Source organism: Hippopotamus amphibius, chromosome 3 (genome assembly GCF_030028045.1).
Source record: "Hippopotamus amphibius kiboko isolate mHipAmp2 chromosome 3, mHipAmp2.hap2, whole genome shotgun sequence".
In the NCBI taxonomy this organism is placed as follows: Eukaryota; Metazoa; Chordata; class Mammalia; order Artiodactyla; family Hippopotamidae; genus Hippopotamus; species Hippopotamus amphibius.
The window spans coordinates 68,212,997-68,285,085 of NC_080188.1; the positions used below are offsets into that span (position 1 = coordinate 68,212,997).

Genomic DNA, 72,089 nt, shown 5'->3' on the forward strand with positions numbered 1-72,089 from the left:
CTTAGCTGTGTGACCTGGGGGTAAATTATTCTTCCGAGTCTCAGTTTCTTCATCTCTAAAATGCGCACGGGGTTGGCGTGCATCTGTACACACACATACAGAGCTAAGTCAAGAATTGAAATCTATTGAGATTTGCCCAAGTAAAAGGGAGATAATTGGAAGAATACCATAAAATTGCTTGTAACCTTATTGTAGGAAGTGCAATCAGACCTAATGGATCTAGAAATCCATCGTGCACCCTTTGTCTTCGTCTCTCTACTTTGATTCATTGTGTGCATAGCTGCATTTTCCTATTATTCTTTGCAGACAGGCTTTCTCTTATTCGTCATGATCAGTTAAAAATGGCTACCAGCCTGGAGCCTCTCCAGCCTCTCCAGTTCCCACCATCCCCTGCTTTGCTCAGTCTCTCTGTGTCTTGTTCACATGCACAGATGAGAGATTCAGATTTGTAGCTTATCAGATAATGGTTGGATGTCTTCGGTTAGTGTCCAAATCTCGTATGAGTTGTGAGCCTGTGGATGGAGAGTGGATGGGGACAGCCAAATGGACTTCTGTGCACTCTGCAGGGGATATAGGCCAGAGAAGACTCTCTGGAAAGAGGGCATGGATTGTACCGGCAAGGTAACAGAAAATGACTGTCTCTTTGTAATCCATGAATAAACAGTACTTATGCATCATTGTTAAAATTAAATAATGACAATTAAAAAACCTGAACTAGAAGTCAGGTGACCTACCTTCTGGGCTGGTAGACTCTTAATAGAATCAGCTGGGGGAGATTTAAAAACTCTCATGACCAGACTGCACTCCACACTAATTAAATCACAAATTCAAAATGTCTGAGGGTGGGACTCAGTTATCAGCATTTTTCAGAACTTCAGGGTGATTCCAAATGTGCAAGCAAGGTAAAGAAAAACTGTCAAATCTGTGTTCTTACTTAAACATTTGAATAGTCACTGCAACTTACTGGATTTCAATCTTCTCATCTGTTAAATAAAGTATCCCTTAGTCCCTTCCAGTTCTAACCTGAATTTCAAGGATTCAAACTTGATTTATCTATAATTAAACAAATTTTCATACAACATACAGTCAGCCCTCCTTATCTGTGGGTTCTGTAGCCATGGATTTAACCAACCAGGGATTGAAAATATTTTTAAAAATTCCAAAAAGTTCCAAAAAGCAAAATTTGAACTTGCTGCACGCTGGCAACTATTTACATATGATTTACATTGTATTTCCAACAGTATACATAGCATTATCTGGTATGAGATATTTTAAGTAAACTAGAGATGATTTAAAGCATATGTGCATAGGTTATATGCAAATATCACCCCATTTTATATAAGAGAGTTGAGCATCCTAGGATTTTGGTATGGAGTGGGGGCAGTCTTGGTACCAATTCCCCGAAGATACAGAGGGAGGACTGTATTTCAAGATAACTATCATGAAGATTATCATAAAGAAATTTGAAAGTACAGATTAAAATATGGTTTGTGGGTAGAAGTTTCTTTTAATTAGTAATTGGTAATAATATAAATAAGTATCCTTTGGGTATGTAGCCTATGCCATGCCTCTGTAACTTTTTCTCTGGCTGGAATTAAAGATTGATGGAAATGTTTAATGAAAAAGAAATAGGAGAGTATGTAGTTTTCTTTCTGAATTGAACTTCGTGAAAAGAATGTGTAACTTATAGTGAATAGCTCTGAATTTTGGTGTGGAAATCTGGAATTTTTTTTCTTTTTTACCTTTATGCGAAATTCATTTGCCCTTGGAGGGGCCACTTCTACCTCCTCAATGGAAAATGGTCCACTAGGGTTCCAGAGTATGGCTGCTCTGCACCTGATAACCTAGGAAAAAGAATATGTGGGCAGAAATGGAAACTCCTTAGGCTTGCGAGTTGGAGAATTGCCATATTAATGATTATTAGAAGGTTGAATCCAATTCTTCTGCACTCAAGTCAAAAAGAAAAAAAGAAATCATTGCTTAAATATATGCTGAATGTAGCCTCTCAAACCTCAATTCAACTTTTCTTGTACTATCAGTCTCTGTATTCAAATTAGTCTTGCAATTCTAACTATATTTACATAATGCTAGACAATCAAGAGGATAGATGTCATACTTTTGATCTTACCATGAATGAAGCTGTCCAGTTTCAGGATAGAAATGACATTGCAGTGTGGGAGTTATTTGTGATCCTAGGTATGGGAGAGAATCAGTTTTGGGATGGAGGCAGAAATGGAGACCATCTAGTTGTGGCACTTCATCAAATGGTGGTGGTCATTGGCATATTGAGATTGAAGAGGTTGTAGGTGTAAGGTAGTTCTTAGGGATTCTGATTTTAGCCCACCACTGTGCTAACTATAAATTTTCTTTCCCTGTGGTCTCACCTATTTTTATAGATTCAACTACTACTTTTATGTAGATGACTTTCACAATCTGTATCTGTGGTCACACTTCTCCCTAAGCTTTAGACTCTACTCGTCGGCTATTTAAATGTCCTATAAATGTTTGGTACCTCAAACTCAACATGTTAAAACATGAACACATCATTGCTTCTTTCTTCTGCTGCCTCCCTCCCCCTGCCTAGTGGTGGACACAACACACCATTTGTTCTTTCCTCTGCATTCTCTATTTCAGTGTGTGGCCATGTAACCTATTTACTCACGCAAGAAAGAAACCTGGGAAGTAGCCTTTATTTTTCTCTTTCCCTCAAGCTCCATAATCTGAAAGTGTCTGTAATCTGTCCTACCTTCTCTGTTCTTGCTACTACAGTGTGGTCCAATCCTCATTGCCTTTCACCTGGCTTGGGTTCATCACCGTCATGTCCATCTTCTATAGCATTGCTACCTGAACTATAATCCTGATCATGCTAACTATCTACCTAAAAATGATATTGCCACCAATTGTGTGTCAGAATCTGTTGACATGGTCTATAAGGCTTTCCATGATTTTCTTCCTGTCAGTCTCTTTCAACTTATTTCTGGTCACTTCCTGCCTCCAGGAAAAAAGATACTCCAGAGATTCTCATATGAGATATTTTTCTTGCTTTTATGTTTCTCCTCATGTTGTTTCATCTGCCTGCACAATTATCTCCTCCTTTACCTAGTGTTCTTACATCTGTAAGTTCCCTCTTAGATGTCACCTTCTCTGGGAAGCCAGGCCAGGTTAGGAGCACTCTCTCTCTCTCTCTCTCTCTCTCCACTTGCACACTCTTTTATAATTACTATGTCTCTCTGTGAGGTCCTGGAAGGAGGGGATATATCTTTGAAGGAGGAGATATATCTTTGACTATGGAAAGTGTGATATGGGGCTTGCTATATTGCCTATTAAAGGACTGAAAAAACTGAGGAAAGGCAAAGCACACAAAGGGAATAAAAGAAAAGGGGAAGGAGAAGGAGAGGTATTAAGATTAAGACTGTTTCCCACCTTTAGTAGTATAGAGACTAGTTGGGTGATGAGGTGTTGGCAAATAGACAAGCACACAGATGGACACAATTATGACATGACATAAAGGAGAAGACTATACTTACTTTCCCTGTAGTATTCATGCTGATTTTCTCCATGCCCTTCTGGCTACAGATGAAAATATTGAGAAAGGGAGATTCTGGTTACAATTTTCAAAGTCCAAGAGAGTAGAGGTAACTCTTTGATCAAGATACTGGGTCCTGAGCTTTGTGTATAATCAGGTAGTTAATATACCTGATGCTTGGAAACTCAGATTTTCCTGTTCCTTGTGGGATGTTCCTAAGTACAATATGAAATAGACTCAGCTCAGTGAAAATGCACAGAAGGTGAAATTGTGTGACCTTTCTTTTCTTCTCTCAGTCATGAAGTTCCCCTCTTAGTATCCACTCTGTTGACTTTTAAATTTGGTCTTTTAAATGTCCAAATTTAAAATTTCTAAGTGTATATAAAGTTGTGTCTGTGTTGTTTTTCAAATGCAGCTGTGATATCTGTGACTCTAAACTTGAGTTATCCATTTGATTTTCCAACCATGTGCCCCATTGTTGAGGAATTAGGGTATTACTAGACAGTTTTATCTAGTAGTTAAACTTAAGCTCCTTACCTCTTGGTATGCTGAGCTGGTCACTCAGAGAAATTGAAACCAGTTTGTGCAAGAAGCCTAACAATCAGGATTTAGATTTGAGCAAGTCTTTGTATGTGGATTAAGAGAGTCTTGACCAGGACCCTGATGAACATGGGAACAAGGAAATACATTCCCAATGAAAAGCAACACCAGTGCTCAGGTTTTAGCTAAAAGGGAAGAGAAGTGTGTTAAATGCTCTTCCTGTGTCACGATATGAGCATATGATTTTTCTTCCTTAGTTGGATTATGGTGGATTATATTGATTTATTTTCAAATGTTGAACCACCTTTACATACCTGGAACAAATTCTACTTGGTGTATTAGTTTTCTTTCTTTGCGCTGTCTTTGTCTGATTTTGATTTCATAGTAATACTAATTTCATAAAATTATTTCCTCTTCTATTTTCTGGGAGAGATTGTGTAGAATTGGTGTTAATTCTTTAAATGTTTGGTTGAATTCTTCAGTGAAACTCTAGGTCCACAGATTTCTATTTTGGGATGTATAAAACTAAATTCAATTACCTTCATATTTGTAGGGTTATATAAGTTATCTACTTTGTATTTGGTGAGTTGTGGTAGTTGGTGGTTTTTGAGCAATTACTCCACTTCATCTAAGTTGTCAAATTTATATGTGTAGAGTTGTTAGTAGTATTCCCTTATTATTCTTTTGATGTTTGCAGTGTCTGTAGTGATAATACTCTGTTTTATTCTTGATTATTGGTAATTTGTATCTTCTTTCTGTTTTTCTTTGTCAGTCTTGCCAGAGATTTGTTAATTTTACTGATCTTCTCAAAGAACTAGCTCTGTTTCATTGATTTTTCTCTATCTTTTTCTTTTAAATTTCACTGATTTTTGCTATTATTTTGTTATTTCTGTTTGTTTTTAGTTTATTTTGCTCTTTTATTTCTGGGGTCATGAATTGTGAGTGTGGGTTATTATTATTATTTTAAAATTTATTTTATTTTTATTTATTTAATTTATTTATTGGCTGCGTTGGGTCTTCGTTGCGGCACACGGGCTTTCTCTAGCTGCTGTGAGTGGGGGCTACTCTTCATTGTAGTGCGCAGGCTCCTCATTGTAGTGGCTTCTCTTGTTGTGGAGCACTGGGCTTCAATAGTTGCGGCACATGGGCTCAGTAGTTGTGGCTCACGGGCTCTAGAGCACAGGCTCAATAGTTGTGGTGCACGGGCTTAGTTGCTCTGTGCATGTGGAATCTTCCTAGGGCAGGGCTCGAACCCATGTCCCCTGCATTGGCAGGCGGATTCTTTACCACTGCGCCACCTAGGAAGTCTCAGTGTGGATTATCGATCTGCAACTTTTCCTCTTTTCTATTGTAAGCATTTAGTGCCATATATCAGATTCAGTGCAGCTTTGGCTGGGTCACACAAATTTTGATATTTTTTTTCACCTTAATTCAGTTTATATGTATCTTTAAAACTTTCGTTTGAATCTTCTTCTTTGACTTGTAGATAGTTTAGAAGTATGTGTTTAGCTTCCAGATGCTTAGAGATTTTCCTTTTATTTCTGTTATGGATTTCTAGTTTGATTTCTGTTACTGATTTCTAGTTCAGTTCCATTGTGATCAGATAACAAACTCTGTATGATTTCATTTCTTTTACCTTTGTTGAGATTTGCTTAATGGCCCAGGATATGATGTATCTTGGGGTGTTTTATGGGAGCTTGAAATGAGTGTGTATTTTGCTGCTTTTGGGTGGAATGTTCAACAAATGTCTCTTAGGATCCATTAATTGATGGTGTTGTGAGTTCTTCTATACCTTTGCCCTCTTTCTAATTTTTCTATCAATTTTTCTTTTTTTAAATTTTGGCTGTGTTTGGCTTTCTTTGCTGCACGTGGGCTTTCTCTAGTTGCATTGAGTGGGGTCTACTCTTCATTGCGGTGCATGGGCTTCTTATTGCAGTAGCTACTCTTGTTGTACAGCATGGGCTCTAAGCACGCAGGCTTCAGTAATTGCAGCACTCAGGCTCAGTAGTTGTGGCTTGTGGGCTCTAGAGCTCAGGCTCAGTAGTTGCGGCACACGGGCTTAAGTTGTTCTGCTACATGTGGGATCTTCCGGGACCAGGGTCGAACCCATGTCCCCTGCATTGGCAGGCAGATTCTTAACCACTGTGCCACCAGGGAAGTCCCCTATCAATTTTTCAGACAGGGATGTTGAAGTCTTTAACTAAAATTGTTCATTTGTCTACTTTTCCTTTTAGTTCTATCAGCTTTTGCCTCACAAATTTGTAGCTCTGGGTGCATACCCATTTATGATTGCTGTTTCTTCTTGGTGGATTCCCCTTTTATCATTATATCATGTTCTGCTCTGCCTCTGATAATTTTATTTTCTCTGAAGTCTGCTTTATCTGATATTAATATAGTCACTCTTTATTTTGATTAACGTTTGTGTGATATATATTTTTCATCTCTTTCCTTTCGACCTGGCTGTATATGAAGTGACTTTCTTATAGACAGTATACATTTGAATCATGTTTTTAAATCTATTCTGCCAATTTGTCTTTTTAAAAAGCAACTTTATTGAGATATAATTCACTTACTCTACAATTCACCCATTTAAAGTGTACAATTCAATTTTTTTGTAAATTCACAGATATGTGCAACTGTCACCACAATCAATATTAAAATACTTTTGTCACCTCAGAAAGAAACCCATACCTCTCTATGCCTTCCTCATCAAAGCCAACCCCACCCCCCCACCAAATCACCACCCTGGCCCTATGCAACCATTCATCTGCTTCTTGCCTGTATAGATTTAGCTACTTTGGACATTTTAAAAGAATAGAATCATATGATATGTGGTCTTTTATGCCTGACTTCTTTCACTTAGCATTATGTCCTCAAGGTTCATCCATGTTGTGACATGTATCAATAATTAATTCCTTTTTATGGCCAAAAAAAATTCCATTATATGGATATACTACACTATCTATCCATTAGTTAATGCATATTTGGGTTGTTTCCAGGTTTTGGCTATCATGAATAATGCTGCTATAATCATTCATGCACGTTTTTGTGTGGACATATGTTTTTATTTCTCTTGGACCTTAGAAAATGAATTGCTGGGTTATATGGTAGACTCTATATTTAATTTTTTGAAGAACCGCCAGACCGTTTTCCAGAGTGGCTGCATCGTTTTACATTCCCACCAGCAGTATATGATGATTATGATTTCTCTACATTCTTGTCAACCTTTGATATTATCCAATTTTAAAAACTGTAACCATCCTAGTTGGTACAAAGTGGTATCTCATTGTGATTTTGATTTGCATTTCTCTGATGTCTAATGATGTTGATCGGGTATCCTTTCATGTGCTTATTGGCCATCTGTATACCTTCTTTGGAAAAAATGTCTATTCAGATTATTTGTCTGTTTTCAATTAAGCTCTTTGTCTTTTTTTATTTTTTAATTTTTTAAAATTAATTAATCAATTTATTTTTATTTATTGGCTGCGTTGGGTCTTTGTTGCTGCGCGTGGGCTTTCTGTAGTTGCAGAGAACGGGGACAACTCTTCGTTGTGGTGTGTGGGGTTCTCAGTGCAGTGGCTTCTCTTGTGGCTCACAGGCTCTAGAGTGCAGGCTGAGTAGTTGTGGAGTTTGGGCTTAGTTGCTCCGCGGCATGTGGGATCTTCCTGGACCAGGGATTGAACCTGTGTCCCCTGAATTGGCAGGCAGATTCTTAACCACTGTGCTACCAGGGAAGCCCTGTCTTTTTGTTATTAAGTTATAAGAATTTCTTATTCTAGATACACATCTCATCAAATATATGATTTGAAAATATTTTCTCCCATCCTGTGGGTTGCCTTTTCCTTTTCTTGATTATGTCCTTTGAAGCACAAAACGTTTTGATTTTGATGAAGTCCAACTTATCTATTTCTTCCTCTTCTTTTTCTTCTTCTTCCTCTTCTTTTCTTTTTTTTTTTTTTGGTGTTATATATAAGAAACAATTGCCTACTCCAATATCAAAAAGATTTACACTAACAAATTTTTTCTAAGTTTTACAGTTTTAGCTTTGAGATTTAGGTCTTTGAGCCCTTTTGAGTTATGATTTGTATATGTGAGATGAGGTTCCAGCATTTTCTTTTGTGTGAGGATATCCAGTTGTCCTAGCATCATTTGTTGAAAGGATATTCTTTCTCTATTGGATGTCTTGGTACACTTGTCAACTGACAACTGTATGGGCCTGGCGAGTGCTATGGGAGGGTCTGGGGTGGTTGCAAGAGCTATTGGGGTTCTCAGCCGTATCTCTAGGTCCAATGGCTAGGGACCAGGGCAGGCAATGGTGGTATGTGGAGCTGATGGTATGCACAGGCTCAGTTGTGGTTACAAGCTGCAAGTGCCTGTGTAGTGGCAGGGGCTGGTTGCAGACACACGTGCAGTGGCAAGGGCTGGGGCCAGCTGTGGGTGCACTTACAGCTGTGGTGGCCCTGGCTGTTGGCATGCACTCCTGTGGTTAGGGTCTTGCCATGGGCTTGTGTGTAGCAGTGGAGGCTGGTGACCGGAGTCAGGCTGGTGGGATACAGTTGTACAGGTAGACCGGCTAGCTGCAAGTGAGCACAGTGGTGCAGGCCAGTGACAGAAATCAATCAGGTCCAGGTTGACAAGAAGCTGTGGGGTCCTCGTTGTTGGTATACACTCCTGTGGCTGCAGGTTCTTGCAATTGGCACATGGCAGTGGAGGCCAGGGACAGGCTTGGGCCAGCGGAGCGCAGGTGCTCAGTGGAGTGCAGGTGCAGGCTTGTTGCAGGTAAGCCCAGCAGTGCAGGCTAGTGACTGGAGATAAGGCCAAATCAAGACCCACAAGCAGCTGTGGGGCTGCATTCACAGGCTGCAGGGTTTTGCCATGGGTACACACTTGGCAGTAGAGGCTGGAAATGGGAGTCAGGCTGGCAGTATGTACACGCACAGCTGGAGGGGCTAGCCCTGAGCACGTGTACAGTGGTGGGGGTCGGCCACAGGGGTCTAGGCTGGTGTCCTGCACGTGTACAGAGGCTGGGGCTGGCTGCCTGTGCAATCCCAGGCTGTGGCAGGGAGGCAGGGGAAGGAGCAGGGAGGGATTCCGACTGCTGAGTGAAATCTGGGGTGAAAACTGCTGAAATCTACAAGGGGTCTGTGGTAGCTATACAGGGGAAGGGGAGGGGAAGACTGACTCATTACTGTCAGGTGGGGGTAGACTTCAGGTTCCGCACTAGCCATCATCAGCTCCTGAGGCACAGACTGCTCCTTATTGCTGCTGGACAGAGGTGAGAATTACGGCCCTCCACTAGGCTTCCACGGACATCTCCCTGGTTGAAAGGATAGTAGTGCCTCGTTACTGCTATCACATGGCCCTTCTGACACAACAGGGAGTGTGTGTGTGTGTGTGTGTGTGTGTGTGTGTGTGTGTATGTGTGTGTAAGGGTAGCGTAATTATTGCTGGGTGATGGTGAAAGTTCTGACTCTTCACCAGGCCTCCTCTGACACCACCTCAGGGAGGAGGGGGACAGGCCACCTCATTGTTGGGTGGGCATGGAAGTCTAGGCTCCCCACCCGCACTATGGGGTGGGTGCTCATTACTGCCAGGTGGGGTTGAAATTCCCAGATTCTTCCTTTAGCTTCTCTGACAGCACCCTGGTGGGTGGGGCCACAGTTTTTTCTGTTGTGTTTGGTGGGAATAGAGCAGTTATTATTTAAATGTTTTCTGTTTTACTAGGGTGCCCATTTTCTAATTTATTGGTTAGAGAGAGCAGGCTTTTGTTGGGGCCTTTTTATTGTCTGTGCCTGTTGGTGTTTTGAGGTTTCTGTCTTCTTCAGCTCCAAGTCTGAGATATATGAGGCATACAGAAAACCCAGGGAGCTCACACCCATACCTTCCTTGGATTTCTAGGTCTTTGCCTTCTGCCTTCTTTTCTCCACCTTTCAGAAAGCAAACAAACAAACAAATTAACCACCCCCCAAACCCCACACAATATAAGAAATAGTTCTAAAAATATCAGCAAACCAAATAATGTAGATGCATTATATGTGGAATCTTAAAAAAAAGATACAAATGAATGTATTGACAGAATAGAAATAGACCCACAGACATAGAAAACAAATTTATGGTTACCGAAAGGGGAAGGGGGGAGGGATAAATTAGGAGTGTGGGATTAACATATACACACTGCTATGTATAAAATAGATAACCAACAAGGACCTACTGTATAGCACAGGGAACTATACTCAATATTTTGTAATAACTTGTAAGGGGAAAGAATCTGAGAAAAATAGATATATACATATGTGTAACTAAATCACTGTGCTATATAGCTAAAATTAACACAACATTGTAAATCACCTCTACTTCAATTAAAAAATAATATAGATGGATTAAACTCATACCAAAAAACCCCCTACAAATTAATGTCAAACTTTAATCAGTAGGTTTATTAGTGAAAAAAGCAGAAAAGAGCATTGCTGAGGATGTTCATGCTCCATTTTCATCATCTGGGATCTCAAAATGAGAGGACAGAATGGATGCTGAAACACAAACATTCAGACATTGAAATGACTGACTTACCTGCATAAATGCGGGTAGGACAAAATAATTGCAGCATGAGTATGTTAGAAGACAAAATTGTCTACCTGCCTCCACTTGTCATCTCCCTTCTCCTCCCACAGGCACCAGAAAATGTCCCCTGAATCAAGTCTAGTGGGTAAGTGGCAGTCATAGGATCTGATGTCAGTAATAAGGAGCAGAGACAATAAGGCAAGGGAGAGTTAGGAGCCCCGAGAAGTCATCTCATGTGGATCCTCAGTTACAGCGTGCACTACACGACTTACTTGTTTTTTTGTGCATCTCTTTTTCTTCCAGTTTTATTGAGATATAATTCACATACTGTATAAGTTTAAGGTTTACAGCATAATGATTTGACTTACATACATCATGGAATGATTGCCACAATAAGTTTAGTGAACATAGATTATCTCATATAGATACAAAATTAAAGAAACAGAGAAAAATTTTTTTCCTTGTGATGAGAACTCTTAGGATTTACTCTTTTAATATCTTTCATATATAATGTGCAGCAGTTTAAATTATATTTATCATGTTGTACATTATATCTCTAGTACTTAATTTATCTTATAACTGGAAGTTTGTACCTTCTGACTACTTTTATCCAACTCACCCCCCCAACCCCTGCCTCTAGTAACCACAAACCTGATTTTTTTAATGTTCACTCTGTGCCTTCTAATCACTTGTTAGTTGTCCATGAGCTGGTATTGGTATGATGGAAAAGGGAGGATTCCCACAGCATCTATTTTCTAATTGTGAATGGCTCCATGAGAATCATCATAGTATTCTACTTCAAATGTCAGCTTCTTAGTTTCATCCCTCACCTCCTGTGGTGCTACACAACCACCTTCAATAGCTGTGAAACTGTTCTCTATTAGGAAGAATAATATGTATTATATATTGTATATTGGCAGGTACACTAGATGTGTGCAGTATTCGAATTCCACTGTTCTAAATGCATTTGTAGTACCTTGCCTCATTAACTCAAGTTCTTATTTATTCACTTATTTAAACTTTTTTTTTTTTTTCTGAGTCACTCCTGTATTTCAGGCATTGCATTTGATGCTGGGGTAATGATGGTGAATGTGATATTCAAAGAGTCCACAGTCTAATAGCACAAACAAATAATTAATCAGACAATTACAATACAGTGTTTGATATGTTATAATGGGGGGAATAGAGAGTGCAATAGGAAGAGAAGGGATGTGTACATAACCTAGATTTCTGGGAGCTCAAGGGCCCTGCTATAATGTGATTTGGACAATGGCTGGGAATTAAGGAACATGGAGTTTGGTAGGGGTGGGGTTTGGGCATGGATGGGTTTCAGAACAAGGAACTACATATGTGAAGGCTCAGAGACGAGGGAAACTGGTATCTTTTGAGGGGCAGGGACTGAGGGAAGACTGAAAGGAGCTCAGTGTAACTGAGGCTTTGTGGATAAGGAGTGAAATGAAAGATGTGAGAGTAACGTGGAAGATTCATGTAGAGAAAGGAGTGGTAAGAATGCAGAATTTATTTAGCTGATAATTGGCTATGTGATACTAAGTCACTACTTGCACTTCCCTGGGTCTTGATTTTCTTCCCCATAAAATGAAGGTGACAGACAAATGACCTCAGAAATTACATCCACTCATACATATTCAAAGCTTAGTTCAATAGGTTCCTTGGCAGAAAGATTTCTATAAATGGCTCTGTTAGTGGTGTTGGGAAGGGTTAATAATATTCTTTATTTATTTGTGTCCGGTCTTAGTTGCGGCACACGGGATCTTTTGTTGAGGCATGCAGGATCTTTCATTGCGGCATGCTGACTTTTCTTTGTGATTTGTGGGCTTCTCTCTAGTTGTGGCGTATGGGTTTTCTCTCTCTAGTTGTGGTGCGCAGGCTCCAGGGTGCATGGGCTCTGTAGTTTGTGGCACACGGGCTCTCTAGTTGAGGTATGTGGGCTCAGTAGTTGTGGCATGCAGGCTTAGCTGCCCTGCAGCATGTGGGATCTTAGTTCCTCAACCAGAGATCGAACCCGCGTCTGCTGCACTGGAAGGCGGATTCTTTACCACTGTACCATCAGGAAAGTCCCGGGAAGGGTTAATAATATTCTATCCCAGGAGTCTGTATAAAACACAGAGGCTTGGTCCGCATTTTTCTCATGAAAGTTCATCTCAGTTTTTTTGCACTCTATTTTGCTCTATTACCACATACACTGTTAATATTACAAAGGGTAATGTTATTTATTTTAACCTTTGGTACCAAAGTCTAATGTTGCTAAATCATAGATAATTATCAAGCCAATTCCAATAAAGTAAATTTAAAGAGAAGTACCATTTTGTAATATTCCAATTCAGTAATGTAAATTGCTTGAGGACTTTGTGAATAATTTGGAAAATGCTTTTTTTCTAGGGTCAAATTCTGAAGTTAGGTTTCAAGTTAGGAAAGATGACTATATTAAGTTAATATCTGGGGCTTATTTATAGTCACTACCTGTTAGTCATAGTTAATGTGAAGAGCAGAAATGGCAACTTCTCTAATCTCTTTATGTGCTTCTAAGCTTGCAAAAGTGGCCAATTTAGCAATAAATGCATGTTCTCCATCAAACTAGCATCAACGCCTATCTCATCTCCTCATGAAATTAGATTCACCTTTTGCATTTTCACCAACAATTTGGTGACCTTGGTCTTTAAATTTTTTGAGAACACTACATTTAAAATGCTTGAAAATCTATGTGTTATTTAATTTTCAGTTTAGATTTTCTCACATACACCATTGTATGAAACATTGCATTAGACTCATGCTTCAATGGAGAAGAATCTAAGTTCTAAATTCTCAGCATGCTTATCTTTTCCTATGAATGTGAAGCTTCACTCCACCGTCAATAATGTGGGAACTGTCCATTGTTTTTCTAGGCTAGTGATGGATGGATTTTGGTACTCTCTTACTAGGGGTGACAAATGACAAATAGGATACATTTATTTGAATACTTCCTGGGGATAGGAGTGAAATATTTAGCTAAAGATTTTTAAAGGAGAGTTACTTAAGAGTCAGTTTCAGAGTTGTATAAAAACTATTTGGGTCACATTGTTTCAGAACACATAACCCTAGTCTCATCAGCTCTGAACTCAATATACGTAGAAGCAAGGGTGGTCTCATAGAGCTAGAAAGTGGCTTCAAGGTCAAACACTCCAACACTTGCATTTTTCAGATGCTTTGTAACTTGACTAATTTCAGTCAATCTATGAGGTGCACTTCAATAATTTCAACCAAAGTTATTGTTGATCATTACTAGGTGGGACTGCATAGCAATATCATATAGTAAGGCCCAGGAAAATCAAGATAATATCCTAGGAAAACCCAGTTCTCTTTAGATATAAAAATTCTTGCACTCTTACTTTGTTTACATAGAAAATATTTTGCAATCAAGATCTTTAAAGTCACTCGCTACTCTACACAAACACAATCTGGCCCTTTCAAACTTGATTGTTTGCTGCTTACCATAGATAAGTTTTGTTCTCTATTTTATGGGTTCTTATACACAGTTCCAATTTCTACAATGTCTTTTACCCCAATGTTCATGTTGTGTAGTTCCATAAGCTCCCAAGACTCAGCTTAGGGGTGACCTGCTTCCCCAGTCTTTCCAGTCAGAAATGAGGTCTCTATGCCTTGAGTCTGTAGTCTTTTGGATTTTCTGACCAGATATCACATCCAGCCCTATACTGTAGTTCTTTTTATACATAGTATTTTATACTCCAGTACTGAACAATCAATGACTCGAAGATAGTGATTACATTCAACTTTGTTTTTCCAGTGTGGCTAGCACAGTGTTGTTATTAAACATTTAATGAATGAAAGCTGAAGAGAAATACTTCTGAAATATCAAATAGTAAACTGTTGATTGAAAATAAATCTACAAAAGCAGCACAAATTCTACCTTGTAAATAAATAAGCAATTTTCTGGAGGAAGTTAGATCATTTCAAAGTTGTATTAGTTATGGTAGGTTGCTAATTAAGTTGTATTGTAATTTAATTTAATCACCAATTTAATTTAATTTATTGGTCATATATATCAGTACTCAAACAAATCACAATGAAAATTTTAGTATAACGTAATTTTGTAATATTTTTTTCTTTGATTGGTCTTTCCTTTTATTTTCACATTTGATCTTTATACCTGTCTCTTAAGAGAAGAGGTATCATTATTCCCATTTTATAGATAGGACAATGATGACATGGGCAAAGGTAGCCATTTGGGGTCACACAGTGACTGGTTAAGTGGCTCTTCACAATTGACTTAAAAATCTTTTATTGCCATTTTCTAATAGTTTTCAACAATCACCCTTTTTTTTTTTACAACCACCCTCTTTTATACTTGATCTGAGACCTCTCATTTTTCGTAAAATTTTGGGTATAAGAGTCATATGCGTAAGATATCTCACAGAGATACATTACAGAAACACATACATACAAATACCTATTTCCATCTTGGAGCAATTTAAATGCCTTACTGATTTCTTTCAAAAGGCAACTTATGGGTTATAAGTAGATCTATGTTGATTTTTTTTTGCAAGTAGTCACCACGTTAGGAATAGAGTCTCTGGTTTTAAACTCTGTAGAAGGAAAGGTCAATAATAACAAGACTTGGAAAAAAATCAAAACTAAAGAATCAAATGAACTGTTTATGTATAAAATTGGCAAAAGCATTCATGGGGGATAGTAAACCATTTACTTTTTGACTCTTTTTCTAATCATCAAAAGCAAGGTAATTTAATTCATAGCAGAATCCAGTTACTGCTCAGTAGTGCTAAGATTACCAGTATGGTAGATGAGCCCTGCACAGGCTATAGTGGACTGTTGGAGTGGATCCAATACTGCTATGATCACAGACCATCAGCCCGCAGCTCTCCTTTGTGCTCAGGGCACCAATGATTTCCTGTAAAGGCTTACTCTCCAGCTGGTATGATTTGAGTTACCATGTACTCCCTCCCTCTGAGGCTCTAGATGTAGCTCCTTCACAAACCTAATATTTCAACCTCAGAAATAAATTTCTGTGCTTTGATACTGTTTTGAGAGTAATGTAGTAGAGTAGTTGCAAAAGATGCTGGTGGCACTCTGCCTAGATATCATTTACTATTTGATCACTGTAAGGCAGAAGCAGGCATTATTTTTCCCCTTTTTATAACTTTGAGGGGACTGAGGTTTGGAGAGGTTAAATACTTTTTTACTGATTGTATTTATTATGTTTTTCTTTTTTTAAAAATATATATTTTAGAATGCTTTGATATTTTGGGACCTTGTGGACCCAGGGAGGGAATGCCCCTCCCAGGGTTAGCTAATTTCTAGAGATAGAAAACAGCTTGCTTCAGTACATCTTTGATATGCAAGCCAACCAATCTTGAGTCCATAGCCCCCATCCACCTCCTTTTATTGGTGCCAACAGTCTGGGACACTATCCTCCTGCCCTAAAACACCACAGGACCAGTTATCAGATAACTGGGGACCACTCCTATGGCCCAGAACCCATTGAAACTCACTTAGCTTGCCCACCCCACCTTGCCTGTTCCTTTTCCTGAAATCCACAATAAAGACTTGGCCCATGCTTTTCCCTAGCTCCTTCTACCTCCTGACTGACGCTGGGCTTCCCCATATAGCCCTGCATGGCGTGGCATGCTCCCTTCTTTTGGGGAAACCATGGGTAGTAAACTCTTCCTTCAAGGCAGTTGTCTCTGTGTCTGTCATTGTATCATGTCTGACTAAATCAAATCCTGGGTATGTTTCAAGACACTGATGCACATCTAGAAAGTGGCAAAACTGAAGCTAGAACCCAGGTCTTTATATTCCTGGCAGGGTTCTGTTTCTACAACATTATGTTCTATATAAATGTTATGTAAAATTGCATTTAAGACTATTTTGAAATGTTAGGCTATGGTAAAAAAAAAAGTTTGCGTTTTTTTTAATGTTTTGATTTAAAAAAATTTTTTTTTATTTTTGGTTGTATTGGGTCTTTGTTTGTGCATGTGGGCTTTTCTCTAGTTGTGCCGAGCGGAGGCTACTCTTTGTTGCCCTGCATGGGCTTCTTAGTGCAGTGGCTTCTCTTGTTGAGGACTAGGGCGCTAGGTGCATGGGCTTCAGTTGTTGTGGCGCATGGGCTCATTAGTTGTGGCACATGGTCTTAGTTGCTCCGCAGCATGTGGGATCTTCCAAGACCAGGGTTAGGACCCTTGTCCCCTGCATTGGCAGGTGGATTCTTAACCACTGTGCCACCAGGGAAGTCCCTTGAGTTCTTTTTATAAAAGACAGCTGGTACTCTTTATCAGAACCTTGGCCTCAAATATCTTATGTTGCCTAATAGGACAACTTTTACTAAAATATTTGAGTATTATGTAATTGTTACACAAGATTTTGAGTAACTTAGAAACTTGTCAGCATGGAATTAAATGACAGGAAAAATCCATCACAGATTTTTCCATCCAAAACAAGAATCTTATTAAGGGTGATTTTCCTCAGTGTGTTGCATATAGTGAGGGAAGAAGGAGACATAGCTGATACATGAGGAATGTTAGAAAATGTGAATAAATTCCTTCAATGAAGCCAAGGACTAGTATTAAGAAGAAATATCAGTGTCAATTATGTTTAGTCATTCCAAGCACCAGCTTAATCACTTTTGAAATAGTTTAATTTTTAAATTGGGTTTTTATTCAAATTGGAAATTTAGACATCTAGAGTTCCTGGAAAAAGAAACTTTCATAATGGGAGGTTGGTCAATGGCAAAGTTTTCTCGAGTGCCAAGACCAGCTCGGTGACTCGAGGTGAGTGACGGGTGCCGCAAGCTTGAAGAAAACACAGACACAGACAGACTGAAGAGAAAAGTGGGACTGGGGGACTCAAGACCTCTCCGATCAAGAGCCTTGCTGACTCATCCCACCTTGCTTTTATTGGTTTCTCGGCTAACATTCTCAGGTTACTCCCATAAACAATCAAAGGCCTCACATGACTGGGGCAATTATCTTTGTTTGCCTCCTGGGTCCGAGTTGAGCAGGTGTGGATTTGAGCTGGGTGTGGAGAGCAAAACAGCCCTGGGGGCAGGAGACCTCTCTCAGATATTAGGGGTCTGTGCCCCACCCCTGTTGGACCCTCTGCGACTGTGCCTGTCTTAGGTTGTTCCTCCCTTGAGGAATCTTACCTGTCTCTGGCTAACCAGTCATCCTCCAGGGCCAAACAGGGTGATATAAGGAAGGCTCTATGCACCACCCCTGTTGGCCCCTCTGCGGCTGTGCCTGTCTTAGGTTGTTCCTCCCCTGAGGAATCTTACCCGTCTTTGGCTAACCAGCCGTCCTTCAGGGCCAAACAGGGTGATATTAGTCTCCATGCCCCGCACCCTCAGCTCCTCCACTGCTCAAGCAGGACATTCTGAATCCCATCGCTCGGCCCACATACTTTAACATTTTCAAGGTTTCAGAAAGGCTCCTGAATGTCTTCCAACACTCGAGTATTTGACATCGAAGTACTTACACAATTTTATTTACATTTAATCAACTCATGCAAAATCGCACCAAAGAAGAAATAAAAGAGCACCCATATATCTTCAAACAGTGAGAAATCCTTCAATTATCTTTTGCAATATATGTGCCTTCCTCCTCATCTGTTGTCTGGGCCATTAAGCTACTGTAATCGTTGTTTCTGCTACAATTAAACATTAATTTTGTGCCTAATATGTGTCAGCTTATTTGCCCAGTGCTTTATTTGCATTTTCTCATTTAGTTCTCACTACACTAGGTAAGAAAGGAATTGTTATTTACCCTGTTTTTCAGATGATCGGGCTGGCAATTAAGGAGTTTAAATAACTTGCTAAGATCACATGTCTAGTAAGTGATCTGAAAGCAAAGCCCATGTGTTTAACCTCTATGCCATAATTTCCTCAAGTTAATCTTATCTAAGCATCCTAGCAAAAACCAGAGCAAAAGAAAATCTCAACCATGCTGCTAGCCATATGTAGCTATTTATATTTAAATTAATTGAAATTAAGTATAATTAAAAAGTGAGTTTTCCAGTTGCACTAGCCATACTTCGTGTTCAATAGCTACATATGGCTTCTGGCTACTGAGTTGGACAATAAGCTATAGAATATTTTCATCATCGCAGAAAATTCTCATGGACAGAGCTGGTCTGGAAGCATACTGGGTATGGGTGTGAGGGGTGGTGAGAGAGGGATTTTGAGGTGTTGTTTGGAGAAGAGAGATTCAAATAACATGACACATTAGAATTTTCTGTTTTGTTCTTAAATAGCAAATTAGGGTGACAGTTACGGTGAGAATTGGTGGTCAATACAGTGAGATTATCTTCCAGCCTTACCTTTGCTGAGGAGTGGCCCAGAGATGTAAGATGACTTTCCAAGTATGGAATGTCTGGGTGCCAATGGGAGCACTGAGATGTGACTGTTCTACATCTTATTAATAAGGTCAGGATATTAATCTATTTTTGTTTCCACAAGACAGGTAAGAAATACCTGCGGGGAAGCTAAAGGTGTGTTTTCTATTTAACACATTGTTTTCTATTTCCTTTCATGGAGGAATATTTTTTCCTACCTTTTTACCCCTTTATTTCTTGCCAAGGAGAATGTGAGGTATCCAGATTTCTGGAAAAGACAATGTGAAGTCAGAGACCTACCTCCCATAACATCACCTTTTATGGTTCTCCCAGAGAAAATCAGCATTGGATCAAAGGAGAGTTGTGCATTTGACAGTGCTACTCCAATAATCATGTGTACTCCATAGCTCAGATGACATGACTCCAAAGCCATGACCTAATTTCAGAAATAGACTGATTAGTATCTCAGTGGCCCCAAATTACACCTTTTCTGACTCACAATCCTAGAACATATTTTCCAGGTAGCTATATGAGAGAAATAATATAGAATAGAACATATGTTACACCCTCTATGAGATCTTAGGCAATTAATTACAATTAAGTTTTTTAGCCTTTAAAATGAGGATGTTAGTGCTTAATTCATAAAGTGATGTGAATATTAAGTGAGATAAAGTATGTAAATATCTTGGCATAGTGCAAGGCACATAAGATGTGCTCAAAAAGACTGGTTAACAATTATAGTAATATATATTCATAAAGCTAATCTAATGTTTACCTATAGATTGTCAGGCAGCTGACCGTCACTCTGCCCCAAGGTCACATACCATAGTATCACTGAGTCTCATGGCCTCAAAGGCAAAGTTGACACCAGAGTCTATCATTTCCATCACTACCTGCTGGATGGGCTTCTTGAGGTTCTGAGGGTTGAGACAATCAATGATCCTCTCATACTCTTGCCTGGGGAAATTCCTCCTCATTGATGTCAACACTGATGATCCTAGAAGCACCAAGGCTTTGCATGCCATAAAAATGACTGAGAGGATTCTTCCAAGTCCAAAGACCATGCAGGTAGAAAGGGGGTGACCTACAAATTTAGAAGGTTAAACTTCTATTAATCATTCAAAGCTGATGGTCCTGTGTTGACAGGAAAGAAAGAAGCCACTTTGGTTTTATCTCTGGTGGCAGAAGCTGTCTGACTGCATGGCTCCCTGAATGTAGATATTGTCGTGGAGAAACAACAAAAAAGTATATTCTTACCTTTGGAGTGTTAAACATAGCTCCAAAGCCTGTAGGCACCTCACAGCTTATGATTCAGACTTTATCCTTGGGAGCAGCAGCAGCAATTTTACCCACTGCAATTTCATGCATAACAGTATATTCAGTGAATGTGCTAGTGCCATAAAGATGATAAATCTGCTTTCCTCTGCAGGTAAATCTGCTGGTTCCATCTAACATTAATCCATTTAGAGAAAGAATACTGTTCCACAGATAGATAAAATGACAAGGAGAAAAATATAGGATTTTAGCTCCCGGTCAATACTTGTACCAATGAAAGCAAATTAGATGAAAGGAGGTCAGAGAAATTGGAACTAACTTCCCTTCAAGCATAAATTGCTCTTGAGGCACCAGCAGGTGCCACAGTCTCTGGAAGAGGGAACATTAAGACTTTATCTCCTGAGGAAAGAAGAATGAAGAAAGTAACTATCAGCTTGGGTGGAGGCATGGAATGCAATAAATACCATATTTATTAATAGGAAATTGTTTATAGTAGATGTTATCAATTTGTTGTAATGATAGTTATTATTTTTGAAGTTAATCATTTTGCTTTAGAATGGAAACAGATCAATTTTAATGCAAATGGACCTTCAAAACACAAAACAAAAATTAAGGATTTGTCTCTAATAACATTGAAGTTCAAAAGTAGTAGAGAGCTAAGTCTAAGAATGACGCCAATATTTGTGGTATGAAGCTTAACTGTTTTGGTTAGTGTTCTATCCCAGGAGCTTAGTAGAGTGTTGTACGTAGTATGTGCTTAATATTTGTTGAAAGAAGGAATTAATATTCTAATGTTAATGCTAGAATTATTACTTATTATGAGATATTATATTACTGATTAAGAGCCCAGAATTTGAGGTAAGGCAGCCTGTGTTTTTTGTTTTTGTTTTTGTTTTTAAAATTTATTTATTTATTTTATTGGCTGTGTTGGGTCTCTTTTGCTGTGCACGGGCTTTCTTTTTAGTTGCGGTGAGTGGGGGCTACTCTTCATTGTGGTGCGTGGGCTCCTCATTGCCGTGGTTTCTCTTGTTGTGGAGCATGGGCTCTAGGCACGTGGGTTTCAGTAGTTGCAGCACATGGGCTTACTACATCCCAGGGGCTGTGGGCTCAGCTTGACCAAAGCAGAACTGTTTCTCTGCTCCCTGCTGGTTTAGGCCGTTCTTAGCTCTCACCTAGGTTACTTCATTAACTTTTTTTTTATAAATTTATTTATTTATTTTATTGGCTGTGTTGAGTCTTCGTTGCTGCACACCGGCTTTCTCTAGTTGTGGTGAGTGGGGGCTACTCTTTGTTGTGGTGTGCGGGCTTCTCATTGCAGTGGCCTCTCTTGTTGCAGAGCACGGGCTCTAGGCGTATGGCCTTCAGTAGTTGTGGCACATGGGCTCAATAGTTGTGGCTCACTGGCTCTAAAGCGCAGGCTCAATAGTTGTGGCGCACGGGTTTAGCTGCTCCACGGCATGTGGGATCTTCCTGGAGCAGGAATCGAACACGTGTCCCCTGAATTGGCAGGCGGATTCTCAACCACTGCACCACCTAGGAAGCCCCAGCCTGTGTTTTTTTATTTATTTATTTATTTTTTATTTTTTTGGGGGTACACCAGGTTCAATCATCTGTTTTTATACACATATCCCCGTATTCCCTCCCTTCCTTGACTCCCCCCCCTCGAGTCCCCCCCACCCTCCCTGCCCCAGTCCTCTAAGGCATCTTCCATCCTCGAGTTGGACTCCCTTTGTTATGCAACAACTTCCCACTGACTATTTTACAGTTGGTAGTATATATATGTCTGTGCTACTCTCTCGCTTCGTCTCAGTTTCCCCTTCACCCCCCGCCCCCTCCCATACCTCAAGTTCTCCAGTCCATTCTCTCTATCTGCATTCTTGTTCTTGTCACTGAGCTCATCAGTACCATTTTTAGATTCCGTATATGTGAGTTAGCATACAATATTTGTCCTTCTCTTTCTGACTTACTTCACTCTGTATGACAGATTGTAGTTCTATCCACCTCATGACATATAGCTCCATCTCATCCCTTTTTATAGCTGAGTAATATTCCATTGTATATATATGCCACATCTTCTGTATCCATTCATTTGTTGATGGGCATTTCGGTTGCTTCCATGTCCTGGTTATTGTAAATAGTGCTGCAATAAACATTATGGTACAAGTTTCTTTTGGGATTATGGTTTTCTTAGGGTATATGCCCAGGAGTGGGATTACTGGATCATATGGTAGTTCTATTTGTAGTTTTTTAAGGAACCTCCAAATTGTTTTCCATAGTGGCTGTACCAACTTACAGTCCCACCAACAGTGCAGGAGAGTTCCCTTTTCTCCACACCCTCTCCAACATTTGTGGTTTCCAGACTTTGTGATGATGGCCATTCTGATTGATGTGAGGTGATACCTCATTGTGGCTTTGACTTGCATTTCTCTGATGATGAGTGATGTTGAGCATCTTTTCATGTGTTTGTTGGCCATCTGTATGTCTTCTTTGGAGAAATGTCTATTTAGGTCTTCTGCCCATTTGTGGATTGGGTTATTTGCTTTTTTGGTATGAAGCTTCATGAGCTGCTTGTATATTTTGGAGGTTAATCCTTTGTCTGTTGTTTCATAGGCAACTATTTTTTCCCATTCTGAGGGTTGCCTTTTAGTCTTGTTTATGGTTTCTTTCACTGTGCAAAAGCTTTTAAGTTTCATGAGGTCCCATTCATTTATTCTTGATTTTATTTCCCTGATTCTAGGAGGTGGGTCAAAAAGGATGTTGCTTTGATGTATGTCATAGAGTGTTCTGCCTATGTTTTCCTCTAGGAGTTTTATAGTGTCTGTCCTTACATGTAGGTCTTTAATCCATTTGGAGTTTATTTTTGTGTATGGTGTTAGGAAGTGTTCTAGTTTCATTCTTTTACATGTAGCTGTCCAATTTTCCCAGCACCACTTATTGAAGAGGCTGTCTTTTTTCCATTGTATACTCGTGCCTTCTTTGTCAAAGATAAGGTGCCCATATGTGTTTGGGCTTACTTCTGAGTTCTCTATTCTATTCCATTGGTCTTCCTTTCTCTTTTTGTGCCAGTACCATACTGTCTTGATCACTATGGCCTTGTAGTATAGTTTGAAGTCAGGAAGCCTCATTCCACCCACTCCATTTTTCCTTCTCAAGATTGCTTTGGCTATTCGGGGTCTTTTGCGTTTCCATACAAATCGTAACCAGCCTGTGTTTTAATCCTAGCTCTGCCATTAAGTTGTTAAATCAACTGAAGATAATTAATTTGCCAAAGCTTCTATTTCTTCATACATAAATGAGGCATAAAATATCTATGACATATGTTCGTTGTTAGAATAATAATGCCTACTTCAGACAATTTAAAGGATTATTGTGTGCGTGCGTGTGCACATATAGAAAAAAAGCTCTTAATCACACATTCATTTTCACAACCCACATGCTACAACTAGGAGTTTGCACGCCGCAACCTATGTGCCACAACTAAGACCCAACCCAGCCAAATAAACAAATAAATATTAAAAAAAAGACATTTGTAATTTAGATTCAGTGAAATATTTCACGTAGGAAGTAAAAATTTGCACTTAAATTTTTTTATTCAAGCAAAATTATTACTCCTTGTAATTCAGCCTGAAGACCTTCCTAAAGTATTTCTTATGTCAGGTCTGTCAGCAACAAATTAACTCAGTCTTTTAAAAATCTATGAACATATCTCACCTTCACTTTTGAAAGATAGTTTAGTTGGATTTTTGGCTGGCAGTGTTTTTCCTTGAGCGCTTTAAATACTGCCCTCTGGAATTCATTGTTTCTGATATTAATTGTTAGTCTTATTGAGGATCCTTTTTATGTGATGTGTCATTTTTCTCATGCTTCTTTCAAGATTTTATCTTTATCTTTGTCTTTGAACATAGACTTTGTCTATGACATATCTAGGTGTGGGTCTCTGCGTTTATCATACTTGAAATTCATTGAGCTTCTTGGATGTAGATTAATGTTTTTCAGCATATTTGGTAATGTTTTCAGCAGTTAACTTCTTTCAATATTTTTTTGCCCCCTTTTCTCTCTCTTCTTCTGAGACACCTATTATGTATATGTTGATATGCTTGATAGAATACTACAGGTCTCTGAGGGTCTCTGTTTTGCTTCATCCATTTTTCTTTTTATTTTTCAGGTTGTATAATCTCTAATGATCTATCTTAAAGTTTACTAATTTCTTCTGCCAGCTCAGATCTACTCCAGTGAGCACCTCCAGTGAAATTTTCATTTTGGTGGTTATGCTTTCCAACTCCATTTGGTTCTTTTTTTAAAACAAAATGTCTATTTCTTTGTTGATATTCACTTTTTTGATTAGTCATTGTCATCATGCTTTCTTTTAATTATTTCAATATGATTTTCTTTAGCTTTTTGAATATATTTATAATAGCTGATCTTAAGTATTTGTCTGCTAAGTCCAATCTCTGGGACCTCTCAAATGTAATTTTGATTACCTTTTTCTTTTTATTGTTTAAGGGTCACACTATCCTGTTTCCTTATATGTCTTGTAATATTTTGTTCAAAACTGGATATTTTAGATACTATATTGCAGCATCTCTGGATTCTGATTAGTTTCCCCTTCCTTCTCCATTCCCATTGGGTCTTGTCGATGTTGTTGTTTTTGTTAGTTTAGAGCCTTATATAGACTAATTCTATGATGTCTACTTCCCTCTCCCCCACTCTCCACCAATGTGTAGTCTCTGCTGTCATGTTCAGGTTTTCACTTTTTTCCTTTGGTTTCACTTTTAAATAAAATAAAACCTAGAAGTTACCCTTGGATCAGCATGGCTTACTGTTTGCCTAGTGCTTGACCAGAGGTTGTGCCCAAGCTCCTTGAGCCAGTAAGACTTGTATTCTTTGCTGATGGATCTGCATGTGTCTTAGGGAATGCTTTCAAGACTTCCCCATGTTCAGCCAATGACTAGTAGCTCTCTGGTACCACTCTGATTGCTCCTGAGTGGGAGCAGTCTTAGTGCATGCCCATAGCCTTCTGGGATAAATGTGATCTTAGCAGGACCTCTTTTAACTGTCTCCCCAGTTCTGTGTTAAAGTTGCTGCTACTAGTTTCATGGAGCTTTTAGCCTTCTTTAATTTGGTCATCACTAAGACCTCTATAGTTTTGATGATGCCTTCAGGCCTGAGTTCCTCCACACTGTCTTCCCAGTAAAGTCTGACCACTCAGTAGAACTGCAGTTGCCAGTTCTCCTTTCTTGCCTTTCCCTTATTTAGATTTTCTGCACTACTAGCATCACAGTCGGGAGTGAGAGTGGTGAGCCAGCAAATGGTATCCTGAGTTCTTCTCATCTTGCCCTCCCAGTGTGGAACCTACCAGTGAAAGCTGGGGAGGAAAAGGGGGGTTATCTGGGTCCTAGGAATCTAGGTGGGCCATGTCTGGAGGAGAGCCTCTATGGATGGGAGCTGAGTGGGGGAAGAGAGTCTCTGCCTTCTCAGCCCCTGGGGATAGAGTGTCTCTTCTAATATATAACTGCATATCAGAAATACTATATAATTGTGAAAAAATAAGCTTATAGGTCAATAATTGCCTGTGTTAACTTTCAAAATATTTAAAAACAAAAGTGTATCTAAAGCATTTAATGACATTTCAGTATTTATCTATATTTGTGCCACTTTAACAAAATGAAATTATTTTTACTATTATGTATGGTCCTATAGATCTCAGTATAAATTGGAGGAAGACTTAATTATCTTTAAGTAGAAAAAAATGCCATATGTTCTCCTAAAATTGTAAAATTATTGTAAACACACATATCCACATCCACACCATAAAGTCTCATTTATATTTACATTAATTCGACCTTCACCAGCCTTTGTTGGATCAACTTCAGTCTCTTCAATGAACGGGGTAGCATTTCTGTCCAGGCGACAGCTGCCTGGATGTGATAATCTATTAAAAAAAAGATGAAATTATGAAATGGGCTTATTGCTATTAAACAAAAATTGGATGAAATATGTAGTTAAATTCACTTCTGCTATGCTAACTGATCATTCTGGTTATCTCACTTTGAAATGCAGATAATCTACTTCATCTGTTGAAAGCAATTGCATATATACATGTGTGTGTATATATAAATGATATAAAATGTTGTAATGTGAAATCAGTGATATTGATCAATTTAGCTATCTGTAGAGATACATAAGCCTCTGTGAATACCTCTCTATATGTCTCATGTCATTCTATGATATAGATAGATAGATAGATAGTCTTTGTTTAAAAATTGTTTTATCCCAGATGTCTGATTGGTCATGTAAAGAAAATTATAAGAAAAGTTGGATGTTACTTTGGTTATAGGACAAAAGAAACAATATTAGTTTTCTTCTGTCATCAAATATATTCTTGTAAAACGTCATGTGGAACATTTTATCTTGGTACTTAGTTCCTGTGTCTTATAACTTGTATTCATTTATTGCATTTTTATTTTTAAATCTCTATACAGTTCAAGCTTAGATATTTATCTACTGATTTTTTTCCCCTGTGTTATTAGGTGGCTGCAATTGGGGGATGATTTTAGTTTTATAGAAGGGTATTTTTACTTTACAGAATGATTGATTAAGATGTTTCTTTAAATAATAATTGTTCTTATTTTATCACAGTTATGATCTTATATCTTAAAACCTGACTTTCAAATTACCAGGAATACTTCCATTGTGTAAAACATGGTGCACATGTATTCCCATGGCAACTTCAACACAGCCTTAGATAATGAAGTTTCACCCACTAGTAAGATCATATGCAGGACTATATTTCAAGAGCAAACCATGCCTTATTTTGCTAGCTATTTCTGTGGAGAGTTTAGCTTGCTTCATCACTCGCTTTGACTGGTGCAGAATTGAGAACCTTTCTGGCTCTTCCCCTCACCAGTACAGACTGAGCATGACAGCGTTCTCAGACCTCAGAGTGATTGATAGCCACTACACAGCAATCAGGGATGGAGAGATGAAGGGAAGGAGAAATGAAAAACTGAGGGAGACAGGGAGAAGGAAAATGAAAGATATAAAATGGGGGGGAGATGAAGGATGAGGTTGAGAACAATTTAAAGAGAAAGGAAGGAGGATTTTTGAAAGAAAAAAAGGAAAGTAAATGGGGGTTTTAGGAGGAAAAATAAGAGAGAGAAAGTAAAAATAACAAACTCTTATACAGCGTACGTGGTGCTCTATGGTTTGGAAATTCTACATCCGTAATCTCATTTTATTCTTAACCCAGCATCTAGACTAATTGTTAATATCATCCCTTTATTAATAAGGAGATTGACTTTCACAAAGACTAATTTTAGCTAGAGCTCAAATAAGATTTCTGATTTCAAATTCCCATGATTTGGGGGGACAAATAATGAAGAAAAATGTAAGAAATGATGAGAAGAGAGAAAAGTTTAGAAAGAATTGTGCAGATTGATGAAAGATAGCAGGGAAAGAACATAAAAGAAGGAACAAAGTTAAAGAGATTATTTAGAAAAGAATTGTGTTAGGACAGAAACCTAACTCAAACTGCAAAAATGGGTATTTAGTGGCTCAAGTAACCAAATAATCCACATCATCTGGTTTTAGAAGCAGAAGGATCTAGAGCAAACTTCCCAAACCTTGACACTCAATCTGTGAATATGTATTTACTGATTGCCTGCTGTTCCTCAGGTACTTTCTGTGTTGATGAAAACAGCGGTGAGGAAAGATGCTGTAAATAAGACAGAGTATCTCTCCATCTCTCATGGAAACCTGCCTCAATGTTGGCTTTATTTATTTATTTTTTCTGTTTTTTTTTGGGGGGGGGTACACCAAGTTCAATCATTTTTTTTTGGGGGGGGTACACCAAGTTCAATCATCTGTTTTTATACACATATCCCCGTATTCCCTCCCTCCCTCGAGCCCCCCCCACCCTCCCTCGAGTCCCCCCCACCCTCCCTGTCCCACTCCTCTAAGGCATCGTCCATCCTCGAGTTGAACTCCCTTTGTTATACAACAACTTCCCACTGGCTATCTATTTTACAGTTGGTAGTATATATATGTCTGTGCTACTCTCTCACTTCGTCTCAGCTTCCCCTTCACCCCCCGCCCCCCCAAACCTTGAGTTCTCCAGTCCATTCTCTGCATCTGCATCCTTGTTCTTGTCTTGTCACTGAGTTCATCAGTACCATTTTCAGATTCCGTATACATGAGTTAGCATACAATATTTGTCTTTCTCTTTCTGACTCACTTCACTCTGTATGACAGACTCTAGGTCTATCCACCTCATTACATATAGCTCCATCTCATTCCTTTTTATGGCTGAGTAATAGTCCATTGTATATATATGCCACATCTTCTTTATCCATTCATCTGTTGATGGGCATTTCGGTTGCTTCCATGTCCTGGCTATTGTAAATAGTGCTGCAATGACCGTTATGGTACATGTTTCTTTTGGGATTATGGTTTTCTTTGGGTATATGCCCAGGAGTGGGATTACTGGATCATATGGTAGCTCTATTTTTAGTTTTTTAAGGAACTTCCAAACTGTTGTTCATAGTGGCTGTACCAACTTACATTCCCACCAACAGTGCAGGAGAGTTCCCTTTTCTCCACACCCTCTCCAACATTTGTTGTTTCTAGATGTTTTGATGATGGCCATTCTGACTGGTGTGAGGTGATACCTCATTGTGGCTTTGACTTGCATTTCTCTGATGATGAGTGATGTTGAGCATCTTTTCATGTGTTTGTTGGCCATCTGTATGTCTTCTTTGGAGAAATGTCTATTTAGGTCTTCCGCCTGATTGTGGATTGGGTTATTTGCTTTTGTGGTATTAAGCTGCATGAGCTGCTTGTCTATTTTGGAGACTAATCCTTTGTCCGTTGTTTCATTGGCAAGTATTTTTTCCCATTCTGAGGGTTGCCTTCTTGTCTTGTTTATGGTTTCTTTCTCTGTGCAAAAGCTTTTAAGTTTCATGAGGTCCCATTTGTTTATTCTTGATTCGATTTCCATGATTCTAGGAGGTGGGTCCAAAAGGATCTTGCTTTGATGGATGTCATAGAGTGTTCTGCCTATGTTTTCCTCGAGGTGTTTTAGAGTGTCTGGCCTTATGTTTAAGTCTTTAATCCATTTTGAGTTTATTTTTTGTATGGTGTTAGGAAGTGTTCTAGTTTCATTCTTTCACATGTAGCTGTCCAATTTTCCCAGCACCACTTATTGAAGAGGCTGTCTTTTTTCCATTGTATATTCTTGCCTCCCTTGTCAAAGATAAGGTGCCCATATGTGCTTGGGCTTACCTCTGAGTTCTCTATTCTGTTCCATTGATCTTCCTTTCTATTTTTGTGCCAGTATCATACTATCTTGATCACTGTGGCTTTGTAATATAGTTTGAAGTCAGGAAGCCTAATTCCACCAATTCCATTTTTCCTTCTCAAGATTGCTTTTGCTGTTCGGGGTCTTTTGCGTTTCCATATGAATCGTAAGATTTCTTGCTCTAGTTCTGTGAAAAATGCCATTGGTAATTTGATCGGGATTGCATTGAATCTGTAAATTGCTTTGGGTAGTACAGTCATTTTCACTATGTTGATTCTTCCATTCCAAGAACATGGTATGTCCCTCCATCTGTTTGTGTCGTCTTCGATTTCTTTCATCAGTGTCTTACAGTTTTCTGCATACAGATCTTTGGCCTCCTTAGGCAGGTTTATTCCTAGGTATTTTATTCTTTTGGTTGCAATGGTGAATGGGAGAGTTTCCTTAATTTCTCTTTCTGCTCTTCCGTTGTTAGTGTATAGGAATGCAAGAGATTTCTGTGCATTCATTTTGTATCCTGCTACTTTACTGAATTCATCAATTAGTGCTAGCAGTTTTCTGGTAGAGTCTTTAGGGTTTTCTATGTATAATATCATGTCATCTGCAAAGAGTGACAATTTTACTTCTTCTTTTCCAATTTGGATTCCTTTTATTTCTTTTCCTTCTCTGATTGCTGTGGCTAAAACTTCCAAAACTATGTTGAATAGTAATGGTGAGAGTGGACACCCTTGTCTTGTTCCTGTTCTAAGAGGGAATTCTTTCAGTTTTTCCCCATTGAGAACAATGTTGGCTTTTGGTTTCTCATATATGGCTTTTATTATGTTGAGGTAATTTCCTTCTGTGCCCATTTTCTGGAGAGTTTTGATCATAAATGGATGCTGAATTTTGTCAAAAGCTTTTTCTGCATCTATTGAGATGATCATATGGTTTTTATCCTTCAATTTGTTGATATGATGTATCACATTGATTGATTTGTGTATATTGAAGAATCCTTGCATCCCAGGGATAAACCCCACTTGATCATGGTGTATGATCTTTTTAATGTGCTGTTGGATTCTGTTAGCTAGTATTTTGTTGAGCATTGTTGCATCTATATTCATCAGTGATATTGGTCTGTAATTTTCTTTTTTTGTGTGACATCTTTGCCTGGTTTTGGTGTCAGGGTGATGGTGGCCTTGTAGAATGAGTTTGGGAGTGTTCCTCCTTCTGCTGTATTTTGGAAGAGTTTGAGAAGGATAGATGTTAGCTCTTCTCTAAATGTTTGATAGAATTCGCCTGTGAATCCATCTGGGTCTGGGCTTTTGTTTTGTTGGGAGATTTTTAATCACTGCCTCAATTTCCATACTTGTGATTGGTCTGTTCATAGTTTTTGTTTCTTCCTGGTTCAGTCTTGGAAGATTGTATTTTTCTAAGAATGTATCCATTTCTTCCAGGTTATCCAATTTATTACCACATAGTTGCTTGTAGTAGTCTCTCATGATCTTTTGTATTTCTGAGGTGTCCGTTGTTACTTCTCCTTTTTCATTTCTAATTCTGTTGATTTGCATCTTCCTTATTTTCTTGATGAGTCTGGCTAATGGTTTATCAATTTTGTTAATCTTCTCAAAGAACCAGCTTTTAGTTTCATTAATCTTTGCTATTGTTTCTTTCCTTGCTTTTTCATTTATTTCTGATCAGATATTTATGATTTCTTTCCTTCTGCTCACTTTGGGGTTTCTTTGTTCTTCTTTCTCTAATTGTTTTAGGTGTAAGTTTAGGTTGTTTATTTGATCATTTTCTTGTTTCTTAAGGTAGGACTGTATTGCTATAAACTTCCCTCTTAGAACTGCTTTTGCTGCGTCCCATAGGTTTTGGGTTGTTGTGTTTTCATTGTCATTTGTTTCTAGATACTTTTTGATTTCTTCTTTGATTTCTTTAATGATTTCTTGGTTGTTTAATGGTGTATTGTTTAGCCTCCACGTGTTTGTATTTTTTATAGTTTTTTTCCTGTAATTGATATCTAGTCTCATGGCATTGTGGGCAGAGAAGATGCTTGATATGATTTCAATTTTCTTGAATTTACCGAGGCTTGATTTATGTCCCAAAATGTGATCTATCCTGGAAAATGTTCCATGTGCACTTGAGAAGAAAGTGTAGTCTGTCGTTTTTGGATGGAATGTCCTATAAATATCAATTAAGTCGGGATAGTCTAATGTGTCATTTAAAGCTTGTGTGTCCTTATTTATTTTCTGTTTGGATGATCTGTCCATTGATGTAAGTGGGGTGTTCAAGTCTCCCACTATTATTGTGTTCCTGTTGATGTCCCCTTTTATGGCTGTTCGCATTTGCCTTATGTATTGAGGTGCTCTTATGTTGGGTGCATAGATATTTACCATTGTGATACGTTCTTCTTGGATGGATCCCTTGATCATTATGTAGTGTCCTTCCTTGTCTCTTGTAATAGTCTTTACCTTAAAATCTAATTTTTCTGATATGAGTATTGCTACTCCTGCTTTCTTCTGACTTCCATTTGCATGGAATATCTTTTTTCATCCCTTTACTTTCAGTCTATATGTATCCCCTTTGTCTGAAGTGGGTTTCTTGTAGGCAGCACATAGAAGGGCCTTGTTTTTGTATGCATTCAGCCAGTCTGTGTCTTTTGGTTGGAGCATTGAATCCATTTACATTTAAGGTGATTATTGACATGTGTGTTCCTATTGCCATTTTCTTAATTGTTTTGGGTTTGTATTTGTAGGTGTTTTCCTTTTCTTGTGTGTCCTGCTTTGAGAAGTTCCTTTAGCAATTGTTGTAAGGTTGGTTTGGTGGTGCTGAATTGTCTTAACTTTTGCTTGTGTGTAAAGCTTTTGATTTCTCCCTCAAATCTGAATGAGATTCTTGCTGGGTAGAGTATTTTTGGCTGTACGTCTTTCTCTTTCAGGACTTTCAGTATATCCTGCCATTCTCTTCTGGCCTGCAGAGTTTCTGTTGAAAGGTCAGCTTTTATTCTTATGGGCTTTCCCTTACATGTTATTTGTTGCTTTTCTGTTCCTGCTTTTAATATTTTTTTCTTTGTACTTAGTTGTCGTTAGTTTTATTAATATGTGCCTTGATATATTTCTCCTTGGGTTTATTCTGTATGGGACTCTGCACTTCTTGGACTTGGTTAAATATTTCCTTTCCCATGTTGGGGATGTTTTCTACTATAACCTCTTCAAATATTTTCTCAGACCCTGTCTTTTTTCCTTCTTCTTCTGGGATGCCTATAATTCCAATGTTGATGCACTTAATGTTATCACCAAGGTCTCTGAGGCTGTCTTCCATTCTTTTTATTCTTTTTTCTCTTTCCTGCTCTGTGGCAGTTATTTCCCCCATTCTGTCTTCCAACTCACTTATTCGTTCTTCTGCCTCAGTCATTCTGCTGTTTGTGCCATCTAGAGTATTTTTAATTTCAGTTATTTTGTTGCCCATTGCTGTTTGTTTGTTCTTTAGTTCTTCTGAGTCCTTATTAACTGTTTCTTGTATTTTCTGTATTTTGTTATTGAGATTTTGTATCATTTTTACTATCATTACTCTGAATTCTTTTTCCAGCATTTTTCCTATTTCCTCTTCATTTATTTGGTCTTGTGGGTTTTTTTCCTGCTCCTTTGCCTGCATAGTGTTTCTTTGTTTTCTCATGGTAGTCCAAACGTCAGGTGTTGCATGTCCTGGCAATAGAGGGTTTTAAAGAAGACTATCCACATCCCAGACTAATGGCAGAGTGTTGAGTCAAACAAATACTAAGTTAGGGAAACACATACATGTATAAGACATGCAAATACTGAGTCCAATAGAACATAAGCCACTAGAAAGACCTGACAGAAGAACCCCAGTTTGCTATCAGACATTCAAAGAGAAAGCCAACAGAAATTCAAAACCAAAACAGAACAAAGCAGAAACAAAAGCAAAAACAAACAAACAGACAAACAACACCACACACACAAAAACACAAATCCAGGAAGATATTGAAAGCTAGGATCAACCATAATAAAGAGCTAGATACCACGAGACAGACTGAAGATTCTCAGAATGAAATCAGACAATTATATTTAGAACTAAGATAAAGACAAATACCTCATAATAAATACGAAAGCAGTGCGTCATCTGGAGAATAAAGCAAGGAGGCTCAGCAGACCAACAGTATTGCTTATAAGTATATTAAGATAAAATAAAGTAAAAAAGGATAGAAAACAGGGCAACAGAAGAGTGTAGTGTGACTGGAAATATGAAAATAAAAAGAAAGAAATAGAAATGTATAAAAGATAGAGAAGGGAAGAAGGTAGGAGAGATACAGTCAGCACTACAAAAGAACTTAGCTAGAAATAGAAATATTTAAAAAGGCTAAAAATAAAAATAGAATAAAAAATGAAATAAAAGATATGTTATAAAACTTGTAGATCCCTTATGATTAAGATAATAATTAATATAAAAAAAAGAAGAAAAACTCCCCAAAACTAGAAATGACCCCAGAATGGACAAGTTTAATAGAATAAATGCAATATTTCTGTTTCCTTGGGGTCTCAGCTGTAAGTTTCCTTCTACCTGCCGTGGGTTTTTTGTATTATTCTGTGACCAGCAGAGCTTCCTTTATTGTTCACTGTAAGTGCTGGTGTATGGGGAGAGAGAGGGTAGAATAGTGGTTCCTTCCCCTGGGAGTGAGTGAGCAGTGGTGCCCTGTCTGGGACATGGTGGTTCATTCAGGTGTGGCAGTGCCTGTTGCAGAGGGACGCCAGTGGCTCAGGTGTAAACAGAATGTCTCGAAAGCTGGGTCATTCTGCGGGCTTTTGGCTCTCGGCTGCAGGCACTCTAAGCCAGCCCCACATGGGGGCCTTTGTTATCCCTGAGTGCATTAGCTTGGCCCACAGGAGTCCTTCCTCTGTCCGTCGCAGGTGCCGAGAGAGAGGCTATGCCCGCGGCTCCTCCCCCCTGCTTGTGAGTCAGCAGTATCCAGCTGCCACTATGGTCTCGCTCGGACCTCTTCCCTCCGGTCCCCTCGGTCCGTCTCCCCACTGCCAACAATGTTTCTCACCCTGAACCAGCTCTCCAGTTCCCATGCTCCTGCTCCCAGACCACCTGTTCAACTGTGTATCAATGTCTCAGTCCAGGCACACTGAGCTGTGGTGTGGACCCTCCGTGTGTTTCTCACTCCCTCCCCTCTGCCACAGCTCAGCCGCTTCACCCTCTTTGAACAGTCATAAGTGTCTCCCTACTGGTTATGTTTGGATCTTTGCAGTCCTTTCTGGTGTCCGAGGTCGTTTGCTGGTGTTCAGCTGGTTCTCTGTGGGAATTATTGCATCTTTTGGTTTATTCCTAATGCACCTGTGGAGAGGGATGCATTCCACGTCCTTCTGCTTCGCTGCCATCTTTCTTCCCCCCGTTAATGCATTTTAATGGCAGGCTGTTGCTGCAAAGGTTTTTGCAGCCCATTTGCTACCTGGTTTCACTGAGCTCATTCCTTTACCAATACTCTCCACAATCCCAGCTCCTTAATGATCTGGGATTAAGGGAAAATTCACTGTGAATAATCCTTTTAGAGCATGATCATCAGAACCACAGATCCCTGAGGATATCAACTGCATAGGAATTAAGAGATCAAGGATCAGTTGGTTTGGAATTTTTCCTTTTCTTTTATCTGAGACTGATTAGGAACAATTTTTTTTTTACATGAATGATCTCACTTCATCCCTATAACAACAGTCAGAGAAACACAGGGCAGGACTTATCACTCCCAATTTAGAAATGTGAAAAGGGAGATTCAAAGACTTAGAATGACGTGCCCAAAGTCAAATAGTGCATGTCCAGACCTGGAAATAAAGTAGGTCTTTTGAAATCTACTTTGTACATCCTATGTTATCAACCAGTTTTGAAATATGAGGGGCAATTTCATACAATGAAGGACCATTTGACCACATATCAATTGCACTACCATTAAGAAACCAAGAATCTCAGGCCCAATATTGTGGAATGTTTTCCCAATGCTCTGGGAAAATTGATTTTAAACTAGTATTTTGAAAACATTCTTTAAGTTAATAATGTAAAATGAGTTTGAGTTAAACTAATTGTTGCAAAATTTAATTGACATTGAGAAGTTTTAAAACTTCTTAGTTAATGGCCCAAGTTTTCTTGTCTATGGGTAAACCCAGTCCACTTATTTTGATCATAGAAATGAAACATTTCCTGGATCATAGCAAACTAAATCATTGTTCTGCCTGGAATTCAGCCAGGAAAGCATTTGCCCAAGCATACTGACTTGCTTTTCCAGTATCTGTAGTGAGAGAGGTAGCATTTATAGCTGGAACACTGAGAACAACTTTGGTATATGATTGTGGCAAATGGGTGAAACAATATTCTCAAGAGAAAAATGCTGTGGTTTTGGTTCCCACAGTGCTAAAATGTTTTCAAGATGCTATCAAAGGCAAGGAGGGTTATCTTAGGTGTGCAGCAGGCTGGAATCTCTTCCTTAGTTTTGTTCTATATATCAAATAAGAATGCAATGGAAGCTGTCCATGGCATAAACCAAAGGTGGGATTGTCTGTCATTATAGGCAGATCCAGTCCTCAGTCTCAACTTTGATTTTATTCTAGGTTCAGAGTAATATAGCTCAGGTCCTTGCTGCTGCAACTTCCACCTTGGTGGACTATTCTGAATTTATTACTTATGGTGTAACCTTTGTACTAAAGGAGAATATAAGTGTAAGAACAAGGAACATTGGCTAATTAACTAGTAAACATTTCAGCAGATGATTCAACATGCAAAAGCAATAATTAAGTGCCGTTTGGGTGAATGATTGCTAGAAAAATATAGCTTCTGAACAGCAGTTGGTTATACTAAACTCATTTCTTTGTGTACCTTCTTATTGCTTCTCATCTTGTTCTTTACCATCTCTCATTGATGAAATAAAGTCTTTAACATACTGCCAGATATGGAGATGATAATTTATTTAGTGTTAGTTCCCATATTCTCCTGTTTCATCTTTCAATGCCCATTCATCTTTTTCTACTTTCCTCCTTCACTCCATCTCCTTTTCCTTCTAGTATCTTTCCAATTCCTTTTATTCCTTTTCTCTGTTACTCTTCTAACTATCCCCTTATACCTTCTACTTTGATTAGATACAGTATGGACTAGAAACATATACTTTTCAGTATTTGTTGTATTCATTGCATTGAGTGTTGAAGTTCCTGGGCTTAAATTAGAAGGTAGGTGAATTTAATGTTTAATAAGATTATAAGCAATAATACTCTGAATCTTGGATATTTAATGATTTTGTAAAATGTGAGGTATATTGATTAAGAGGTTGATTTGAGAGTGACAAGGTCCATAAGACAGGTCAATATTTTCCCATCCCTGGTCTAGGCTCTGTTCAGTAATTGTTAACTTTTCCAAATCACTTTGAAGGTCATCATGGAGTCCTAGCTGCTCATTCCTAGAAATGGAAATTTACCGCATGGTGTACTTTTTCAGTTAAATTCTGAGACAAATTCTGAAATTATAATGAGTGAGCATAAAAATAATAGAGATGAAAAATTTGTCTGTTACTGAATATTTGTTGATATCAATTTTATATCATAGAAGTATGGGGAAATGCATTCTTCGTCCCTTTTCCCTCAGAAATCTAAAGAACTTAACCCTTAAAACATCTTCTAGGTCACATTGTAAAGCATTTAGGCCTGTAATATTATATGACAAGTTAAAATTTAAGTACTTAAAAAAATTATAGCAGGTGAGTGAACTACCAATATTTTACAATTATTAAGGCTATCTCAACACTCATTAACTCTATATACTTATCTTAGTTTTTAAGATTCTCTTTTTACTAAGAAAAGTGGACAGACCAAAAATGCAAATTTTGTACTATATATATATACATGGAAATAAGATATATATATAAAATGAAATAAGATTTCCTTACACTTGCCTTCATAGGTAAAGTTTCAAAGACTTAACTTTACCTTAATAGGAACTTCCCCAGCCTTTGGTGGCTCAACTTGCATGCTCTCAATTGAAAGAGAATTTGTTGCCCAGGCAATGGCTGCCCAGCATGGGATTGTCTGTTGACACAAGGACAATAAAATGACATCATTTAGTGGTAACATTTAACTTCTCACCATACAAATAACAGTTACTTGCTATAATTTGTAAAAATAAGAAAATCATAAAGAAACAGAAGAAAGATCATTGCAATTTCAGACATAAGCTGGTAAAATTTTAGTGTATTTCCTTTCAGTCTCTTAAAATAATTTTCATATAGTAGTGATCATGTCATATAAGCAATTTTGCATTTTAGGTTTTATTTTTTTGCAAATGAAAACCACCATATATTGAACATTTACCATTTACTTATTCTAAAACATTTTCTCATGATTTCAAAATGCTTCATAATCATAATTTTAAGTGGCTGTTTTATATTTCATCATTTGAATATGTCCTAATGTGCTTAATCAGCAACTACCTAGATGTAATTATTTCTATTGTTTTAACTATTATAAATTATATATATATTTTCCAAATCTTTATTGGAGTATAGTTTCTTTACAGTATTGTGCCAGTTTCTGCTTTACAACAAAGTGAATCAGCTGTATTTATAGGTATATTCCCATATCCCCTCCCTCTTGAGCCTCCCTCCCACCTCTATAGGTTGTCACCATGTATCAAGTTGAACTCCCTGTGCTATGCAGCAGCTTCCCACTAGCTATCTATTTTACATTTGGTAGTGTACATATGTCAATGCTACTCTCTCACTTTGTCCCAGCTTCCCTATCCCCCGCTGTGTCCTCAGGTCCATTCTCTATATCTGTATCTTTATTCGTGCCCTGCCACTAGGTTCATCAGGACCGTTCAGCATACGGTATTTGTTTTTCTCTTTCTGGCTCACTTCACTCTGTATGACAGACTCTCGGTCCATCCACCTTACTACAAATAACTCAATTTCATTCCTTTTTATTGCTGAGTAATATTGCATTGTATATATGTGCCACATCTTCTTTATCCATTCATCTGCTGATGGACATTTAGGTTGCTTCCATGTTATGGCCATCGTAAATAGCTCTGCAATGAACATTGTGGTACATGTATCTTTTTGAACTATGGTTTTCTCAGGGTATATGCCCAGTAGTGGGATTGCTAAGTTGTATGGTAGTTCTATTTTTAGTTTTTTAAGGAAACTCCATACTGTTCTGCATAGTGACTGTGTCAATTTACATTCCACCAACAGTGCAGGAGGGTTCCCTTTTCTCCACACCCTCTTCAGCATTTATTGTTTGTAGATTTTTCTGATGATGGTCATTCTGACTGGTGTGAGGTGATACCTCATTGTGGTTTTGATTTGCATTTCTGTAATGATTAGTGATGTTCAGCATCTTTTCATGTGTTTGTTGGCCATCTGTATGTCCTCTTTGGAGAAATGTCTATTTAGGTCTTCTGCCCATTTTTGAATTGGATTGCTTGTTTTTCTGATATTGAGCTGCATGAGCTGCTTGTATATTTTGGAGATTTAACCCTTTGTCAGTTGCTTCATTGGCAAATATTTTTCCCATTCTGAGGGTTGTCTTTTTGTCTTCTTTATGGTTTCCTTTGCAGTGCAAAAGCTTTTAAATTTCATTAGGTCCTGTTTATTTTTGTTTTTATTTCCATTACTCTGGAAAGTGAGTCAAAAAGGGTCTTGCAGTGATTTATGTCATATAGTGTTCTGCCTGTGTTTTCTGTAGTGAACAACTTTGTTTATAATTTTGACTTGCCTGATTTCCTTAAGTAATAATTACTTGGGGAAGGAAAAAGACATTGCTAGGGTTAAATTGATTTCTAAATTTCTTTACAGAAAGTTTGAATGATTTGACACAATTCCTAGAACTGTAAAAGAATATTTATGCCATCATTTTTTCTACTCTCATTATCATTGACTGTAATCATTAAAAACAAAGTATCTGAGGCAGAAAAACTAGCTATTTCTTTTTATTAGTATTTTTTTAAATGTTAAGAATGTTGAATATTTTCTCTGTTTATATTAGTCATACATATTTTCCTTCTTTTGTGGAATGTTTGGTCCTATATTTTATGTAAGTATCTGCTGGCATCTTGTGTTTTTTATTAATTGTTTGACCTCTTTACACATTAAAGGAGTGACCAGTTGTCTAGTAACTTGTCATACATTATTTTCCCCTCTTGATTTTTGACTTTTAAATTTTTATGAAGTTATATGTGCACATAAACACACATAACACACACACACATTTTAAAATTTTGGTTCATAAAAATATCTTTTTCTTTATTATTTATTCCATTTTTAAACTTTGAAAATTCTCTCCATATAGAGACCAAATAAATGTTACCCTCTTTCTAGATTCTTATACTTTTATTGTTTTCTTTTTTTTTAAATTTTATTTGTTTATTATTTTTTTGGGGGTACACCAAGTTCAATCATCTGTTTTTATACACATATCCCCGTATTCCCTCCCTTCCTTGACTCCCCCCGCCTCGAGTCATACTTTTATTGTTAAATATTTAACTCTTAAATCTACCTCAAATTATTTTGTGTAATATGAAGTTATAGAATCTAAATGAATTGTCTCAGCATGAACTTGATTAATTTTTTCTTATATATTAAAGGTGCTAATTTAAGCACCTTTACTATATAAGTTCTTTTTTTTAATAAGTTTATTTATTTATTTATTTTATTGGCTGTGTTGGGTCTTTTTTGCTGTACGTGGGCTTTCTTTTTAGTTGTGGTGAGTAGGGGCTACTCTTCATTGTGGTGCGCAGGCTCCTCATTGCCGTGGCTTCTCTTGTTGCGGAGCACAGGCTCTAGGCACATGGGCTTCAGTAGTTGCAGCACATGGGCTCAATAGTTGTGGCTCATGGGGTCTAAAACACAGGCTCGATAATTGTGGCACACAGGCTTAGTTGCTCTGCGGCATGTAGGATCTTCTTGGAGCAGGGATTGAACCCATGTCCCCTGCATTGGCAGGCGGATTCTCAACCACTGCGCCACCTAGGAAGCCCTACTATATAAGTTCTTATATTTACAAGGTTTTTTTTTGGAGACTGTTTCTATTCCATTTATCTTTCTGTATTCTTGCACTGGCTGGCACCTCAGTGAATACTTTAACTTTTTGATATGTCTTAAGATATGGTGGTACTAGTGCCCTTCATAATTTTATGTATGTTTCATTTGCAAGTTTACTGCACTAGTAACTGTAAGATATTCTCAGCTGAGTAAATTATGTCTTCAAGAAACTTAGAAACCAATAGAGGAGATAATACATGTCTTGTAAAACAAAGGAAAGGGACAAATGCCACAGGAGAAGTTAAAATAAAAACAAGTAAAAATATATACTTTATGAAAAACTTTTCCTATTTCAGAAGTGAGACATACTCAAGGCAAAAAATTGGAGAACTCAGACAAGGGTAAAGAGGGGAAAACTGCAAGTCTGGTACCCAGAGATTACCATTTTTAATATTTTATAAACAGATTAACTGAAGCATTGTTTTTAAGAGTATAACATTGGAAGGAACATAATGTCAAATACTAAGAAACTGATTAAAGAAATAAATAAAAACAGTGTAATTATTTCCTTGGAATAAATTTCTTTGTTAAATGATAGGCACATTTTTTTTTCTCCTTTATTTGTTGAAGTTTGATTAAGCTTACTCAAAGAGTAATTTTTTTAAAAAAATCCAGTTTCAAGGAGATAGTCTGGCAACCAATTTTGCATCCATATTTTTTGCAGTTCATTTGATAATTTGAAAACATTGACAAAAACATTTTAATCTGCTTTTCAAAGGGAACATCTGTGTGTTATTGTTTGTGACAGTAGCTTTGTTATAGCAAGTGAAACATCTGGAGAGACTTGATTACTTGTTGACAGAAACTCCAATGCAAAATATAGGTGAATGGCAAAGTATTCTCACTGGGCTTAAATAAATAAGCCCAGCCGATGGGGCTGACCTAAGCTAATAAACTGAAACACAGCAATATTTGTCATCTTTATTTCTGAGCTATTCCTTATCTAGATCTGTGGCCAATTTTGGTTCTTACCCAACTTGAAAGAACTAGAATTAAGAACTTTTAGCTTGTGACTTTTACTCTGGATGTTAGGAGTGGCCTGTTCAGTCTCCTTAGGTTAACTCCCTGTTAGAAACAAAAAAAATCCAAGTCTCAACAATCCAGATTCTTCTAATCCATGTTAATGGAATTTTTCAGTCTTTCTTTTTAATACTGGTTTTCAGTTCACTTGGTTACTAGAATCAGTTGGGTAGTATTCTTATTTGCCAATGAACAGCTCAGGGCTTCAGAGATAAATAGATGAACAAGTGGCTTCGAAGACCCCCAACAGATAATTTATTGACCATTCCAACTTTATTACAGCTTAATTAGGAAAATAATATAATGCATGTGAAGGTGCCTAACAGTGTGCTAAGCCTGTGCTAAGAACTCAATAAAAATTGAACCTAAGTATAAAAGACACTGCTGATTATAAGCACAAAGGGATAGGCACATTTTTAAGGCTTTTAGTACAACACTGTCAAACTATCACCCAGTAAGTTTCTAGCAATTTATTTTCTTAACAGTGGTGCATGAGTTTCCATAGGTGGAAAAACACTGAGTATTATCATTAAAAATCTTTGATAATCTGTTTGGAGGAAATGTCTTAATTTTGTTTCAATGTGCACTTTCTGGATAACTAATGAAGATGATATAGATCTATTTTAAAAGTAGCACTTACTTTGCCCAATGTGTCCATAATGAGTTTTCTGGTTTCCTTGGTGTCTTGAAGGGATACCCAAGAGAACGTCACTTCTTTGACTCTGCTCCTGGGGAAGCTAGACTATTTATATACTGAAAGTCATTAAAAATAATTACATGATCACACGTCAACATGGGGAAACCAGAGAGGTGAGTGGTTGGCAAGTATGTGAAAGTGAAGGACGGAAAGGAATACGAAAGCATGATTAGCGAGGGTGTCAACATCAAGGATATTGAGGGGAGAAGCAGTTTGAAGAGTAAAGTCGGTGAAAAGGCAATGAAGTGATTATAAAACGGTGAATAAAGTTTAGAAACTAAGAGAAAGGTCACACCTAATTAGTTAACAATAAGAATTTCTGGAGTATCAATTACATGAAAAGTATTGCTAGATGCAGATGATAACAGTATAACACTGGGTCTCCAAGAGTCAAAGAGATGGAAAAGCATACAGAAAAGCATATCAGAATACAGCCTTATTTGGAAATAGGGACTTCAAAGATGTAGCTAGTTATGTTAAGGTAAAATGAGGGGATGTAATATACAGCATGAAAAATGTAGTCAAGAGAAAAAAGATGGTGGCGAAGTAGAGAGACGTGGAGTGCATCCCTCTCCACAGATGCATTGGGAATGCACGGAAGGACGCAGTCATTCCCACAGAGAACCAGCTGAACACCAACAGACGGCCTCGGACACCAGAAAGGACTGCGGGGAGCCTGACATAGCCGGTAGGGAGGCATCTACGACGGCTCAAAGAGGGTGAAGCGGCGGAGCTGTGGCAGATGGCGGGGAGTGAGACACATATGGAGGGTGAGGGTCCGCAGCGCAGCTCAGCGTTCCCGGACCGAGACATCGATCCGCAGCTGAACGGAGGGTCCAGGAGCGGGAGCGTGGGAACCGGAGAGCTGGTTCAGGGTGAGAAACATTGTTGCTGGTAGGGTGACGGACCGAGAGGACAGGAGGGAGGAGGTCCGCGGAGAGGAGTGCCCGTCCCTGAGAGCTGCCTGGCCATGATGGCGGCTTGAGGCTGCAGGCTCACGGGCGGGGGGGAGGAGCCGCACGTTTGGCGCCTCTGCAACAGGCAGTGGAGAGACGCCCATGGGCCACCTAAGGCGCTCAGGGATAACAAGCACCCTCAGGTGCTCGGGCGGGGCTAGATTAAAACCCCTTGCAATGCCAGCAGCAGGGAGGCTGCCGAGAGAAAACAACAACAACAACAACAGCAACAACAACAAAAAAACCTGAGAGAGGCCCAACTCTAAGACTTTCTGTTTACGCCTGAGCCACCGGCGTCCCTCTGCAACAGGCACCTCCAAGCCCGACTGAAACAACAGTGCGCCACTGCTCACTCACTCCCAGGAGAAGGAGCCACTATAGTACCCTCTCCCTCCCCACACACCAACGCTTACAGATGAACAATAAAGGAAATTCTGCTGGTCACAGAATAACGCAAAAAAGCCCAAGGCAAGGAGAAGGACACTTACAGCTGAGACGCTAAGGAAACAGAAATAGTAGTATCAATACCTATTGAACTGGTCCATTCTGGGATCAGTTCTGGATTTTTTTTCTTCTTTTTCTTTTTCATTTTCTCTCTCTCTCTTTTTTTTGTTTTTGTTTTTTTTTCTTTACTAAATACGATCTTAGCCCTAAGGGATCTACAAGTTTTATAACATAATTTTTTAATGATATTTTTTATTCTATTTTTTTTTCTCCTGCCTTTTTACATACTTCTATATCTAGCTAAGTTTTTGGTAGTACGGACAATATATCTCTCATACTTTCCTTTCATCCCTATCTTTTATACATTTCTATTCCTTTCTTTTTATTTGCATATTTCCAACCACATTACGCTCTTCTGTTCCCCTTTCTTCCAGCCATCTTAAGTATATTTTATCTTAACATACTTATAAGCAACACTAGCGGTCTGCTCAGACTCCTTGCTCTATTCTCCAGATGACACACTGCCTTGGTATTTAATATTAGGCTTTTGTCTTTATCTTAGTTCTTAGTACAGTTGTCTAATTACACTCTGAGAATCTCCATTCTTTCTGGTGGTACTCTGGCTCTTTTCTATATTTGATCCTAGCTTACAAAATCTCCCTGGATTAATGTTTGTATGTGTAAGGTGTTATTTGTTTGTTTGTTTGCTTTTGCTTTTGTCTCTGATTTGTTCTGTTTCAGTTGTCAATTTCTGTTGGGTTTCTCTTTGAATATCTGATAGCACACTGGGGTTCTGTCAGGTCTTTCTAGAGCCTTATGTCCTAACGGATTCAGTAATTGTGTGTCTTATACATGTATGTGTTTCCCAGACTTAATATTTGTTTAATCCAATACTGGGACATTAGTCTGAGGCTTGGACAGTCTTCTATAAACACCTCTATCACCAGGACAAGCAACCCCAAAAGTTTGGACAACCATAAGGAAACAAAGAAACCCCATGCAGGCAAAGGAGCAGGAAAAAAACCCACAAGACCAAATAAATGAGGAGGAAATAGGAAAAATGCCTGAAAAAGAATTTAGAGTAATGATAGTAAAAATGATACAAAATCTTGATAACAAAATAGAGAAAGTACAAGAAACAGTTCATAAGAACTCAGAAAAACAAACAGTAATGGATAACAAAATAACTGAAATTAAAAATACTCTAGATGCTATAACCAGCAGAATGACAGAGGCAGAAGAACGAATAAGTGAGTTGGAAGATAGAATGGGGGAAATAACTGCCACAGAGCAGGAAAAAGAAAAAAGAATAAAAAGATTAGAAGACACTCTCAGAGACCTCAGTGATAACATTAAGCGTACCAACATTCGAATTATAGGCATCCCAGAAGAAGAAGAAAACAAGAAAGGGTCTGAGAAAATATTTGAAGAGGTTATAGTGGAAAATTTCCCCAACATGGGAAAGGAAATAATTCACCAAGTCCAAGAAGCACAGAGAGTCCCATACAGAATAAACCCAAGGAGAAATACACCAAGACACATATTAATCAAACTAACAACAATAAAACACAAAGAAAAAATCTTAAAAGCAGCAAGAGAAAAGCAACAAACAACATATAAGGGAAAACCCATCAGGATAACAGCTGACCTTTCTACAGAAACTCTGCAGGCCAGAAGGGAATGGCAGGATATACTGAAAGTCCTGAAAGAGAGAAACCTACAGCCAAGAATACTCTACCCAGCAAGAATCTCATTCAGATTTGAGGGAGAAATCAAAAGCTTTCCAGACAAGCAAAAGTTAAGAGAATTCAGCACCACCAAACCAGCTTTACAACAAGTGCTAAAGGAACTTCTCTAAGCAGGACACACAAGAAAAGGAAAACACCTACAAATACAAACCCAAAACAATTAAGAAAATGGCAATAGGAACACACATATCAATAATCACTTTAAATGTAAATGGATCAAATGCTCCAACCAAAAGACACAGACTGGCTGAATGGATACAAAAACAAGACCCTTCTATATGCTGCCTACAAGAAACCCACTTCAGACCAAGGGATACATATAGACTGAAAGTAAAGGGATGAAAAAAGAGATTCCATGCAAATGGAAGTCAAAAGAAAGCTGGAGTAGCAATACTCATATCAGACAAATTAGACTTGAAAGTAAAGACTATTACAAGAGACAAGGACGGACACTGCATAATGATCAAGGGATCCATTCAAGAAGAACATATCACAATGGTAAATATCTATGCCCCCAATATAGGAGCACCTCAATACATAAGGCAAATGCTAACAGCTATAAAGGGGGACATCGACAGTAACACAATAATAGTGGGAGACTTGAACACCCCACTTACATCAATGGACAGATCATCCAAACAGAAAATAAATAAGGACACACAAGCTTTAAATGACACATTAGACCAACTCGACTTAATTGATATTTATAGGACATTCCATCCAAAAATGACAGAATACACTTTCTTCTCAAGTGCACACGGAACATTTTCCAGGATAGATCACATCTTGGGTCACAAATCAAACCTCGGCAAATTCCAGAAAATTGAAATCATATCAAGCATCTTCTCTGCCCACAACGCCATGAGACTAGATATCAATTACAGGAAAAAAACTGCAAAAAATACAAACACATGGAGGCTAAACAACACACTATTAAACAACCAAGGAATCACTAAAGAAATCAAAGAGGAAATCAAAAAGTATCTAGAAACAAATGACAATGAAAACACAACAACCCAAAACCTATGGGACGCAGCAAAAGCAGTTCTAAGAGGGAAGTTTATAGCAATACAGTCCTACCTTAAGAAACAAGAAAATGATCGAATAAACAACCTAACCTTACACCTCAAACAACTAGAGAAAGAAGAACAAAGAAACCCCAAAGGGAGCAGAAGGAAAGAAATCATAAATATCTGATCAGAAATAAATGAAAAAGAAAGGAAAGAAACCATAAGAAAAATAAATAAAACTAAAAGCTGGTTCTTTGAGAAGATTAACAAAATTGATAAACCATTAGCCAGGCTCATCAAGAAAAAAGGGGAGAAGATGCAAATCAACAGAATTAGAAATGAAAAAGGAGAAGTAACAATGGACACCTCAGAAATACAAAACATCATGAGAGACTACTACAAGCAACTATATGCCAATCAATTGGATAACCTGGAAGAAATGGATACATTCTTAGAAAAATGCAATCTTCCAAGACTGAACCAGGAAGAAATAGAAACCATGAACAGACCAATCACAAGTACGGAAATTGAGGCAATGATTAAAAACCTCCCAACACACAAAAGCCCAGGACCAGATGGGTTCACGGGTGAATTCTATCAAACATTTCGAGAAGAGTTAACACCTATCCTTCTCAAACTCTTCCAAAATATTGCAGAAGGAGGAACACTACCAAACTCATTCTATGAGGCTACCATCACCCTCATACCAAAACCAGGCAAAGATGTCACAAAAAAAGAAAACTACAGACCAATATCACTGATGAATATAGATGCAAAAATCCTCAACAAAATACTAGCTAACAGACTGCAACAGCACATTAAAAAAATCATACACCACGATCAAGTGGGGTTTATCCCTGGGATGCAAGGATTCTTCAATATACGCAAATCAATCAACGTGATACATCATATCAACAAATTGAAGGATAAAAACCATATGATCATTTCAATAGATGCAGAAAAAGCTTTTGACAAAGTTCAACATCCATTTATGATAAAAGCTCTCCAGAAAATGGGCATAGAAGGAAATTACCTCAACATAATAAAAGCCATATATGAAAAACCAAAAGCCAACATTTCTCAATGGGGAAAAACTGGAAGAATTCCCTCTGAGAACAGGAACAAGACAAGGTTGTCCACTCTCACCACTATTATTCAACATAGTTTTGGAAGTTTTAGCCACAGCAATCAGAGAAGAAAAAGAAATCAAAGGAATCCAAATTGGACAAGAAGAAGTCAAATTGTCACTCTTTGCAGATGACATGATATTATATATAGAAAACCCTAAAGACTCTACCAGAAGACTGCTAGTACTAACTGATGATTTTAGTAAAGTAGCAGGATACAAAATTAATGCACAGAAATCTCTTGCATTCCTATACACTAACAACGGAAGAGCAGAAAGAGAAATTAAGGAAACTCTCCCATTCACCATTGCAACAAAAAGAATAAAATACCTAGGAATAAACCTGCCTAAGGAGGCCAAAGATCTGTATGCAGAAAACTTTAAGACATTGATGAAAGAAATCAAAGACGACACAAACAGATGGAGGGACATACCATGTTCCTGGATTGGAAGAATCAACATAGTGAAAATGACTGTACTACCCAAAGCAATTTACAGATTCAATGCAATCCCGATCAAATTACCAATGGCATTTTTCACAGAACTAGAGCAAGAAATCTTACGATTTGTATGGAAATTCTAAAGACCCCGAATAGCCAAAGCAATCTTGAGAAGGAAAAATGGAGTTGGTGGAATGAGGCTTCCTGACTTCAAACTATACTACAAGGCCATAGTGATCAAGACAGTATGGTACTGGCACAAAAATAGAAAGGAAGATCAGTGGAATAGAATAGAGAACTCAGAAGTAAGCCCAAGCACATATGGGCACCTTATCTTTGACAAAGGAGGCAAGAATATGCAATGGAAAAAAGACAGCCTCTTCAATAAGTGGTGCTGGGCAAATTGGACAGCAACATGTAAAAGAATGAAATTAGAACACTTCCTAACAGCATACACAAAAATAAACTCCAAATGGATTAAAGACCTACATGTAAGGCCAGACACTATAAAACTCCTAGAGGAAAACATAGGCAGAACACTCTATGACATCCATCAAAGCAACATCCTTTTTGACCCACCTCCTAGAATCATGGAAATAAAATCAAGAATAAACGAATGGGACCTCATGAAACTTAAAAGCTTTTGCACAGCAAAAGAAACCATAAACAAGACTAAAAGGCAACCCTCAGAATGGGAAAAAATAATTGCCTATGAAACAACGGACAAAGGATTAACCTCCAAAATATACAAGCAGCTCATGAAGCTTCATACCAAAAAAGCAAATAACCCAATCCACAAATGGGCAGAAGACCTAAATAGACATTTCTCCAAAGAAGACATACAGATGGCCAACAAACACATGAAAAGATGCTCAACATCACTCATCAGAGAAATGCAAGTCAAAGCCACAATGAGGTATCACCTCACACCAGTCAGAATGTCCATGATCACAAAATCTGGAAACAACAAATGTTGGAGAGGGTGTGGAGAAAAGGGAACTCTCCTGCACTGTTGGTGGGAATGTAAGTTGGTACAGCCACTATGGAAAACAATTTGGAGGTTCCTTAAAAAACTACAAATAGAACTACCATATGATCCAGTAATCCCACTCCTGGGCATATACCCAAAGAAAACCATAATCCCAAAAGAAACATGTACCATTATGTTTATTGCAGCACTCTTTACAATAGCCAGGACATGGAAGCAACCTAAATGCCCATCAACAAATGAATGGATACAGAAGATGTGGCATATATATACAATGGAATATTACTCAGCTATAAAAAGGGATGAGATGGAGCTATATGTCATGAGGTGGATAGAACTACAATCTGTCATACATAGTGAAGTAAGTCAGAAAGAGAAGGACAAATATTGTATGCTAACTCACATATATGGAATCTGAAAATGGTACTGATGAGCTCAGTGACAAGAACAAGAATGCAGATAGAGAGAATGGACTGGAGAACTTGAGGTATGGGAGGGGGCGGGGGGTGAAGGGGAAACTGAGAAGAAGCAAGAGAGTAGCACAGACATATATATACTACCAACTGTAAAATAGTCAGTGGGAAGTTGTTGTATAACAAAGGGAGTCCAACTCGAGGATGGAAGATGCCTTAGAGGACTGGGGCGGGGAGGGTGAGGGGGACTCGAGGTGGGGGGCGTCAAGGAAGGGAGGGAATACGGGGATATGTGTATAAAAAAAATGTAGTCAATAATACTGTAATTTTGTATGGTTATAGATGGTTACTAGACTTATTGTAGTGGTCATTTTGTAACATATTTAAATGTTTAACCACTATGCTGCACACTGAAAGCTAACATAATATTTTACATCAACTATACCTCAATTAAAAAAAAGATGAGGTCACACTGGACTAGCATGGGCCCTAAATCCACTATAACTGATGTTTCTTCTAAGAAGAGGGGACACACACACCCAGCAAAGAAGGCCATTGATGAGGCACATTTATATAGGCAATGTTTTCCACAATGCCTGGAAGATAGTAAAAGCTTCATAGATGTGAACTGAATAATTACTTGTACATAGAAATAAAAATTTAAATGCACAAAGCAATAATATACAAAAAAGGGAAATAGAATTGAACCATAATATGATACTCAGGTAGAGTTGAATTTTAGGCTATTATTATAATTGATTTTTTTTCTTTCAAAGATATTAACTCCTAGAATTTCCTAAGGCAGTCCTGTAAGTGGTTATCTAACCACAGCCCTGGGTCAATGCATGAAGTTCAAAACACCAATGTTTGGTCAATAAAAAGATGTTGTGTGTGTTTATATGATTCCTGGTGCTCCTACTTTATAGTTTGCTTCAATCTGTCTCATTGTTCCATGTGTCTTCCTGTCTCTCTTCTTCTCTTTCTTTTCACTGTCTGTCGGGAAGTGTTTCTCCATTACTCTTTGTATGTCTGCTCCACCCTTGTTTCTCTCTTCACATAACTAACAAGGATTTTTGTTTGTATAATTCACTTGCAACTTGGCACATACACTCTTTTTGGTTGTCTGTTTTATGTGTGAAGACTGCTCTCTGGGTTGGATTTGAGTCAAGAAATGCAGAAGTCAAAACTACAGAGTAAAACAACTACTACTGCTACTACTTCTTCTGCTTCTGCTTCTGCTTCTCCTTCTCCTCCTTCTCCTCCTCCTCCCCCTCCCCCTCCATCCTCCTTCCCCCTCCCCCTCCCCCTCCTTTTCTCCTTCTCTTTCTTCCCTTTTTCTTCCTCCTTTTCCTCTTTTATATAAGAGAACTGGGTTTGAATCTCTACCCAGGGCAGTTTAATGATAGTTATTTTTAGGGATTAAATTTGCTTAGATAGTTTTAGTCTTGAACTTCAGTATTGAGTTAAATTGGTTGATACTCAATTCAATCATATCAGTCGTTCATTCATATCAATCTCTATTTCATTTTTGTAAAGCTACTGTCAGTCAAAACATTTCTATAGAGGGATTGGCATATGTTCCAGCACTCTCCTCCTCTTCATAGTACAGAAGTCAGACATGAGTCAGTCATAGCAAAGATGCTCACCATCCCCAGCATTTCTGCTCCACTCAATACCAGTCAGCATTGACTGGGCACCTCCTCATTCCAGGCACTCAGGTGGGTTCAGTGGAGTGACAATTATGGATCAGTGATGGCTTCTACCCATGCCAGGAGGCAGTATGGGGCAGTGGTTATGACATGGCTTTAGATTTGGGTAGACCCTATCCTTAGTAGCTGTGTGAACTTGGAGTTATTAACTGTTCTTGGTCCTTTTTTTTAAACTATAAAAAGAGGATGCATAATAGTACCACCTGAAAGGGCTGTTTGGTGAACAAATGAGATAATCCTTTTAAAGCACTTGTCAGGGAGGCTGACAGATAGGACAACCCTCAATAAACACTAGCTACAAGGGTTATCCATAAAAGCCAGCTCGTAATCTATGGGGGAAAAGAAAGACAAGACAACCAAGTCTTGTATGTATCAGCCTGTCTGGGAAGTGCTGTATCATGGGTATGTTAGTGCTTTGAAAGCAGAGAAGGAGGTGGCATTCTGAGTGAAGGGCTCAGGAAGCTTTGTAGAGGAGCAGGCAATTGAGGTAGACTTTAAATAATCTTGGAGAATAGAGAAGAATCTTCACTGGGCCATTTCTATTGTCCTTTGTTCGGTGTAACCAGGATGTGGATAGTTTCCAGAGAATAGGAGTTTGCTTTTTCTCTTATCCACATTTGGAGGCCTCATACAATCCATTGTATAGTCAGCTGTTTAATTAGATGTAGTCTGTCAAAGTGGATATATCAACATAAAGGAAATATTTCTCTAGAATTGCCAAGGGAACAATTTCATGACTAGTTCAAGGATGTGTCAATAAGCTTTAATTACGTAGTTGCTGAGAAAAGACAGAGGACTGAGAAACGTTCACCTATCAGAGAGACAAGGGTGGTCCTACAATTTCAAGTTGCTTCCAGTTTGGAAGGGTCTGAAAGAAAGAAGAAATTCCCAAATCTTGTGTCTGGCATTCAAGGCCTTTCATAATCTGATTCTAACCTTCTCATTCACCTTAACCCTTCTTACTTTCCAATATAGGATCTATGTTCTTTAAAAGCTTGTGTCTACAGTGTACCCCAAACAGAAACCCATCCCTCATGCAGCCCTTACCCATCATGTTCCTTCTTCTCTTTTCTGTCCTCTTGGCCCATTCAAATCTTACCCAAACCTGGAGACCCAGGTCAAAGGGCCCTCTATGAAGATATTGTATGTTAGCTCCATCTCACGGTCATTCTGTCAGCACTAGCGTTGCTCCTGTGGTATTTGGGACCCCTTTTCTTCTGTTGCTCTCTATATTTGGTGTAGAGATCAATCCCTCAAATTCTACTGGAAATTTCTGGTTAGGGGCCTTCTTAAATTTCATTTATGTTCTCAACTGCATTTAGTAGCAGGTATGCAATAGGTGTTTAGTAAATAATTGTTGAATTCTTGCACTTATTTACCTTAGGGCAGGCATGTGCTAACCATGAGGAATCCAATGAATATGATTCAGTGCCTCTTTGTATGGGCTTCCATTTGGGGTCATCCAGTGGGGTCATCATTTGTCAGTTCAATAGGATGCAGAAACCCTCATATGAGGTAGGAAGTGGTCAGTGCCAGCACAGTTCCAAAGTGGAATTTAAAGGAGGAAGCCTCTACCCTGTCTTTTCACTTGTGCATTCTCAACACCTAACCCAATGCCTGGCACATAGTGAGTGTTCAGATATTTGTTGACTAAACTGAAAGAGTAACTTCTACTTAAGAGAGTCAAGGAAGCCTTGAAAGAAAGAGATTTGATTAAGACTTACCTAGAAAGATGAGCTGGAATTGAGAGGTATAGATGGAATCAACATCATGGAGAAAGAAACTTGAATAAATTCTTTTCTCTGAATACCCTCTTTTACACATTTTTGTGTTTACTCATCTCCCATACCTGGAGACCTAGGGTTTGAGGGCATTATAGCCATTACCACCTTGTTTTCAAGGTCCAAGTGAATTTGGAGCTCTGACACCCAATCATGACCTTCCATCACTCCACGAACACACAGTCCGTGAACCACCAAAAACACATTGGGACAAACTCCATAGAGTCAAGCCATCTTCTTTGATGCTATCTGGCAAGTGCCCTGCCTCTAGAAGTTTAGATGGGCAGGTGGCAAGAGGAGGGAACACATAATTGATTGGATATCAGCATTCCAATATCAAGAGGACTGAAAACAGACCTGGAACAATGTCTGGAATGTCCAGAGGTAATCCTATCAATCTCTAAAGGGTCACAGGATATTATTCTCCTATGCTTTTCTCTCAGTCTCTTTCATTCTCTTTCTCTTTGTAACCCAGCCCACCACTACATAACATTTCAATCCAAGCAACATCTTCTAAATTCAGATTCTCCAGAGAGAGGGATATGATTGGTTCAGGTGGGTCAGGGATGCCCCCTGTCGTAGGCAGAATAATGACCCCCCAAAATGTTGACTCCTAATCCCCAGAACCCGTGAATATGTTGCCTTAAATGGCAAAAGGGATTTTGTAGATGTAATTAAAGACCTTGCAATGAGGAGATTATCCAGGTGGACCAATATAATCACATGGGTTTTTCAAATAGGAGAACCTTTCCAAGCTGTGGTCAGAGAGGGTGATGTAACTACCCACAGCCCTCAGATGGCCATGTTACAACAAGGGATGTAATCACTTTTCTATTGCTGTTGTAATAAATTGCAACAAGCTTTCTTGGAAAGCTGACAGGAAGGCAAGGAGTGGCATATCTAATACAATCATACAGCTAACAATGAGAACTGCTAGGATTTGATTCCAAAGCCTATGAAGGAAAAACCAACATCTCTGCAAGAGATCTAATTTCTTTTTCCCTAGAGGCCTCATAATTTATAAGAACCTAAGAAAGAATATTGTAACTAGCAGAAATCATCCTCAGTACAAATCCTTCATTTTTGAGGGGTTAAATTATTTGGCAAAATGATGACGTTAATATTATTTTTAAACTATCTAGAAAGAAAAAAAATTGTATGTGCATAAATAGTCTAAAAACTTTAAACCATGTTGCAGGATGAGGTGCAAAATGAAGAGTAGGGGAGGGAATTTAGTAGCAGCAAGTAGAACTCTGGATCAAGATTTTAAATTACTAGAGCAATTTTGAAAAATACCCACATTCAAAATCATTTATAACTGTTCATATGCATTTCATTTTGATTTTAAGACTGAACTCAAAGATGCTGAGGGAGTTGAAATGCTTGCCCATATTGCTGTGGCTGTGGAGCTGGGATCCTTGCCATGAAGAGCATTAAAAGTCAGTCTTATTTGCATATCTCCTGAGGGTCTTGGGAAATAATCTAAGAGAAGCCAAAATCCAAGACCACTAAGATGTACGCTTTTGTCTTCTTGATGAGAGTCAAACTGCAAACAATCTAAATGTCCCACAGATGTTTTGGTGACTTATTCAAATCGTTTTGATGATGTGCTTGGCAGATGAAAAATATAATTACTTAGATTGATGTAGAAACACCAAATGTTCATAATACTTTAAAAACTTATTTTATTATTTTATTTTTTAAGCTCTTTATTGGAGTATAATTGCTTTACATTATTGTGCCAGTTTCTGCTGTATAACAAAGTGAATCAGCTGTATTTATACGAGGATATGATATATCCCTATATCCCCTCCCTCCTGACTCCTTCCCACCCTCCCTCTCCCACCCAAGTCTATAATACTTTAAAATAATACAAAGTAAACAAATGCCATGGTTGCAACAATATAAAAATTTCTTAAAACTAAAAATAGTTCTCTAATGGTGGAGAGTTTTCTTCTCAAAAATTTTAAATATTGTTATTTTCCATGAAAAACAAATGATTAGTATCAATATCTAATATTCATAGAGTGCTTAATTTGCTAAGTACTTTGTATACATTATCTCATCTAATTCAATCCCTAAAATTAACCTATAAGGTAGGTATCATTGTTATGTACATTTTATAGATGAGGACACTGAGGTTTAAGGAGTTTACATAAATTTCCCACGATAAACAACTAGTGGTAGAGCCAGTATTCCAGGAGACCTAACTTTAGAACTTACTAACCTGCCTGATGATGATGGTGGTGGTGGTGACTAATATCTTTGTCACTGTCACTGTGTTCTAAATGCGTTACATTCATCAAGTCATTTAATCCTCACAATAACTATGCAGTAAGTTCACTGTTATCCTCATCTTAGAGCTTCATGTTTTTCATCAGTCTTTGTCATCATTTAAAACTCCTTGAGTTTTGTAGCACAGTTTTCCAGAACATGTCAACTTTCTTCCATCTAAATTGCTTGAGACACAAGCACGTTTTCAAGCAGGAGCCCACACAGTAGTGGAAACTTTATTCCCAGACACATTTCCTACTGGTTTTTGGCTTATACCACTGTGGGCTGGTGGTGCTCTGCATCTGGGAACACCTGCCATCCTTGAGCTTCTCAGCCCTTGTCCTGGAAATCCCTTCACTCTCTCCAGTAAGACCGTCAGTGAGATCATCAGCTTCCTAGATCCCATGTTTTTCTCTTGAATTCACTTACCACTTTAGGAGAACTTCATCAGGTAGCCTCCTGAGAAAAAGTACTTGAGATCTTTTATGTTTCTATTGGATCTCCTTTCCTGCTATGACAATTTTTAATTCCTAGGAGCTCCTTTTTAAAAAATTGCCACATGTTCTTACTTCATGTATACCCTATCTTCTTGTCTCTTTCAGGATATTAATAACAGCTTTTTTGAAGATTTTTACATTTTCTTTTTTCATGGATTATTTCTTCCAACTTCTCTTTGTTTTCTTTGTTCTCTCTTGTGTTAGAAAGCTAGAATCACCTCAAATGTCTGCTGGTTCTTGGTTGTCTGCTTCTGTTGAAGAATGGAACACTAATAAGCTACTGGGAAGCTCTGAACACGTGGGTGGCCTTTGTTGACTGGATTTACTATAGAACTATCTGGTGGGTTTTATTGTTAGGGAATCTGCAATGTCAGTATGTTTAATTCTTTTCTCTTTGGGCTGGTCAGATTTTTCAGAGAAGGATTTTCCAGTTTTCTGTGTGGAAGATACATACCCAGCTGCCATTGTTCTCTTGGGTCCAAGAGGGCAAGTGAAGATCCAAAGATAAGCCCCTTGGGAGAAAAAAAAGGCAGAATCCAGAACTATGCAGGTAACTCCAGAAAGTTTGTTTACATTAATCTCATATGACTATAAGCCAAAAATCTACTATACCTCACAATCTTTTGTTTAAAACTCTAAATGTTTTTTTCTAAAAGCCTGTGAAATTTTTCTTATATCTAGCCTTATATATCTGCCTTAGATAATTCCAAGTTCCTAAATGGTCTAGTGAGAAAAACATGTTTATGACTCTATGAGTAATGTGCAAAATGGACAAAGAGTTTTGAAATCTTCTTAAGATTTTAGAGACATCCTCAAACAGTTTATATTATTTTGACAATTATTTGGTCATAGTGTTTTTTCTTAAATGAAAACAAAAATCGTTATTTCACAATTGCAAATATATGTTAGCAGTTGAAATCTTTATTTCAGTTCTTTACAGTTTCCTTATAGGTAATAAAGTCATAAATCTCATTGTAACAAGTGAAACCAAACAACTGTAGTCAAAAAGTTAACTTTTGTTCTCCAACTCCCTTTAGTCCACGTTTCTGAGATAAGCAGCCTGTTTGTACATCTCCACGTCTTTCTCCATGCTCATATGAACACATATACTAGTCAAGGGGAATATATTTTTGGCTTGTTTTTGTCTTTCACAAAAATTGGATTGTACATACATATGCTACTCTGTGCTTTAGTTTTACATGTAATGATGCATCACATTCATGTCTTAAAAGATGTAAGTTGTTCTTTTAAATATTCACTTAACATTTAAAAATAGGGGTCTATCATTCCTTATTCTGTCAATTAGACTGTTTAAAAATTATTTTTTCTTCTACAAACATGGCTGCAGTAAATAAACTTGTCTTTATACCCTCACACCCAGATACTTTTATTTCTAGGAATGCATTCCCAAGGATAGTACTCCTGGGGGAAGGACAGGTATACTTTAACATTTTAATAAATATTGCCAATTGCTTTTCAGACACCTATAACAATTCACGTTTTTATAAGCTGGAGGGTAAGTAATGATATCTCATTTTGTTTTATTGTGTGCTTTGCTGACTACTACCAAGGATCGCACCACTTCATATACTTGTTGACCATTTGTATTTCCTCTGTTATGAACTTTCATTATTGCCCATTTTTTATAGCTATTTGTCTTTTTATTTTTTTTTTAAATAAAAAGGCACTTGGATATTAGAGAGATACTTTGCCAATCATACGTGTTGCAGATATTTTTCCTTATATGTTATTTTCTTTTTGACGTTATGTCTTTATACAAAATTAAAATTTTTTTCTCCATACTCAGAATTTGATTTTAAATACTTTCATGAAATTATTGAAGTCAACCTCCCACTTTATTTGAATCTCATGAGAAGGCAAAGATTCAAAACAATATATTCTCACAGCATGTGCATTTTCTCCTCTAGCCTCTTTGCCCCACGTTTCTATTACTCCTATAATCCTGTTTTCAGCACCCAAGACATCTATCTACATTTGCTGCCTTTCTGTGGAAATACTTGATTATAGACTTAGCCAATAACTTCTGTGCTAGAACATATAATCGCTTGAACTATTTAATCAGTTTGCCCCATAGTAAAAGTTGATTTATTCAATATTCTGAAAGTCTTAAAGAGAGGTATAGCAATCGAATTGCTGTCAATCACATTCTTTAATAATTCATAAGAACTTTATATGGAGGGTTTCCACTCTGAATTCTATCATCTTGTTGTGATAGAATTGTAAGATGAATCCCAAGAATCCTGCCCACTGGTGAACACAGTTTGTATAATCTCCTACACTTAAGTGTAGATGGAAACTTTGTGATGGGCCAGTCACTTCCTTGGTTGGGTTGTTACATGGCAAATGGTGATGGGGTAGTCATTCCTGTGATTGTGTTACATTATAAGAGACTGGCAGGGAATTGGAAGTCAGGAAGTTGGAAGCATGAGAGGGCATATGGAAGCAGCTATGCTGAGATGGTGTCCAGCCTACAACCAGCAAGAGAATAAAAGCCTTAGTCCTCCAACCACAGAGAAGTGAATTTGGTCAACAACCTTGTGAACTTAGAAGACCCCAAGCCCCAGAAAGGAATGCAGCTTGGCTGACACCTTGATGTCACCTTTGAGAGATCCTGAGCAGAGAAAACAATTTAGCTGTTCCCAGACTTTTGACTGAAAGAAACTGTGAAATAATAAATGGATGTCCTTTCAAGTTGCTAATTTTATGGTAACTTGTTACACAGCAATAGAAAACTAATACACACATGAAGAAATGTATCATGTAATTGTGAATCACCTACAACTTTATTTTTTCAAGTACATTTTCACAAATTTAGAGTAAACTTTTATGTGCAATTAAGAGTGATGTTTAGTAAAAGATTGTTTTCAGTTAAAAAGTACAGGCTTCGGGAGGAGAGAGATTTTGGAACTTTTTGAGTGATGTGAAACATGAGGAGACAGGTGAGTAGAGATGGGAAAGTCATTTGGGATAAGATTTTGGCTTGCAGGAAGGCATAGAAGAAACTGACAATAGAATACTACTTGCTAAACATTTTTTTAAATGGAAAATTTAATTTTTAAAGTAGAAAAGTTTCTTATTCAAGAATAGAAACAACGTCTAACATAATTTAGAAAGTCCAATATTGTGGCTAAGTGTTAATATTATTTATGTCTGCTTCTGATAATCATATAAACGAGTTTTAAGTGGAGTATTTAGCCAACAATTTTTATAGTTCTGAAAATAGAACCAAGAGACCCTAAGGACTCCATTAGCAGTTGGGGCAGAGGTCCTTTCCTCTCAGATATTACCATGGTTGCTGCTACAACGAGGAATCCACTCCCCCCACCCCCCCATCCCCTCAGTATATCTAGAAGACTGGGCAAGGGAAAGGAGGATTGTCAGAGTCATGACTTTTTGTCCCAGGGGGGAGCATTGTACTCTTCCCTCCTTCCTCTTTCTTTCTTAGCCTGTGTGGGAAGCTGTAAGACTTAGCCTGTGTGGGAAGCTGTAAGACATCTGGCTTTCCAAGAGAGTTGCAGAGATTTCTCCTTCTGTAAGCTGTGCAATTATGTGTTTGCAACAGCTAGGTCCCAAGGGGTTATAAACCCTCAAAACTTGAAAGTCTATTACATAAATTTCCCCTCTCCCCAAATGCAGGCAAATAACTGAATATATTAAGTGACTTCTTTCAGATTCTTAGTAACTTACCTCTCATTTAATGTTTAACTTTGGCACTAGCTAGAACACTCTCTGTTTCATGAGCCATTTTTTCTTGTTTCCTAATTTCCCAGTTGCCCAGATGGTGGGCTAGTTCATGCCAAAAAATAAAATCACTTTCAAAAGTATCATTCCTTCTATATGTTAATACTAGTTTTCCAAGTATGAACTATCATTTAATTAGATTTCTTCATGTTTTCTTCACTTACCAAACTAGGAAGAAATGTAATTCCTTTTAGGAACGGTTTTAGAGGAGATAAAAGTTTTTGGTTGTTTCACAAGAATTATTGTGTCTTTATGATGTGCAGAGAATCACAGAATTGACTGGAAATGTAGACCACCCAGGCAGGCAACAAAGCTTATTCATGGGCTTAAACTTTAGCCTCAGTGTAATGGACATGATGAAATTTGGCTTCTCTGCAATAATGTGATTTATTGTTGATTACAAATGTGCAAATTGGCAAAGTTGCGAATCTACATTGACTGCTTCCCTACTAAGTATTTTGCAGAATGTTAGGTACCAGGGGAATTAGATATATACTCTTGTAAGTATATATCTTGGCATCATAAGACACAGCCCTTGAAAAGTTATTTAGTAATAAGAGATTTAACTAAGTTAAATATGATATTAAACATGAACATTATGTTAAAGCTTCACATAACCCATAAGTTAAACATTATAGTAAAGGTTAACATAACCTTTAAAAGTTAAACATAAAATAAAAGTTTATATGTAAGGCAACACATGAATACGTGACATATAAGCTGTAGGACTATCTGTTTAGGGGTCAGAGAAGGAGAAATCTTCTGCTGCCATGTCTTGTGATGTCCATGTTCTCATTACTGGGCAGCCATTGTCACAGTAAAGGAGCTTTGGTGTCTCTCACAGAAATATTTTAGTAGCTCATTTGTTTTTTTCACATTTTGGTTTCTCTCATCAGATGTCATTGATAGTCATAATAGCAGCAATTATTTATCAGTAGTTTACTATGTGGAGGCAGTCTGCCACGGCAGTGAGTGTTCAATGGCATTTTATGTTTGGCAGACTTACCTGAGGGAGGAAGTGTAGGCTAGGTAGTGGGCCTCCAGTTCAAATTTTAGTGTGGGGATTTGCAAGTCTAAAGTAACCCTAAGGAGTTTATTAGTTAGAAATGGATTCAAGAGCAAATAACTGAAGACTTGACTCAGAATGGATTAAACACTTAAGAGTTATTTTCTTACTAGACACTCAGAATTTGGAGGTAGGTATTTTTCTGCATTTGTCAGCAGCATGGTGACATGAAGGCCAGTGTTTCTGAAATTACTTTAGTTCTTCTATGATTGTTATCGCTGGATCTAAGATGGTTGCCCCAGCTCCAGTTTTTACAGCTATGTTTAAGGCAGGCAGAATGGGGAAGGAGAAAAAAGGAATAGTGCAAATCATACTTGTTTCCTTCATCAAAAAATGGGTAGCTTCATCCCAGAAGTCTCCATCAGAATATTGTTACAGCTCTGTTGGCAAGAAGTATGTCATATGGCCACTCCTAGATGCAAGAAAGGCTGGGAAAGCAATATATACCTTCCCTAAGCCCTACGGTAGAGAGAGCAAGATGGAAGTGGTTTGAGAATTACGTACTGGTTTAGGCAGTGGATATTATTTGCTGTAGGACAAAGAGCTGCTGGGAGTGGAAATATGTGTTTTACATGAACTCGCATTTAATTATCACAACATTGCTGTAGATAGGTGCTTTTATTATTCCCACTTTACAGATGAGAAAACTGAGGTTAGTTTCTACCTCTCTGATATGCTGTAGCCATCTCCTGTCTCTTCTGTGGTAATTTAATCTATTATTTCTCCTTAAATTTTTTTTGTATCATTTCTTCTCTACTGTCCAGTGACTTGTTCATTTACCCTCTAAAAAGAATTTGCTCTCAACCCTGTTACTACTACTGTTTTAGTCCAACATTTTAAAGTTTTCCACATTTGCCTTTTTTTTCCTTACAATTCAACTCTTGAACTTCTTTGCTTATGCAATTTGCTTCTCCCATTCTCTTTACTAGAACTGCCACTTCCAGAGGTAAAAGGCAACTCTTTCCTCAATTCTCTGGCCTTCATTACCAAGTGTCTCCTCATAGTCTTCCTATCTCCTTTGGCTGCTCCTTCTACTTCTCTCTCTTCATAGAACTTCTTTCTTTTACTTCAAAGTGGAGGCTATGTCCCAACACCAGTCCTCTGATCTCAGAAATCATTTGTATTTTCATTCTTTTTACTAGTACCTCATGTCCCATGCCATCTTGGATCTCAAATCTTGTGTCTACTTACTGGACATCTTTTGAATGCCTCCAGTAACTTCAAAAATCCATGTTTCTAAGACATGGCCCATTTCTTTTCTTTTTAAAACCCCTTTTTGGCACTCTATGTGGATTATTGTTCTTCACCTGTCCCCTGATTTTCTGACCTATGGTCATCTTTGGCTTTTCTTTCTCACAATAGGCACCAATCTTGATGATTCTTCCTTTACAGAGTTTCTCACATCCATCGCTTGTGATTGCTCTCTCATCTGTCTCACTCGTGCTATGGAAATTCTCTCCTAGTTGGTCTCCTCATTCAGCCTCAGTATATTCTACCTATTACTGTTATATTAATTTCCCAGATTGGCTCATTTGCTAAACCTTCAATGACTCTTTTCTGTAGGAAAAATCCAAAGCCTGACGTTGAAGTTCTCGCCATAGTCTGTCATCTCTCTTACTGTTCAATTATTTTTCCTAGTTTTCAGTCAGCTGACTTATGGTTCCAAGGACAGGAGTGCGGACACTTCTGCCTGTGGCTGTTAGCTGATACCTTCTCCCTGATTAAAATGATCTTTCAGTTTCTCCTTCTGATTTATTCTCCTAATGTCCTATACTCTCTCCCCAGACAATATTATCTATGCCCAGGGATTCAGCTAACACCTCGTGCTTGTCAAAATGTTGATCATTATAGACAAGAGAATCTATTTAAGGTAGTTTACACAAGAAGGGATTTCTTGAGGGAGGTATGCAGCTCACAGAATCACAGATGGCTGAGCAAAAAGACTCGAGGCAGAGCTTCCAAAATTAATGTCACGACCTGGTTTACCAAAGAAGCTGTGCCCTTGTATGGATCAGGGAGCTGCCAGGACAGCTCCTGACTCCAACTCCAGAATGTTTCTGCCCTTGCTGTGATCCACACCAACAGAACCAATGCTCCATATCCTACCTATTTTGACAAAATGTAGTTCTCAAGCTTGCTCTCTCATGAGTGATTTTGATTTTCAACATATAAATCACACTTTATTTTGTTTATTTTATTTTTAATTGAAATATAGTTGATTTACAATGTTGTGCTAATTTCTGCTGTAAGCAAAGTGACTCAGTTATACACATTTAAACATTTTAAAAAATATTCTTTCCCATTATGGTTTATCCCAGGAGATTGATATAGTTCCCTGTGCTATGCAGTAGGACCTTGTTGTTTATCCATTCTAAATGTAATAGTTTGCGTCTGCTAACCCCAAAATTCCAGTCCATGCTTCTCCCTCCTCCCCTCCCCTTTGGTAACCACAAATCTGTTCTCTATGTCTGTGAGTCTGTTTCTGTTTTGTAGATAGGTTCATTTGTGCTATATTTTAGATTCCACATATAAGTGATAACGTGGTATTTGTCTTTCTCTTTCTGACTTACTTCACTAAGTATGATAATCTCTAGGTCCTTCCATGTAGCTGCAAATGGCATTTTTTCATTCTTTTTTATGGTTGAGTAGTAGTCCTTTGTATATATGTATCACATCTTCTTTATCCATTCATCTGTTGACAGACATTTAGGTTGTTTCCATGTCTGGGCTATTGTAAATAGTGCTGCTATGAACAGAGGGGAGCATGTATCTTTTTGAATTATAGCTTTGTCTGGGTATATGCCCAGGAATAGGATTGCAGGATCCTATGGTAACTCTAGTTTTCTGAGGAACTTCTGTACTGTTTTCCATAGTGGTTGCACCATCTTACATTCCTGCCAACAGTGTAGGAGGGTTCCCATTTCTCCACATCCTCTCCAGCATTTGTTATTTGTAGACTTTTTAATGATAGCCATTCTGACTGGTGTGAGGTGGTACCTCACTGTAGTTTTGATACTTAAATCACACTTTTGCATCTTATAACTTTTTGGAGAGGGGACCAGGGAGAATTTGATGCTAGAAAAGGTGGACTTATACTACAGGGAATTATCAATATTGTAATCAACCATAAATCTGTATATTTAGCTCAGAACTTAATTCTTAGCTATAGGCTTTGTATAGACAGCTCCATGTGAAAATCTTAGAAGCACTTCAAACTTGTTAAGTCCAATGCCAATCTTAATCATCTTTACCACAAATACTTGGTGCTGTTTTTAGTCCCCAAGTTGGTGAAGGGGCCTACTGTCCACACCCAGTTGCCAAGACAGACACTTTGGAATAAGCCTTAATTCTGTCTCACACTACCTTGCATTCTGCACTCCCTGTCTTTGTGTCATCAGCTATACTTCCTAAGAATATCTCATTTATCTGATGCACTCCTTCCCCTTTGACACTGCTTTAAAACAGGCTCCATTCCCTTTTGCCTGTACATAGCTAAGCCTCCTCATTTTGTTCATCTCCTCACTTCTAATGTCCCCTCCTCAGGGTTGCAAGAATGAATTTCTAATGTGTTAATATGATCATATCGCCAGTCTGCTCAGAAAATTTCAACAGCGGTCCCATTGCTCAGAGAATAAAATCTAAAACCCTTACCAGGAATTCAGAATTCACTATTACCTGGCCCCAGACATTTCCCACTGTGATGTCTGCCAGTTAGCAATACTAAATGCTTACATTACCTATACATATTCTGCTCTTTCATGCTGAGCCCTCTGTCTGGGAAGCCCAATTTTCCTTCTGTCAAACTCCTCTCCATCCTTTAAATTTAGGCATAAATATTTGCTTCTAGGTAACAATCAAGATAATCACAGAATGCAAAGTTCAGGTTAAACATTGATAATTTCTCCTTTAGGTATTAGTTTTGGGTGTAATTGTTATCCTCTACCCTTCCTTCTTCATGCCCTTCTTTTTCTTCAGGACTATTGGAGAGATGGAGAACAAATGTCTCAGAGAGCCTCAAATCTTTCTCACACTCAAAAGTCAACCAGCATATTCTTCAAAGATCTGCTTTTGAATGTCCCCAAAGGAGGGGAAGGTAAGAAGTATAAAATAAATGGTCATTGACAGCTCTAAATCTTTTTTGCTATTCATTATAGTTTGAAGATTTTGGAAAGATAAAGCCAAATGCCTCAGTATTTCCTTCCATTAATGCAAGAGTTTACTTCACTCTAGCTCTTCTTTTGCTTCTAATTTTTCTGAGGCTTGAATTCAGGTTCAAAATGAAATAGAGATGAAAAAGACAATAAAAAAGATCAATGAAATTGAGAGCTGGTTCTTTGAAAAGATAAGCAAAGTGACAAACTTTTAGCTAGACTTAGCAAGAAAATGAGAGAGCTCAAATAAAGAAATGAAAGAGGAGACATTGCAACTGACACCACAGAAATACAAAGGATCATAAGAGACTGCTAGGAACAATTGTATGCCAACCAATTGGGCAATCTAGAAAGAAATTTTGGGAAACATACTACCTTCCAGGACTAAGTTAGGAAGAAATAGAAAATCTGAACAGACTAATTTCTAGTAAGGAGGAGATTGAATCAAAAATCATAAACCTCCCTACAAACAAAAGTCCAGGACCAGACAACTTCACTGATGAATTCTACCAAACATTCAAAAAAGAATTAATATCAATCCTTCTCAAATTCTCCCCCAAAATAGAAGAGGAGGTGACACTTCCTGATACCAAAATTTGACAGGGTTACCACAAGAAAATAAAATTACAGGCCAAAATCCCTGACAAACATGGATGTAAAAATCCTCAATGAAATATTAGTAAACTGAATCCAACAATACATAAGAGGGATCATACACCACAATCAAGTAAAATTTATTCCAGGGATGCAAGGATGGTTCAACATTCATAAATCAATCAATGTGATATACCACATTAACAAATTGAAAGATAAAAATCATCTAATCATCTCAACAGATGCAGAAAAAAGCATTTGATAAAATTTAACATCTATTTATGATAAAAGCTCTCAACGAAGTCCTTATAGAGGGAACATACCTCAATATAGGCCATATATGACAAGCCCAGCTGAATACTCAATAGTGAAAATCTGAAAGCATTTCATCTAGATCAGAAACAAGACAGGGATGCTCACTTTCATTCAATGTGGTATTGGAAGACCTAGCCAGAGCAATTAGGCAAGAAAAAGAAATAAAAGGCATCCAAATTTTAAAGGAAGTAAAACTGTCACTATTTGCAAATGAGATGATAGTGTATAGAGAAAACCCTAAAGATTCCACCAAAAAAAAAAAAAACCTGTCAGAACTAATAAATAAATTCAGTAAAGTTGCAGATATAAAATCAATATACAGAAATCTGTTGCATTTCTATACACTAATAATGAGTTACAAGAAAGACAAAGGAAACAATCCCATTTACCTGAAACCAAAAAACTCCTAGAAGAAAATATAGGCAGTAAGCTCCTTGAAATTGAACTTAATGATGATATTTTTGTATTTGACACCAAAAGCAAAAGCAACAAAAGCAAAAATAAACAATTGGGACTACATCAAACTAAAAAGCTCTGCACTGAAAAGAGGCTATCAATAAAATGAAAAAGCAATCTACTAAATGGAAGAAAATATTTGCAAATAATCTATCCAGTAATGTGTTAATATCCAAGATATATAAGGAACTCATACAACTCAACAGCCAAAAACCAAACAATTGGATTAAAAATGGGCAGAGGACATGAAAGACATTTTTCCAAAGAAGACATCCAAATGCCAAACAGACACATGAAAAGATGTGCAATATCCTTGGTCATCAGGGAATGCAAATCAAAACCACAATAAGATATCACCTCACACTTGTTAGAATGGCTATTATCAAAAAGACAAGAAATAACAAGTGCTGGCCAGGATATGGAGAAAAGGGAATGCTTGTACAATGTTGGTGAGAATGTAGAAATTGACGGCAGCCACTATGGGAAATAGTATGGAGGTTCCTCAAAAAACTAAAAATAGAACCAGCATATGATCCAGCAATTCGACTTCTAGGTATATCCCTGAAGAAAACAAAAAACTAACTGGAAAAGATATATCCATCTCCATGTTCACTGCAGCACTATTTATAATAGGCAAGATATGGAAATAAACTAAATGTCCAGATGAATGGATAAAGAAGAAGTGGTCCATATATACAATGGAATTTTATTCAGCCATAAAAGAGATGAATACTTGCCGCTTGTGACGATATGAATGGACCTCGAGGGCATTATGCTAGGTGAAATAAGACAGACATAGAAAGACAAATACTCTATGAACTCACGTATATGTGGAATCTGAAAAACAAAAACAAAACACATAGATATAGAGAACAGAATGCTTACCAAAGGTGGAGGTGGGGAGGTGAGCAAAATAGGTGAAGGGAGTCAAAAGGTACAAACTTTAAGTTATTAAAAAAATCCTGAGGATGTAATGTACAGCATGGAGAATATAGTTAATAACATTGTATTCCATATTTGAAAGTCACTAGGAGACTAAATTGTGAAGCGCCTCATCACAAGAAAAAAAAATCAGTATCGAAAGAAATACTTAATCTTCAAGTTATTTATTTCCCAATCTCTCTGTCACCCACTCTGAAACATGGAATTACCTAGGAGATATTCATTATTTAAATTTAGAATGAACTAAAATTCTTTTTGCTTCAAAGGTGCAGTTATGAGCCTTTAAGTCAATTAGACATCTCCCAAAACACTATAAATTATTGGTTTATGGGTGAGTGGTGGTCTTTAAACATTGTTTTTAGATAAAAATTGTCTGATGATTTCTGACTTGCTTTTGTTCATAATAAACCTACCGAGTTATTTGCTGACATGGCAAATACCTCAAAGAGCAAGACTGAACAAGGAAACCAGATGCTTTATTCTCTCTAGTTATCTTTGCTCATGAGTTAGTTTTGTTTGTGAGTTATTCCGCAATCTCTGGGTTCTTTTGATGACTGTGATAGGGCTGTGCAGATGATATTCTGGACCTTAGATCCCAATTGAATGAAATGAGCAAACCAAGTAGACATATATGACCACTAATTTCATCAAAATGGTGTTTGGTCTTGAGTATCGTGCTCCCATTCTAGTTTTATTCTTGCCACACTAACTATGGTTTCTCTTCTTATGCAATGCCCCATTTCCTGAATATTCCTGAGTATTTGATGGATAAATATAATTTGATATACTTTAATAAAATGGTCAATTTAACATTTTTGGAGAATACTTAATAGAGGTTGTTTGTGCAATAATCCTTTGCTAATAGAATTAAGTAGTCAGGTGTTTAAGAATGTAATTATTATATACCTACTTGCTCTTACTCTACTTCAACTTCTGAGTAATTTTTGAATGCTTCTGTCAAAATGACTTTTTTTTCTAATCCTAGAGTAGCTTGTGTGATTTGTAAAGTAGCAAAGGGTTAAATCAGAGTTTAGTTATGTTACTCCTTTTTGTTCTTTTGCTATTTCTGGAGGAGCTAAGTCATTGTATCAGACCTATTAGTTAAACCATTGACATGAAATTTTCTTTCTCTTCAAATTTTGAAAATTTTCTTCATTTTGACTAAGGTTTTTGTAGCTGGCTAAAAATGAGTGCAAGCTATGTACATTTATAGTTACACTTTTTAAGAGAGACCAACAAATGTGTAAATTCTTGATTCTAGAGTCAAAATTATTGCTGGAGGCCAGCAGGACACACTGACCATGGATGTATACCATCATAGGTCTGTCAGGATACCAGCCACTCTGTGGTTCCATTTTTCTGTTTTGATTTCAATGTCATTGTGACATTGACATTGGTAGAGAAGAAGTTCTGGGTGCAGAAGTCACCCCCAACCTCCCTCCATACATGTCAATGGAGAACTGTGCTCCTCTGTGAGAACACTATGTCCACCAAATCCTGTTCTCCACCTGCTCCCCACAACCTGGGAGGAAGGAGGATTGGAGCTGGATGCAGGCCTCTGTGCAATCAGTAGGATATTATTGTGACATGGGCATTTAGAACCAACTCTTATTCCTCTAAATCTCACATTATCAGCACTGATATAAAAACATTGGAGCACCCAGCAACATGGGAACATAGTGTTCCATGATGTTAGGACATTCTGAAAACTTAGGGACATTCTGAAACTCACCTAAGCCCAATTATCTCCTTTAGTATCTTTGACAAAACAATTAAACTGTTCCCTACATTTACAAGGCACTTCATAGTTGACAAAGCCTTTTCGCTAGCATTATTCCATCTAATCTTCAAGAAGCTGTAATGGGTTGGTGGAGTAATTTTTTAAAACAAAGGAAAAATGGGCTTAGAGAAGTTGAGTAACTTACTGAAGGCTACAAATAAGTAGTAGATCACTTGCTCTAAGTCTGGAGTCCTTTCCACAATATCAAACAAATTGTAGACATGGAAACAAATCACACTTCTAAAGATGGCTAAAACTCCGTAAAGGAATAAGCTTTTCATTACACATTTAGAGATGAAGCTCAAAATGCAAATCTTCCCCTGAGAAAGCATTAACAAGTGGGTATGGTGGATTTTCACATGTTCAAAAACTAATCCAGGGTTATAGACTTAAGACATGGTAGTTAATAAAAAAGTAGTTTAAAGATATTTTTGCAAAAATGTACATGTGTATGTGTATTTACATCTACTTAGAAAATCTATTACTTTGGGTGTTTGTGCCATTTCTTAGTTACCCATTTTACATGCTGTGCCCACAGCTGCTTCATTTCCATCCCTAGACTTCAAGCCACCATATTATTTTTAATTACCTTGTGACTCATTTTCTGGTAATTATAATAATTAACTAAGATCATTTAACCAATAAAGTACTTTCTTGAGTAAAAATTATAGACTTTTGGAATATGGTTCCAAGAACAGTTCAGTTTTCAGATTTAATATTCAAACCTCACATTTATCACATGCAGTATGAAAGTGTAGTATAAAAACACTTCCCTTCACCTTAAAAATGTGTGACATTTCCCTAAGAAATTCCCTGCATTTAGAAGTTCTGGACGTTTTCCACTTATAAATCTGAGTGTATCCTTTCTTAGACTATAGTTTTTTTTTTTTTTTCCTACTGTAGGGTTTTGCTACATTTTATAAAAAAGAAAATACAGACAGTGGAAGCACAGGTAGAAGACTTTGATCATAATAGCCCATCACATGTATGTTCAGGGACAAGTATAATGAGGACCTTCTCAGTGACTAAAGCTGCAAAGACTAAAGGTGGCAAAGATACAGAAAGTGCAAGGAGTCAAAAGAAACACCTGTCCTCAGTGGGAAAGATGACATGATTCAACATGAGTAGAATGATTAAGAAGGAGAGTTTATTGGACTCAATTACCCATATGATGGTTAATCTAGCTCTCACTTGAATTTTAAACATTTACTTGAAAAATGATTTCACATTTTATTTCTTTTGGCAAGCCCCCATGTGTAATTTATTGGTAGCATCTCTGAAGAACAGAATTATTGATGATGTTTGGCTGATGTTTCAGATGATGGAGGAGCTGGAACACCGCTACAAGTGAAGGCATGCGTGTGGTCTCAAAATGTCAGGATGGTACGGACACTGAAATAGAAAATAAAGATGCTAATTATTTTAATGTTTAGATAACATACAGTCTTCCATGTGAGGGTACAAGGAGCACTTTATTTGTCTCTTTGAAAAGTTATCTTTGTTTCCTGCTATTTCATTCCCGACCCTAATGAACTCAAGTCAAGTAAAAGATCAGCTCATCTTTTCTGGCTGTGTTTTCTCCAACCTGAAGCTCAGTTATAATATCCTGAATATGACTGCCATTTAGGCTTCATTATATATTAGCTTTTCAAAATATCACTTTTGAGAGCCCATATGCCTTATATAATAAGGAAGACAAAAAACAATGGGTGATGACCTGTAATAAGTTCACGCTAGTTGTCACATACTCTGTAGATGCTTTTCATGTATTTTATCATTTAAACCTCTACTTAACAACAATGTTACAAGGCAGGTTCTAACATTATTTCCATTTTAGATATTGTAGATACTAAGACTTAGAGAGATTTATGATTTACTTTAGATCACACATATAGTGTGGGGTCCTGGGATTGAAATCCAAAGTTGCACATATTACAAGATGATAGGTAATGTGCCTAAAGCTGCTGATAATGTAATAAAGTTAAGACCATGTTGGAAGTTTAATAGAACTTTGATAAAGAAATGCTGAAGGAGACTTAGAAGTAGAAAAAAAAAGCTTATTTGTATTTGGAGAGACTTTATTCTTGGAAGATCAGAAATGTAACATTTTACTGGAATGAATGTCCTTTCTAAAAACCATCTTCTGATGGATAAATACTTTCGAAAAAGGTGGTCTTTGTATCTTAAAAAAATTATATATGTATATGTGTGTGTATATATATATATATAATATATATATGAAAAATGTATGTAGATAATTTAGAAACTAAAAGACAAAATAAAGAAGAAAGTAAAAATAACCTGTAATCCCACAACCTGGAAATAATCAGTGTTAATATTTTCTTGAATTTTGGTCAACTTTTTTCTAAACATATGTAAGTTTTTATTGCTCTTATTGAAAACTTGGAACCATATTGTATATATAAGTTTGTATTCTCTACTCTATAACCTAAAATTACATCAGGAGAATTTCCCAACTTAATGAAATTATTTCTTTATAAATGGCTTCATTGATTTCTAGTACATGTTTGGAATTTATTTAACTATCCCCTTAACGTTGTACTTTTAGGGTGTTTCCAATTTTTGATATTATAGATAATAGATGAACATGATTAAACATATGTATGTTTGCATATCTCAATTTCTGCAGAGTAGATTCTCGGCAATGGAATTTCTGGGACATAGGATCTAAGTTTGTTTTTTTTTTTTAAGGTTTCTGATACAAATTACCAAACTGCTTTCTAGAAAGGATGTAATCTGGTACTGTTTGGATGCTAGTTTCTTTTCTTCCTCAATAATGTTTATCAGACTAAGTGTCTAATATATGTTACGTGTATGGGTGCTTAAGAAATATTGTTTAAAATTAAAAACCTCATGAGAGGAAGTATGCAGTTGCAGAAAAAGCAGGGACTATGGAACAAAAAGGTGGGAGTTAGGTAAAACTGCCTATTACTAATTGTGCCTCATATATAAATGCAAGTGATAAAATTCTTTTTTTTAGGTGGTTGTAAAAGTTAAATGTTAGAGGTAGAAATTAGAACTAGTTTGTTTTCCTAAGCTTTGAAGAACATGTAAGATTTAAAAATTTAAAATAGCATTTTGTACCCTTCCTCCTTGCGATAATTTTTACTTGTGAAAAATTCTTTGTAAATGGGAAAAAGGAATAATAGTAATAGTCAGTATTTTTATAAAACAAGTAATATCTGTATAGAAAAGAATGCCTTCACAGCTCCACTAACTCCTATAATGGGTTTTAGGGATGTCTTGAATGTAATTTAAATTTATAGGTATTAA

At 37.6% G+C, this 72,089-nt stretch overlaps 2 protein-coding genes and 1 pseudogene across 2 annotated transcripts in view; all 3 read right to left on the reverse strand.

Moving 5' to 3' along the window:
* The window catches only part of LOC130849238 (alcohol dehydrogenase 6-like), a 14,913-nt gene extending 11,368 nt beyond the window's left edge, over window positions 1-3,545 (reverse strand). The window contains 2 exon segments of the mRNA XM_057727982.1: window positions 1,742-1,844; window positions 3,528-3,545. Of these exon segments, the coding sequence (XP_057583965.1) occupies window positions 1,742-1,844; window positions 3,528-3,545 (121 nt within the window).
* An 11,577-nt stretch (window positions 3,546-15,122) lies between these two features.
* LOC130848461 (alcohol dehydrogenase 1-like) lies at window positions 15,123-42,304 on the reverse strand (annotated as a pseudogene).
* Window positions 42,305-69,920: 27,616 nt separating this feature from the next.
* LOC130849467 (alcohol dehydrogenase E chain) overlaps window positions 69,921-72,089 on the reverse strand; it is a 14,838-nt gene continuing 12,669 nt past the window's right edge. Inside the window, exon 9 of the mRNA XM_057728379.1 lies at window positions 69,921-70,187. Coding sequence (XP_057584362.1) covers window positions 70,163-70,187 — 25 coding nt within the window. The 3' untranslated portion in view covers window positions 69,921-70,162. The remainder of the gene's footprint in view (window positions 70,188-72,089) is intronic.